Raw genomic sequence first — 67,429 nt, 5'->3', positions numbered from 1 at the left:
CTTTCCCCAGCTGTGTAACATCCTTTCGTGGGGTGAGGCGACACAGATATCCCCAGGACTGTTGCACCATCGATTTGTACAACAGCATTATTATTTATCTTCCATTCCTTTCCTAATAACCCCTATCACCTAGGAATTAAATTTGCCTTCATCACAGCCGCTACACACTGAGCCCAGATCTTCAGATAGACTGCCTTCGAACCTGGAGGTTCTATTTAGCCAACATGGCTAACAGCCATTAACAGGGCTATCTTCCCCCATCCCTTTTCTTTCTGATTCAAGTCTTCCCGTGCACAGGAGAAAAGTACCAGCAGACTCAGAGTAACCCCAAGATTTTCAGATGCAAAAAATTATAATAAACATAATAAACTTTAGGGCAATAGTAGGGAAGCTTTGGCCCTCCGGTTAATGCTCCTGTCCAGCCCAGTGCCAGGGATGATGGGAATTATAGTCCATGCAACATCCAGAGGGACAAAGGTTTCCCTCCCTGGTTTTTAGGGGGTATAAAAATGCAGCTACGAAACCGCTAGCACATTTGTAAAGCTAAGTAGGGTCTGGCATGGTTTCAAATGGGATGGGGGAACCGTGTGTTGAGATTCCTACATTACAGGGTTGGGGTAATATACTTTCTACCCCTACAAAGTCTCTTTCCTGGTCAAGTTCACTACCAGTTCAGAACCATGGGCATGTATATGGAATTTAGATTTCCACCCCCCACCCCCACCCCCCAAAAAACCATGCATCCAATTACACTTCTTACATTGAATTCCATTTGCCAGTTTACCACCCATTCACTGAGTTTGGAGAGATCCTTTTGAAGATCGGTTCTGTTTTACCCTACCTGCCTGCGGACTGTCTTGTCAGAGTGGTGCATGCTATAGTTATCTCCCGCTTGGACTACTGCAATGCGCTCTATGTGGGGCTATTTTTGAAGGTGACTCGGAAACTGCAATTAATCCAGAATGCGGCAGCTAGACTGGTGCCTGGGACCACATAACACCGGTCCTGAGAGATCTGCATTGGCTCCCAGTACGTTTCCAAGCACAATTCAGTGTTGGTGCTGACCTTTAAAGCCCTAAACGGCCTCGGTCCTGTATACCTGAAGGAGCGTCTCCACCCCCATCATTCTGCCCGGACGCTGAGGTCCAGCGCCGAGGGCCTTCTGGCGGTTCCCTCATTGCGAGAAGTGAGGTTACAGGGAACCAGACAGAGGGCCTTCTCGGTAGTGGCGCCCGCCCTGTGGAACGCCCTCCCATCAGATGTGAAGGAAATAAGCAGCTATCTTCTTTTTAAAAGACATCTGAAGGCAGCCCTGTTTAGGAAAGTTTTTAATATATAATGCTGTATTTTTTTAAACACTTGATTGGAAGCTGCCCAGAGTGGCTGGGGAAACTCAGCCAGATGGGCGGGGTATACATAATAAATTATTATTGTTATTATTATTATTTTAATAATCCTGAACATTCAGCAAACTCAGCTACCTCATGGCTCCCCTTCTAACCCGTAGTACTGTAATTTATGAATACGTTTAAAAGCCCAGGTCCCTATACCAATCTTTTGGGGGAACCCCACTTTCTACAACCCTCCATTGGGATAACTATGAATTTATTCCTACTCTCTACTTTGTGTTTCTTAAGCAGTTGCCAATCCACAAAAGCACCTCTTCTTTCATTCTGTGACAGCTAAGCTTACTCAGGAGTCTTGGGCATTGTACTTTGTCAAAAGCTTTTTGAACACTGGCATCGTAATACCTCCTCCTTATTTCACAGTGGTGCTATTTGGGTTCTGTTGCTGTTGGTCCTCACCCCCCGAGTTTGCTTTTAGAGGCAGACATTCATGTATGCATGTATTACACTTTTTATTGCATTAGTGTAACTTTTATTTCCCCAAACGTTTTCCTTTTGTTTTCAGCTGGAAATTGTTTCCATGTTTTACGCTGCTGCACCTCCAGTTGCTTTTAGCCTTTTTTATTTTTATTGAAATTATACCGCTTCTTAAAATGATTATACTAATTGCTTTTTAATGCTTCATGTATACCACTTCCAAGAGATCAGGTGAGCTGGAAGAGAGGGTTGCAAGTTTTTTTAAATAAAAATGAATCCAAAACCAGGCACAGCTCCAAAATGTCTCATCTGAATTCTGGACCGCTGCTGCATTTGAACTGGTGCAAAATGCCATTTTGGCTGATCTGCGCAACAGCTGCTTGCAGCTTTGAAGTCATCATCATAGCAATTCATTCTCATTCTCTCTCTCTCTCTCTTTTGGGAGGGGAGGGTGAATAGGCTGTAGCCCTTACAGCACATAAAGCCAACATGCAAGTTAAGTCTTTGCAAGATCAGAAGGTAGAGTGTGAGGGTTGCCATGGAAATGCTCAAATAATAACCCAGCAGTGAATGATGATGCTAGAATCCATTTGCCAACCAGCTTTCGCATGGCTTTTAATAAAAAAACAATCTAGAATCAACTTGCTAGGGACGTTGGGCTGGGGCTCAGTTCACAAGACACCCATGTCCAGACCCCAGTGCTAGTTCCAGGGCATCCTTTCAGGTTTCCGAGGGATACAGGTTAAATTCATTGCAAAGTTCAAAAAGTTTACCCCTAGGCACATTCAAGGTTAGATGGCAAAACATCCATATACAGTGGTACCTCGGGTTAAGAACTTAATTTGTTCTGGAGGTCCGTTCTTAACCTGAAACTGTTCTTAACCAGAGGTACCACTTTAGCTAATGGGGCCTCCTGCTGCTGCCACACGATTTCTGTTCTCATCTTGAAGCAAAGTTCTTAACCCGAGGTACTATTTCTGAGTTAGCGGAGTCTGTAACCTGAAGCGTCTGTGAAATATACTCAGAGTCGCAAAGTGATTTCATGCTCTTTATTCAGCTCATAGTGGTGAGGAGGAATGAATGAATGAAAGTCCCCTCAAAGTATCTGCTTTATATACATTATTTACACAATGGGCTGCACATGATTGGCTAATTCCGGAATTCTACTGTAAGCCAATCAAGTTGTGGATTCACTTCTATCTGGAGCATGATTGGGTGGTTCCTGCCAACCAATCATACTGCTGCATTGTTTTAGGACCAATCAGACTGCTGCATTCTGAATCCTATTGTTCTAGGACCAATCAGACTGCTGCCTTTTGGATCCTATTGTTCTAGGACCAATCAGACTGCTGCAGTTTGGATCCTATTCAACTCAGTACATAACAGTCTGTAACCTGAAGCGTCTGTAACCCGAGGTACCACTGTATTTTAACAGTCCTTGTGGCGGTTGTGTCTCTTGACCAAAGTAATGCCTTTAGGAACATAAAGCTCTGTGGGATCATATCAAATGCTCCATCTAATGCAGCATTGGCCAGCCAGATGCCTCCAAGAAGCCCACAAGCAAAGCTTGAAGGTAATTCTTTAGACTGAGATAGACTGCCTCTGAACCTGGAGGTTCTGTCTGGTCAACATGGTTAACAGCTATTAAGAGGGCTATCTTCCATCATCCCCTTTCTTTCTGATTCAAGTCTTCCCAGGCACAAAAGGAAAGTATCAGCAAACTCAGGATAATCCCAGGACTTCATAACATTTAGAGCAGCGGTGAAGAAACTCTGGCCCTCCAGATATTGCTGAACTCCTGTCCACCCCAGCGTCAGGGATGAGTTCATGTAGCATCTGGAGGTACAAAGGTTCCTTGTCCCTTAGAGGGTAAAAAAATGCCAAAGTAGGAAGCCGTCTAGGGAGACTAGAATGGAGCAAGGGATGCACACAGATACAAAACAGGTGCAGACAAGTATCCAGTTGTCTGGATAGGTCATTTCCAGGTTCATACTGACAAGACCTATTTAGATATCGCCAGAAACAGAAGCGAGAGCTGTCCAAAGAAAGCAAAGGAGGAATCCAGGATTTTAATGTAGCGGGGAATAGATACAAGTATGCCCACACAAACACACCCAAAACTGGAGAAGGCACCCCGCTACAAACAGGTCATGCTCAGTGGGCACAAAATGCTCACTGTTGGGAGGAAATGGGGGGAGAGATAGAATGGAGTTCCTGGAAGCCTGAACAGCAGTCCAGCACTGCAACCTTTTGCTGCAGGTAAAGGTAAAGGGACCCGACCATTAGGTCCAGTCGTGGCCGACTCTGGGGTTGCGGTGCTCATCTCACTTTATTGGCTGAGGGAGCCAGCATACAGCGTCTGGGTCATGTGGCCAGCATGACTAAGCCGTTTCTGGCGAACCAGAGCAGCGCACAGAAACGCCGTTTACCTTCCCGCCGGAGCGGTACCTATTTATCTACTTGCACTTTGATGTGCTTTTGAACTGCTAGGTTGGCAGGAGCAGGGGAGCAACGGGAGCTCACCCCGTCACGGGGATTCGAACCGCCGACCTTCTGATCGGCAAGTCCTAGGCTCTGTGGTTTAACCCACAGTGCCACTTATTAATTTGTCTCAGATCCCTCTAAAAGCTACCTAAGCCTGCAAGTAGCCACCCACCAGAGCTGGTGGCAGCAAATCGCATAACCATTTGTGTGTTACTTCTTACATTTACATACCACATTTTTCTTCCAAAGAGCTCCAGGTGGGGCACATGGTTCTTCTCCATTTCCTCGCCACAACAACCCTGTGAAGTAGGTTAGGCTGAGACAGGGTGACTGGCCCAAGGTCACCCAGTGAGCTTCATGACTGGGTGGGGATTCAAACCCTGGCCTCCCAATTTACAATGAGTTAAAAAAATATTTAAATATACCTTTCCTGAAAGACCAGAGGCCTTTTTACTAGGAATTATTGGGGATGAAATTAAAAAAGAAGATAAGACATTATTTCAATATTCGACAGCAGCGGCCAGAATACTAATTGCACAAAATTGGAAAAGCCCAAATATCCCAACGGTCAGAGATTGGCAAACAAAATTATTTGAATATGTCGAATTAGCAAAAATGACGCAAAAAATTAGAAACCAAAAAAATACAAAGTTTATTAGTGATTGGAATAAATTTATGGTATATATTGAAGGAAATTACAGAAATTTAAAAACTATAGCAGGTCTGATATAAACCTTACGATGTGTAAACCATCAATAATTATTAGTTGCAGAAAAAAAGAAAATCTCTTTTTATCAAGAAGCCCGAAATCAGGAGGGAAGGAGGTCAATAGGTGCGTAGAAGAAAGATCTAAATACCTAAAGATATAAAGATTTAAAGAATAAGATAAAGAACTGTAACAGAAATTGATGCTTTTTTCTTTTTTGGTGTTATGTATGGAAATTTTTTCTTTCTGGTTTTTTCTTTTTTCTCTGAAACTGTTGTTTCACTTTCTGTCGTTTCTTTTGGTTTTTTTTTGGGTGATTTAACTGAAACTCAATAAAAAGAATTAAACAAACAAACAAACAAACAAACCCTGGCCTCCCAGGTCCTAGTCCAGCACTCTAACCATTATGCCAGTGGTCCTTCCTTTTTATGTGTCCTGGGTAACCCGCAAGAAGAAATATCCATCCATCTGTAGCATGTACGTAATTTGATGTTACAAGCCTCTTATCGTGTTCCTCCTCCCACACACAAACTCACCTGTTTGCTGTTGCAGGTTAGGAAGGATTCAACTCTCTCTGCATTAAGGTACAATACATTTCGGTATGTATGCTTACAGCGTTGTTCTCTTTGATGTTTGTGCATGCTATTGACCACACTATTTTCAAAGGGGTCTCACCACAAAACTTAGTAGGTATGTTTACAACCGGGCTTCAAAATAACGAGACCCCCAGTCAACCGATTCTTAAGGCAGCTGCATGCATGCCAAAACTCTCTTTTGTCTACTTCAGGGATGGCCTGAAAGTCGATACAAAATGAAATGGTACTTTGGGTTTGATTTGTTGCGCAGCAAATGCTTCCTGTCAGCCTTGCCAGCTGCCAGCAAATCTGCATCAGTTCAAGAGCTGCTTTAGGAAACCTAATAAATTATCCTGAGGCAGCTGCCACAGTAGCAGGAGGGTCTCTTGCAGAGGGGACCTCCCCCAAAAGAAAGCTTTACTATTAGGAAAGAGAAATGGAAGAGTATGTCTGGCTGCTTTTAGATAAGCTCTCTGCAGGATCATTGACCAGATTAATCCTGCCTATTCTAAAAACCACACCTTATTTCTAGGGCACTAGTGCCAAAACTGCTGTAGACAAACAAGTCCAAAATTGAACCTTGAAAATTTAGTGAAATGTGCTTGTGTGGTTTCTGAAATGCAGGGTTTTTTTTCCTTTTTTCTTTTTAAAGGGACAAGGATGTTAATGAAGCAAGCTTGCTAGGTCCTTTTAGAGACACTCATAGAAACATATGCAACTTTCAATCCTGTCCACTCATGCTCCACAGCAATTATTATTTTTCTTAGCTTCTTAAAAACTTTTTTTTAGGCTTCCCTCAAAATTTCAGGGTGAAACACTACTGTGTGCTGCCTTAAGCTAAGAAGAGTGACTAGCCCAATGTCAATCACCCAGTGAGATTTGTGCCTTTGTATGGATTTCAATCTGAGCCTGCCTGGTCCAAACCTGTAACACTAACCACTATATGGCACTGCCTCTCAGCTAACAGGCAGCAAACAGGAGGAGACACTTCCCCATGTGAGTTGTCTCCATGCTGGGTTATACTTTATCCAGTGCTTTTTCTCTGGGGGGACGCAGGGGTACGCATACCCCTAAACATTTTGTGAATCTAAGTTTGGCCTCACTGAGGGGCAGTATTTCAGTACGAGTAGGAAAATGAGAGTACCCCTAAACATTTTTTTTAGAAAAAAGCACTGACTTTATCTAAGAGATGGTGAACCTGTGTCCCTTCAGATGCTCTATTTTTTTAAAAAAACATTTCAGGTATTTATATACTGCTTAATATTCAGAATTTCTAAGCAGTGTGCATAATGTATTAGATAATCATGCAAAGAACAATTAAAATGCAACATAGGAACAGAAAACTATCTTAAAATGCCTTTGCTGCATCTAATCTCAGTTGGGAGTGAGTTCCCATCTGCTATCAGCCCCAGCTGGCATGGTGAATGGTTAGGGATGCTGGGAGCTGCAGTCCCAACAACCCCTTGAGGGGCAAGGGTTAGCCACCTGTGCTTTATCTGTTTAACTTCTGAAACTTGATCCAAGAACTTCACAGCCTGGCCAAAGTGACAAGAGATGTGCAACATCAGCCCCTGTGATTGGCAAGAAGCACAATGGCTCGACAGAGACATTCTTCAAGTTGTTACTCAAAGTATCTGGGTAGCAGTGCTAAACCCATTAATTTCTCATTAATGTGATGGAAAATGGGTTATAATTTTCAGTCTCAAAAGAAAAACCCCCACATACCTTAGGGGAACAGAGAAGCAAAACTGCTCAGGTAGGTAAAGTCTTTTTTATAACAACAGCAACAAAACAACAGCATTTAAGGAGTAAGATTTAAAAGAGGACACCATTGCCGATTAATAGAAAAAGTACCCATTTATTCAAGGTATGACAAGTGTATTTACAGTATTTTTTTCCCCTGGACAAGATTCTCATGTGAAAGCAGCAATAAAGAATTACATTTAAATGTGAGAAAATGTATTTTGTTGTTACAGATTGTTTTTTCTGCGAAAGAGTACAACACATGCAGCCCAATCCTATGCATGTCATACTTGAAAGTAAGCCCCACGGAGTTCAATGTGCTTACTCTCAAGTAAAAGACATAGGATAGTGGCCTTAAGGCTAAGGAGTCGTTCTGACCTCTATCATAATACCAACTTTGCACAAATTAATTTTGACCTCTATCATAATACCAACATCACAAAATATCTATATTTTGTATCTGCCAAGGAACATTACCTTGGAAATTGCAGGTGTTATCTCTGCTCACAACCCACCTCTGCTACCAATTACAAGTCAAAGCCTTGAGAAGCTTCAGGATGTTGCCCCAACGTAAGATCTTCGGAATCCTCTGAACTCAGCGTATTAGTCAGAAGGGAGCTAACTTTTGAAGAACTTTCCATTTCGCTGAAGGGCAGTGAGAGAGGTACTACCCACTCTTAAAGTCTTGCAACAATTTTTGTGTGCAGAAGTAATCTGCATGCCTTTCTAATCATACAGGGCTGTGGGAAGTCAAAACAAGAATTGTACTGGGTGTTTGTGTGTCTTGACCACTTTTGCCCATGCTGTCTGTTTAAAGAGGCGGTTAAAGATTAATGCAACGCTCACCACAAAACGGCAGGATTTCTATCAAATCGGGCCATTTTAAGAAGTCAATTGTCTTCGCTTTTACTTTCTAGAGGACTACAGTGCTACCACCATTCACTATTTAGCAACATAGGTCCGTCCTACTTGCAAGGAAACCAGAAACCAGAGCCATGAGAACATGACATGGGCATGATTAATCTAAGGGTGCATTGAGACAGTATTTCTCTATGAGATTGTACCCAGAAGGAGCAGTTTCCTCCTGTTCCCCTAACTACAGGAAGAAAGGAGGAAAATTTGGCATTTATCTGAACATAGGAGCTCCCTAACTTGGTAATACCTGGCTGAATCAGGAGCATAGATGGTTCTCCTCTGTTCATTTAGTTCCTACTCCTCATAAGTGAGGGGCAAGGAAGAGAACACAGAAATCTGTGACCTGCTCCAGAACTCTTCCTAGGTAGAATCCCAAAGTCAAAGCAACATCTGGACAGGCCCCTATTACAACTCTAGGAATGATGAATGAATTGCTCAGTTGCTCCAAAGCTTAAGCATATCCCTTGGAGCCCCAAATATGGGTTAATTGATTTCAGATACAGGAATGACTCATGAATGCACTCCTGCGCAGTTAAACCTGGATGTGGGGATTATCAAGCATATGCCAGAGGTGTTCTGCTTAAACAGTAGTGCATACACAGCACCAGGAAAAAAGTTTGAGCTGCAAAACCTTATTTCATGAGCGTGTCCCATTTGATTCAACAGGATTTGCATTTTTATTTTTTTCAGAATTGCAGCTGGAACCCAGGAACCATTTTTTTTAACAGGCAGCAACATCTGTCACAGTGAGATTGATATGGGGGTACACAAATGGCTTCAGGACTGAAGAAAACCAATTTCAGCACTTTTTGGCAAAAAACTCTGTTGCATTTCCTAAGAGACAGTTTTCTTTCTTCAAGAGGAAACCAGCAAAATGGGGAAGCTCATGCAAAGTTTGCTCTTTCAACCAGAAGCATCAATTACTTTTTCAAAGTGTTTTTTTTAAAAAACTGGCTTACCACAACTAAAAATGTCTATTTAAATAATCACTCATTCGATTAAAATGGCTACTTCTGTCAGGCATTAGCAGACAAGAGTGGTTTATACCGGTGTTTCAAAATCAGTTTGCATCAACAGAAATGCTCACGCAAGTCAGATGATAGATGTTCATCTTGATGGGGGCTTATGTGCAGCTTTGCCTACAAACACCAGTTTGTACTAGATATTTGTACAAGAGCCACAATCAGACATTCCACAGACGTGGTGGGAAGCAGAAATAGCTGTGCTTCCTTTCCATTATATGTCTGCATCTTTTTCGGAGCAATGGGGACAAAGCAAGTTCTGCCCAGTGTAAGTCAATTCACACTTCCATACTGGAATGCCTGAAGTGGCCTAGAAACTCTTCAGGTGCTGAAATATGCATCCTTCCTAAATGCTGAGACAGGGAAAAATTAAGCCACAGCAATAAAAAATGGCCTTGAGATGTGGCACTTGATCAATGCTGCTATAATACAATTCTCCAAGACTTCCTCCCAGCATACTTAATATTTTTTTACTTAGTTTTCCGAAAAAGTTATTTACATAATAAATTAGCTTTGTAACATGCTCTCCTAAAACAAGGATAGGATGCCCAAATCTTAGTGCCTTTACGGCATAACCAGGTGCTTTACCAGTGTACAAAACAGGATGTTACATGCTGCAGGATGTTACACTGGCTGCAGACAAGAGAGGACGTATATTCAGGAATGGAGTGTCTTTTCAGAGGTTCGGCTAGCTGAGCAGGTCCGAGTTCATAAAATGTGCTGAGCACCTTAAAACAAGTCATTTCAGGAGCTAAACATGATGCACACAAAACGTATTCAGTAAGAAAGGGTTCTATCCTTTTTGTGATAAATAGATGTAACATGTATCAAGGAGAACCAGTCAAAAAGGAGTGTAAAATTGGTTCCCATAATCCCTGCCAAACTAAATGGATATTAAAACCAAGAGTGGTTTAAGACTGAAGTTTAGTACAAAAAATCATTAGTTTTTGCATATTCCAAAAGGTAAATACACACCTAATCAGAATTTACCTTTGGCTTTCAACATTTTCCTACAAAGCAGTATTTCAGCCACACATTTACATGGTTTATACGGCATGTTCGTGCAGTGGAATCCTCTGCTATCACACACAGTTAAAGACGACAATCCATCTTAAAACTCACTGCTCATCATGCTTATGGGAACTCTTGCTTTCAGCAGAAGAAAGAAATGTAGGAGGGGGTGATTTACCTTCTTTCAAGAGAGGGGAGAAGTTTGGCAGGAAGAAAGAGAGAAGGGTGACTCCTATTTGCTCTGCTACACCTTCAAAAGTAGGAGGTAAAAGTTACAGGCACTGTTAGTTCCATGGGGGAAGTTGCTGCATTTAGCTCATATCCCAAAAGCATTAAGTAGTCTTGAACAGTTTTAATACCATGGGTTTCCCCATGACTTTTTCTTCAGTTCAATTCATAGAATTCCTGGTGCTTAAAGTCCTGGCTGCACACTTGCTCTTTGCTAAAAATGTATTTTGCAGACTATGGTGTAAATTAAAAACTTACGTCAAGACCGTTACAAACTTTGCCTCTGTACACAAGAGAAACTTTGTGCTGATCTTTTCTTCAGAAGGACCTTATAAATAATATAAGTTTTGAACCAGTCTTCGGCACACTTGCCATTATACCATGCTGTTGCTTTCTCCAACTTTATCTACAAGCTGCCAGGAAAAGAGAGAAAGGGGGTGGGAGCAGAGGAGAGAGAATAATTAAGGTGCAAACTACTTCAAACAACATGTAGGCATTGCTGAGCTTTTAAGTAGATGGCCAGGTGTGATCATATTCAAATAGTATGCACCAAGGTCTCATGGGAGACCTTGTAATGCAATTTGCATTGCAACAGTGTTTAGGCGTGGTATGTTTTTATGTTGACACAGAGCAACATGAAGATGCAACAGAATGGGGAAAAAAATCCGAAAGAAATGCAAATATAAAAAACTGTTAGCTCAATAACCCAAAGAAAAAAAATTAAAACATCAGCCATTCATGCATTAATAGACTGAATATGATATTTTCAACTAACCATTACTGGGGACTGTCTCCTGAGCCTACGCAGGCTTTGAAGAAAACATCAACAATTAACTTTTCAATAAGGATTTAACTCCATGAAAACCGATTTATAAATGATATTCATAGACCAAGAATGAGAAAGATGTAAAGCCAGATTATCAAGGGACTGAACACAACAATGGTTAAATAGATGTAACATGAGAAAAAAATCCATCTATATTAATTAGGCTTTTGGATCAACCCTACAAATTACGGCATTGGCAAGGAAGTGTTTAGGGTGGGGATGCTGAGACTACTGCGTCAGCATAAGCTAGATGCACAAGCTATGAAAGGGAACACTACCAGGCAGAGAAAGGACATCATGGAGCAGAGATAGAATTGCTTCTGCCCCACCCTAAACCCATTGTGGCCACAATGAAGTCAGAAGTCACTGTGCAATCTCATACACCTAACGTTTAGCACTGTCAGTTTATAGTGAGTTGTCTATGATCAAATTCCAGCCACTGGGCTTATGATACCACATATGTTCAAGCATGCATAATGCAAAAACAAAAGCCGGCCATTACAGGCACAAACAAATACGGCAGCACCCACAAGGAGGACACCATGTTTGTTTACATGAATGGGCCTTTTAAAAAAGTATGTGCTATAACATAATGAACATCATGGCCAAAACAGGGGCTGAGTGGCTGGCAGGAGCAGTCAGTGAGCCACAGAGATGAGGGTCCTCAACAGCTTCTCAGGAGATGGGCCTGCCCTCTTCCTTTAATTCAACATTGAACTGCCTAAACATTGAACAATACAACTATGGCATTTGCTCAGTTTTAACGTGGTGTACACATAAAACTAGCTTTCAAAATTCAGTTATCAATATGAAAACTACTGGATCCAAATTTAAAGTGTCCATGAATACAACAGTTATCTGAGTGTCTATTGCAAAGGACTCTAGGGATGGTTCTGGAGTGCGCAATAGGGGCTCTTAATCATCCTGAGTGAACAGAGCATCCTAGAAGATACCCCAAACTTCTTTGCAGTGGCACACCACAAGGGAAGAGAAGTAGTGGTGGGTAAGTTGTCTTGTGGAAAAGCTTCCCTGATCTTTTAATTGGGAAGTCTGAAAGCCACTAACGTAAGACATCCCAGCCTTGCTCAACATGGTGCCCTCTGGGATTTTTGGACTACAGCCAGGGATGATGGGAGGTGTAGTTCAAAACATCTGGAGGGTACTAGTGGCTTTCAGACTGCATCTTGGGGAAGCCTACAGTTCCTCAGAGCGTTAGTGTTGGAAGGCTTAACATTTAGTCAGGTTTGAGGTGAAATCGCATTTTTTTTAAAAACAGTTTAGCAGGTGGCAAATATTTTGTATTGGCACAGGTCACTTGGACAGGTGCTTATAAATGACATGATAACCTGTGGGTACCAACATGCTCATGTCAGAAATACGAGAGCCAAACAATTTCTTTACTAAAACTGGTATTAACCTGAAGCTCCAAAACCAAATTCAGCTAATGGTATAAGAAACCATGAGCACCTAAGGAGCACGATAATATAACACTCATTCTCTACAAGTCACAGGTGGAGTTGCCAAATTATTTGGCAGCATATACTGAAGGCAAGGGCAATCTGTGTCTGTAAGTGGGATGAGATTGAAAAGGCAGATCCCAAAGACAGACAAACTGTTAGTGAATCATCCTCTACAACTGTTTGGAAATCATGATGTATCATGAAAATTTGGCTAATACTGTGTTGCATTTGTTTATACGGAACCAGCATAATTTAGAATTCCACTCATATTTTTAGGTACAGAGTCACATATGCTGCACATTCAGGTATGTGATAGCTCATATGTTGAATACATGTCTTTGCACAAAATAACAAGAAGGCAATACACCTCCCCCTGCCCCAGATTCTTTTAAAGGGTGTGTGCAACTTTATTTTTTTAAAAAATTAAATAAATCAAAGGTGCTCTTCAGGACATAAATTAAAATATTTTAAGATATTTGCACACTCAAAATATTTAAAAGTCAATTATTGTATCTGTGCTGCATTTCACCTCCTAAAGTCTACAGATGAAGTGGGCTGGCAAACAGGACAAAAAACTTAGGAACTTCAGAGCAGGGATCCCAAAGCTTATGTGAATTAGTTTTAATACTTACTGAGCTAATGCCAGGTAAATTCAAGAGATAGCCAAGGACCGGCACTCTTCTAATAAAACCAACCACCACAGGGAAAAAGCCCCTTTAAATAAAGAAAGTGTCACAGGTTAGATATGGCAGCATTACAACCCAAACTGCTCATGTTTTGTACCAAAAAATGCACTCACTCTCATATGGCATTTGCACCCCCACCCTTTCTGGGTAAGTAATATACTCTTAACAAAATCCTTATAAATTTCAGGCAACTTCAAATGTCAATAGATTTCCTACATGGAAACAGCTTCTTATAGGAAAATGCATGAAAGCCATATATAGATGGCATAAATCTAATTTTGCAGCAGGTATACCTGCATATACTGTACACAAGTAACCAAACAAACCCCTGTGTTGCAAAGAGAACATCAGCAATGTCTAGGCAACACGATGACCATGTACATACGCAATAGACAATCTTTTATAGAATTCCTTCAAACCATAACAATGAGATCTTAGTCTCAAAGTCTCCGAAAATCTTTAAATGAAGCGAGGTACCAGACTTTGTACAGTGAAAGACAAGCTGTAAATCTCTGTGTATTCAGCAAATATGATGTCCACTGAACAGTGATTCTGTATATAGACTACTATATCTGTACACAAAGAAGCATGGTTATGTGAGAAATAAGTTATGTGCAAGAATCCAATCCTAGTGCAACTTTCTAGGTTCTTTTCCTCTATATGGAAAAGCAATTGCTGTGTAAAGAGCATGAGAGGCAAAATATCAAATCAAGTGGAGTAAGATTAATAACCGGTAGGAATCCTAAGGCAAACCTATGCATCTGCCGTTGATGCATCCCTTACAAAGAAGGATTAAGGGATTCATGTGAATGCTTTTGTTCTGGTTAACCTCTGTTGGGATTCCCATACATGCTCATCACTTGATGTCTGCAGCATCAAGTGTCAGCTTGTGTGAATGAGCCATCACATATGCAATCAAGATGCAACAACACTGATTCATATGCTTCTGTCCCTGTGTTGAGAATCTCCCCTTGCTGACCTGAGCCATACATACTACCTCTAATTAACAGTAGTTGGCATTTACCAGGCTCCTGGTTAACAAACCAGTTTCAAACCCTGTTTCCAATTCCCGCTGAAGAGGAAATTCTGGTTACAATTGCACCGTTGTCAGTGCAAAACTGTTAAAGACTGGATAGTGAATTTTGAAGGGAAAGGGACTATTTCCTCAAGTGTTCTGCTTGATTAATCTCTCTTACACACTTACACACACACACACACACAACCTGTCATGTACAAAACTATTTTTTCATTGACTGTCAAAAGCATTCCACATTAGAAAAAATCATTACTGCCCCAAACAAAAGCGAAGACCAGCAAAGAAATCTTACCTGAATAAGAGGAAGAAGCCATAAATTTCAAGGACCATTCCTATCAAGGGCCAGCCAATAAGAACTATAAGTACACCACCCAGAAAGAAGCCTGTGGCTTTCACTTTGTGTTTCTGGAAGAAGAATCTGAATGTCCTTTCTAAACCAATCACAAAAGCCAGGCCAGCCACGAATAAAACCTACAAAAAAATAATTTCATAATGAATAAAAAAGTATTTGAGCACACCTTCAGAAGGGGCAATAAACAATATTTTACTAAAAGTAGATCTGTTGAAATTAATGACCCTGACTTGGTCATATTCATTTCAATTTTTCAATGGGTTTATGTTGAGTAAGACTTAGCTGAATTCCACCCTGGGTATTCATAGAACATAAAACAACAACAACAACAACAACAGATGTCCAAAACCAGAATGCAGTCTCTTGTTACCACTATGACACTAATTAACTCTGGAAGGAAGCATGAATGTGTCAAAGGGATTTTTCACAATGCTGGCACAATACAAAAGCAGACTTCATTGCAGCAAATAAATTAATTTGCAAGCACTTAATGTGAGTGGTAGTAGCATGACTTTAAGAACAATCTGTGCTGGAAAACGGGCATTACAGTGAAAAAAAAAGTTTGTGATTTAATCAAGCAGGGGGAAAAACTGATGTACCTGGACTTCATCAAGATGTCCAGCCTACTCCCAAACAAAGGTACTGTAAGCTTACAAAACAACTACAGGGTGGTAATTTACTATGTTGAAACATGGTGGTAAGAAGTGTAACAATAAAGTAATGATAGTCTAACTGGATCAAAGGATCTACTGCCATTCTGCAGGGTCAGTCCTGGTACCATTTTTTGAAGCCCAAATTACTGGCCAGGTTCTGGAATAGAAGAAATCAATACTGAATAGGGAGTTCTAATCAGTTTGATCAATCCTATATTTATCACAACAAAATACACACTTTTATTGTGAGCGCATCCTCATGATAAAGAAGGAAAGCTAGAAATCAAAGACTTATCTAGAAATGAGTTTCTGGCATATGGGAGCTACACCAACTGCCAAGTGGAAATAAGCCTTTTAACTATAGAGACTTTTAATTCACTACCTCTAGCTATTTGTAGAAATTAAATATTTACAATACTAATTAATGTGGCTAACTCATTAGGTGGCAGGCTGGTGCTTAAGGCTCCATAACCTAATGTTCTACTCAATTACACTGAGATAAAGGAAGCCTTCTTGGTGCTGCTGCTCCTGGGTGCTGATCTGTGACGGGGCCTTCTTTATAACAGTAACCCGCTTATGGAATGCCCTTCTTTGTGAAGTGTGTCTGTCCCTCTCATTCATTTTTAGGCAGCATTTTAAAACATTATTGTTCATCAAAGTGTTTGGTGGTTGAAAGTAATTTTTTTCTACAGACTTAGACAATATTAGTTCTGAGGATGTTTGGTTTGTTTTCAGATGCTTTAAACATTTAGAATTGTTAGATACCACCCAGCGTACAAAGCTGCTGATTATTCAACGTTTTTCACTTTGCTGTGGAGAGGAAAGGCATCAACCAAGCTACAACACCATCCTCAACTATATATGGTCAAGGTGGTCCTATGATTCTCTAGTGTGCCCTAGACAAGGTGTTCCTCAAGATTTAACTCACCCGCCCCCGCCAAGGTTATCCATCCCACTACACTGTATATTCAGAGAGAAGCACATTCAGAATTGATGTAAATATCACTCGTGCAAAATATCACTTACATTCCCAATAGCCAAAAGTGCTTTGTCAAAAAATAGGATCATCCCAAAGAAAAGGAAAAACACTCCAAAACCTGTGAGACCCATTCCAATTTCTGCAATAAAAAAGGAGAGTGTTAGTATTATGTAGCCCCCACCCAAAGCACATACCGTATTTTTCGCTCGATAACACGCACCTGACCATAACACGCACATAGTTTTTAGAGGAGGAAAACAAGAAAAAAAAATTCTGAATGAAACAGTGGATGTATCATTTTTGTGCTTCATGCTGCGGCCACAGACATGTGATTTGATGGTGAGTTTGGGGTAGCCCAATGCAAAGATCCTGAGGATCCATGTGGATCCATGCTTTGTAGCCACGTTTTTGCACCATTGCAGCCCCAGGCAACAGTGGGTGCGTGATTTTTTTGGTGCAGGCTGTAGCCATGGACATGCTATGTGATCTGATGGTGAATTTGGGGTGACCCAATGCAAAGATCCTGAGGATCCATGTGGATCCATGCTTTGTAACCACGTTTTTGCACCATTGCAGCCCCAGGCAACAGTGGGTGCGTGATTTTTTTGGTGCAGGCTGTAGCCATGGACATGCTATGTGATCTGATGGTGAATTTGGGGTGACCCAATGCAAAGATCCTGAGGATCCATGTGGATCCGTGCTTTGTAACCATGTTTTTGCACCATTGCAGCCCTGTTTTTGCATCAGATCATTGCTATGTGATCTGATGGTGAATTTGGGGTGACTCAATGCAAAGATCCTGAGGATCCATGTGGATCCGTGATTGGAACCACGTTTTAAGTAGGGAGGGAAGGAAAAACATAGAAGCGACAAGGAGAGGGGTGTGCAGAGAAGCAGCTGGCTAAGAATGCAGGAGAGGGGTTTTACCGGAGGGAGGAAAGGAGGGCAAAAGTCCCCCCCCCCACAAGCCAACCAGCTCTCTCTCTCTCCCCCCCCCCCAACCTGCATGTTGCCTTTGAGTCCCAGACGCACGGAGAGGAATTAGAAGGACGCTCTGCTGCTTTCCACTCTGCTTGCCTGGAGGGGAGGGGTTTTCTCTGCTCTTTGTTCCGTTTGAGCAAACACAGTAAGGAAACAGAAGTGGGTGGGCAGTAAGACCCTGAGGCAGAGCTTCCTCCTTTCAAGGCTTCCCTTCTCCGGACGATTTGATATTTGCCTGATTTTTGCCTTCACTCGCGCTTGTCAGCTCCAGGGACCACACATTCGCTCAATAACACGCACAGACATTTCCCCTTACTTTTTAGGAGAAAAAATCTGCGTGTAATAGAGGGAAAAATACGGTAATAATAAAATACACAGAACTTTCTTTTGCAAGCTACGGTCACAACATTCGCCGATATGTATTTAAAACCAGCTCTCCCCCACAGCTGCACATGACATTTGCCCTGTTTCAGGCAGGAAACATGCAATGATGCAGGGAGCTGCTTCATAACATAAGAGTTTTCTTGCTGGATCTAAGGGTCCATCAAGTACAGTGGAACCTCGGGTTCAGTACTTAATTCATTCCGGAGGTCCGTTCTTAACCTGAAACTGTTCTTAACCTGAAGCACCACTTTAGCTAATGGGGCCTCCTGCTGCTGCCGTGCTGCTGAAGCATGATTTCTGTTCTCATCCTGAAGCAAAGTTCTTAACCTGAGGTACTATTTCTGGGTTAGCAGAGTCTGTAACCTGAAGCGTATGTAACCTGAAGCGTATGTAACCCGTATGTACAACTGTATTGTACTCTGGGCTCATCCAGACTTCCTTTTGCGCAATGTATCTAGGCACAGCTCTCTGTTTTAAAGCTCTGCGTGTGAGTGCTTTTGCTTTTTTAGCCCTGGTGCTTTCCCCGTGAAAATACCGTACACTCTTTACTGCTGAATCCACGAAAGAAAAAAGTACTCAGACACTGAGCTTCAAAGTAAGAACTTGTGGCTAGAAAGCGCAGGGCAAAAGGTAAGTGTAGATGAGCAAACACATTGGGTTAGAGATTTAGCTGTGATCATACTTTTTCGTTATGTTTTCTGCTTCACACCTACAACACCATTAATTTAATACGTTTGGTAACTGTATTATGATCTCTTCAGGAGAGTTTATACATGACTGAAGTAAAAACAGATCATCCAGTGCATTCTCTTTCAAAATAGAATTGGCAATATCTTGTTTAAAGAAAAAATGCCATGTCTTCTCTTCTCTCTCAAAGCCCTGCTAAATGTACAATACTACTAGTAAGCATGACTTGGAAAAAGGACAGAACACCTGCTAGTCACAGGACTGCATATGTACGTACACAATTGACAGATATAATTTATCCGGTTTACCTACTTGTATGACTTTCACACAAACCTATCTGATTAAAGAGGAGATAAGTTAAGTGGCTAAGTTTGAACCATTAATTTGAGTAGCTTGTTTCAAACTGCTGCTTTTTTCTGGAAACAAAAAGGCTGCACTATTAGGGGCATTGGCAACAAGTAGAAGGGATTTTTTTCCAGAGGATTAGTGTCAAGTGTATTTATGTACCTGCCCACAGCAAAATGGAAATAGTCCTTATTGAATAAGCTGAATAACTTATAAGTATCAGTTTCACCAGAAAGCTAAATCTCCATTTAAAAGAAATTGGATTTCATTTTCAGCCAGAGATTATTTTTGCAAGTTTCATTCAGTCCAAATACTCTATAGGATAAATTCAAAGCCTCTGCAGTCACTATCTCTTCTAAACAGCTGTACAATGACACTGTCAAGAACTAGGTTTTAAAAAATTATTAATGAATTGCTTTAAGAATCACAACAAAAATGAGATGGATCATGTCTTCTGTCTTGGAAAAGTTATGAACAGCTCTTAACAGAGGGTCTGGACCAATACCCTAAGAAAAAATTAAAACTATTTTGATTTTTCCAATAAAAAAATCTAAATGGAAAAAATATGCCCTGCAAATAGAAGTCTTACTTCTTAACACATAATGTATGTGTTAAAACAGACATAGTTCAAACAGTTCAAACAAGATCTATGATAAATTTTGTATTCAGGGATTACCGTCTTTTTCCGTGTATAAGAATATATTTTTTCCTAAATTTCTGAAGTTTAAAATAAGGGGTCGTCTTATATACAGATAGTGCATGGTGCATTTTCTTAATTTTGGATAAAAAAAATTAGGGGGGGTCTTATACATGTGGGCATCTAATACACAGAAAAATAAGGTATATCTTCTTAAGGAGTCCTCAGTTGATCAATATATTACACAAAACAGCAGTGCTCAAATCATGGAACAAAGGTAAGCAAGCTCCTGACGGAACCTGTAAATCCTAATCTAAAGTACCCAAAATTTCAATCAATCACGGTTCTGCTGAAAGCTAAAAACAGTGATTAAGGGGGTAATCATAAGTGGTAAGGGATGCAAACCTTCTCTGACCCATGTATTGGAGCAATGCAGAAACATAGGTTTTTGAGGTGTAGCCCTCTGAAACCTCAAAATCTAAATTAAAAAACAAAACCCACTGTGATCCCATGATGCCAGAAGGTTTTGCCTTACTTTTTTTTTTTACAGCATTGTTTACTGACTGCAGCCGTAAGGTCTCCTGTTCCTAAACTCTTAATGCCAAGTGTTTGCGTCCCCCGAATTGTGTTCATTTCAAAAATAAATAAATGACCACATCCACCTTTATACTTCAGCTTGAGGATTAGCTGTGGGTCAGTATGGCCATTGGCCCAAAAACGGTCAGCCACCCCTAAGCTAGGCAGTGCTTTGAAGGATATTATTTTTCTATGCAGCAATAGCACACACACTATTCCAACATTCTTTGCTATCCACAAATAACCAACTACAATTAAAATTAAGATTCAACATTTTCATCTTTGAGGATCACCCCATCCTTAGTGGCATCAACCAACTAGCATTCTACAAGAAATCTAAATTACTGCTGTACCACAAAAAGCAATCCAATGCTTATAATCTCCCCTCAGGCAAAAAGCCAACATTTAAATACTGTATAAGGAAAATGGTCATGTTTTTGTGCATTGTTATAAGAATATACAAATGCTTCTGAACACTCCTTTAGTTCTCACATGACTATGCAAGATATTTGTGCAGAAATGAAGCATACAAAGATGCCTCTATGGAAATTGTGCATAATTTTAAATCTTGGCTTTAACTGGCATAGCAAAGCAGATGCTGGCTTGGGCTTTCATATTTATGAAATCGCTCCTTTCAACATGTCTCAACTGTGTCATTGCATCACAAGCCTCACCACTTTCACATTAATAGTGTACGCTTCCTAATTATGCAACATCTATGAGTAATAATGGGATAGATTTATTTTAGAATAAAGCATCAATCAATGCAGTAATAGTTTGTTCAACTGAGAGAATCACACACTGTACAGAAAAGCTTGCTCCTCTGAAGTTTTTCAAACTGCGGGCAGTGTAAAATATATGTCTACAGTGGTACCTCGGGTTACATATGCTTCAGGTTACAGACTCTGCTAACCCAGAAATATTACCTCGGGTTAAGAACTTTGCTTCAGGGTGAGAACAGAAATCGTGCAGCGGCGGCACAGCAGCAGCAGGAGGCCCCATTAGCTAAAGTGGTGCTTCAGGTTAAGAACAGTTTCAGGTTAAGAACAGACCTCCAGAATGAATTAAGTTCTTAACCCGTGGTACCAGTGTCCTCAGAAACACACCCCATTTAGTTCAGTAGGGGTCACTCCCAAGTCAGGGTGTACTGAAGTACAGCCAAATAAACCTACACCAATCATTCTACTTGGGAATGGCCTTGGAGAAAATTCAGAAGTATGGTGAACAGGTGACTACAGCAGTTTCGCTGGAAGCTATAATGAAATCTTCTAAAAATCTCTCCCCTAGTATGTGTCAAAGAATGTAGTGTTGGAAAGGACCCCAAGGTTCAAAACAATTAAAAACTTTATCAGGAATATGTATATCCCACTCTGAGTTGTTAGTATTTTTATAGCTTTGATGTTTTTGATTCTAACAGACCTGAACCTCTGCTGTCACGATACTAAAGCTTGATCACTAACTTGGGAAGACCAGGGTTATTACTGTCCTCTGGGCAAATGAATTTCCACAAACTCCACACATGAGAAATTGCCCATTCTGTTAATCTTGACAATTTCATACTGCAGTACAACTCCCAAACTGCATTTCATTTGTCAGAGTAGACTTCCAAACCACAACTATGCTCCAGGCATTCCTAAAACTCCCAAATTCTTACACTCCTCTGCCCCTTCATTCTACCTTCCCCAAAGAATTCTATGCCAGATCCCTGCCCTAAAGATTTTTCTCCAAAGGGATTTAACTTCTAAATGAATGTGGCATTTGCTCACATTCTTATCAACTGAACTTTCTCTTTCTTTTCTCACTTAGTTCCATTTACCATTTTCCAGCTACCTGAACATGTATAATATATTGAGATGTTTATTGTTCCAAAACAAAAATAGTAAAATACAGCAAGAAGTTACTTTCTCAAGCTTTCTTTTTTAAAAAATGTTGTTGCTGCCATTTTTGCAGGGACATCTATTGGCACCCTGTATTTAAGCACTAGCTTGGCAGTCACAGGTGACAAGGAACTTCATGCAGGTGAGCGAGAAGGCTGGCAAAGAATGGTCAGAGGACTGCATCCCTCCCAAGTGCTCAGTTTAAAAACTAAACTAAGCAGGCTGGAAACAGGAGAGAAGCAACGGGCATTTCTCCCATCATGGAACCCAAGCTGGCATACATGGGGCAAAGCACCGAGTAGACCCAGATCTGCTTAGCTTCAGGTCATCCCCTGGGCTGATAATCTTAGGGAACTTCATGACAGTGTGGTGCAGCGGTTACAGAGTGCTGGATTAGGACCTGGGAGACCAGTGTTCAAATCTCCCACGCAGCCATGAAGATCACTGTGTGTGATGCTGGGCCAGTCACTCGCTCTCAACCTAACCTACCTCACAGGGCTCTTGTGAGGCTAAGGTGGGCTGAGGAAATACATGGGCTACCTTGAGCTCCTTGTAGAAAAGGTGAGATATAAATGCAATTAATAACCACAGAATCCTAAGATTGTAGAGTTGAAAGGGACCCCCAAAGATCTTCTAGTCTTTGCAATGCAGGAATAGGCAGGTAGTCCATTTGGGTGACAGGCAACTAATAAATCTATTAATAAAAATAAGAAACAGTATGTGTAACAAACCCACCCACCACAAATCAGCACCACACACTAACCATATGAGCTAACTGGCGTGACCTACTGTATAATAGGAGTAACAGCACAGTAATTCAAGGCTGCTTTATTCCACAAACGCAAACACATGTCCTATGGCTATCTTTAAACAGCATCCTTACTTGCAAGGCTCCTTTATTCCCCAAACCTGAAAATATTAAGTTATCTTTCTCTGTCTCTGTCTCAGGAACAGCAGCAATGTTTGCTCAAAGCGTGTGCTTTGGGTTTGTTGAAGAGAGGGGCGGTCCCCCCCCCACTCCTGAACTCCCCCTACCCAAGTGGCCCTAGTAATAGTATGACACTAATGATGGGCGACTCATTGGCTGAAGGGTCTCCCCAGCCCCCTCCTCCCGGGCCCGTGACATAACTCTGCGCCCGTCCCCCTCAAAGACAACCGTAACTCTCCCCTCCCCCCACGCCCCCCTCCACACACCCCTTCACCTACTCTGAGTGTCCGTGAGGGAAATCATGGCGACGGCGGGAGCAGCGCTGACAGGACTCTTAGCGGGAGAGGCGGGAGCCGCCGGCGGAAGAGCGAGCGGACGAACGGAGCCGCCTCAGTAGCGAGCAGCGGTAGCAGCAGCCGCCACGTCTTCCGGAAACACGCAGCCCCGCCTCGCCTCGCTTCCCTCAGCTCAGGCTGCCGGACCCTCCCGGCTGCCGCTCCTGCCGCCGCCGCCGCAGCCGCCAACGAACCAAAGCGCCGTCCCATTGGGCAGGGCGCGCTGAGCCAATCAGCTCCCGGCTTATTCCTATCTCCCCGCCCCCCGCCACCTCAGAGCCACCGAGATGAGGATGACGACGACGGAGGAGTACTGAGAGCGCGCGCGTGGCATCGGCTAAGGGCGGAGCGGGCCCGCCACGGGCCAATCCGGAGAGAGCGCGGCTCGCCGGCGATTGGGTTGGCTGCGCCGGAAGTGGGAGTTCGAGAAGAGAGCCAGTGGGCGGGGCGAAGGAGGGGAAGCCGGCTGGAGCTTCCGGAAAGCAGAGCGCTCAGTGTCTTGAGGAGAAGGAGAGAGGAAGGAGTGCGGGATGCTGGCTCCTAGGTAGGTAGGTGCGGGCGGAGGGGGTCGCTGGGAAGGGGCTCGTCCTTATGGGTGGAGTGGTCTGAGGGAGGGGCGGAGCGCCTGCTCTGCCTGTGGAAGGTTGTAAAGCAGCTTACTATGTTTCTAGCCTGGTGTTTTGTTTCTCTTCCCTTTCCATCCCGTTTCGCTTTCCATGGAATTGCAGGGTTGGAAGGGACCACGAGCGCCATCTAGTCCAGGAATATATTTTTTTTGCCCAGTGTGGGACTTGAACTCACGACCCTGAAATTAAGAGTCTCATGCTCTACTGACTGAGCTATCGATGTGCCTCTTCTATTGTTTTTTTTTATAAAAATAGTAATTTTTATTAGTTTTCCATTACATTACAATAATAGCCTCATTATAACAAAACCAATTTAATGCTGTATTGTTTTTAACACTCGATTGGGAGCCGCCCAGAGTGGCTGCAGAAACCCGGCCAGATGGGCGGGGTATAATTAATAAATTATTATAATCACAATACCGAATTATCGTGTCTCTTCTAATGTTAAGCCTGTGGACTTGGGTTGCTTCTGTGTATTGGTGATACACAAGCCGCTTTAGGAGATGTTAGCTGGGCCGAAAGTGTTCCTTCCCATTGTAAAGAGGGCTAGAGGGAAACTCAGTCCAGTCCAGGTTAGCGAAGGCTGACCCAAGCAGGACAATTGATTAAAAACTGGCTGTGGGGATATGTTGGAAAACCTGGTGCTGGAAAGACTTTTGGTTTCATGAGTGGCAAGTTCTTATTAGGAAAGTATTTCACATATAGCAGCGATGGGAATCCTGTGCCTTCTCTGATGTTTTTGCACTCCCAATTCCCATCATCCCTAACATGTACGTGCTCGGTGGGTGTGGCAGCCCCCTTGACAGTTGCCTGATGTCACCTGTCAATCATGTGACATCCCTGTCCCTGCAAACTCTGCTTTTTTGCCCAGGCAGGTTGAAATCAAAACACATTGATGAGTAACAAATTTATTACGGGATACATTTCTCTATATACATAATCATAAATAATTTATAAAATAGTACAACAGGAAGTTTTATTCAGTCGAAGATGTAGTAAAATAAATAGCAATGTAACATGAATAATGTACTGAATAACAAATTTATTAGTCTCTTAAGATGTAGCAAGACACTCTTGTTCTTTTGTGTAAGAGGACGAGTCCTACATAAAGCATGTCTGTTTAAAAAAATCCTTGCTTACCTTAACTACTGGTCTCTCTGTGTGATGCCCTCTAGTGGCTAAAATATACTCCATAAAGATAAGACAATTTTATATCTGTGGGCTAAGCAAATCCAAGTATAAATGGGCAAAAATAGTCGAAAGCAAAAATCTACAAAAGGCACCTTGAAGGCATTTTGTCCCTGAGCTCAGGGCAGTATAAATTTTGCTCATAATAAATTAAATTATGAGTGACTGGCCCTAGATCATGAGCAATACAATCCGATACATGTTGATACTCTGAGTTTAATGGAGCTGTACTCCAAGATAAGCATACATGGCATTGCAGACTTAGTGGGTGAGTGGCAATTTGAACATGAGCCTATCCTATGCCTACATAAGAAAATGTGACTATAGTCCATAGAAATGGGAGGTGGACAATAATGACATATTGAGTGTGGTTCCGTATTGGAGTGGGATCTTAGCTTGGCTCTTTCTAGTACAGATGGAAGTGTTTAAAGGCTCCCAAAGAGATTTATATGCTGCTAATGAACACAGAGTTTCTGCAATAGAAGCTATTCTGCTTGCCTGCCGGCTTTCATAAAATTAATAATATGCTTTCAAAATTACCTTTACAGAAAGAAATTATTAGAAAATTGCTTTGGTCAATATTTCAACAAGTGAGGTGCCTTTCTAACTTTGAAGATGGCAACAACACTGTCAGGTAACCAGATCTTTGGCTACAGTTTATTTGTTCCATTAGCAATAAACCTATGTTGTTCCTCTGATTTCCTCCCCCACTTATTTTCTGGATAAAACTTGTGTGCATGAGCCATTTTGCTTGTTGTTCTGGCTGTATAACAAATTGCTTGAATACGAAGGCAGTGCTTGGGGTACCTGGTAGTTTGAGATAAAGAGCTGGGCATGGAAGTTTCATAAGAGCTCAGGAGTTCAGCCCCATGAAGCATTATTCTCTTCAAAGGAAACCAGCATATAGGAAGAAGGGGTGGATGAGAGGGGCCACAAGCCAAAGAGGACGCCCTCTCCTGATTTAGAGTAAGGTTTAAAGAAGAGTTCCTAATAGGAAGAGTAAAAAGGCTCTGCTAAACTCCTTTTGAGTCCTGGGGTGGGTTAATGTGGCCTAGCACAAGATAACAAACATATGTTTGCATGGCAATCTTTCTACCTTAGTGCTGGAAGAGGAATTGGCATCTGTTGACAGTGAACTGCAGGCTCTGGAGATCCAGGTACAAGAACTTCTTGAACATCAGCAGGAGCTCATTCAGAAAAAGACAGTGCTAAAGAAGAAAATAAAACAGTTTTCTGACACAGAGAGCGGGAGCAGCAAAGATATTGAATCAGCAGCAGAAGACTGGAACAAGGAAGGTCAGCACTTACTATTTTTAAATCCTTGGGCTGTCACAAAAACTGTTGTCAAACGGTTCAAAACATTACTGTTGCTTGCTGTTAAAATAGCATGAGATGTGACTTTGCAGCAAGGTAGTTTCTTGTAGCTTATTTTGAAGGGTGTGTGTGTAAAGATGTTTTTCATTATTTTTTAAAAATGTGCATCTGTTAAATGAGACAAAAGCATTAAGGTTGCTACGGCTGCCGAATAAATATTCTATAGATAGCATGACTTCATCTTCCATTGCTTCACTTAAGTTTGCAAATTCTTTCCCAGTACACCTACCTACCATAATTTAGTTTGGCCATCCAAGCCTTCCACTTGGCCATGCTCTTGGCTTTTAGCAGGTCTCTTTATATTTGTCTTCAGGATGGTGGTTATACTGACATAAATGTATGTCTCCTGTATTTTCGCTGCACTTCCCAAGAAAGGTTTAGCCTGCTGGTCTTAGGGTTCCTAGTATTCATCCCCAAATGAGCATTTGAATTGCAAGGGGAAGACAGAAATCAGATCCCAGGTAATTCAGGCTGCATTCCTACACACACTTACCTGGGAGTAAGTCACATTGAACTCAGTGGGACTAACTTCTGAGTAGACATAGGCTCATTTGTTGTTCACCACAGACCACAGACAATTTAGGGGATTAAAGTCAACTTGGAAGACAATGTTCACTATTACACCTTGGTGGGGGTGGGATTCTGTGTTCAAATGAACTCCAGTGTTGTTTTTAAATGTACGGCTGCTATTTCATTTTCACAGATTTTTCATGGTCTGCAAACGTCAGAGATGCATTACAAAATAACTTTAAGCTTCGAAAATTTAGGCCTTTGCAATTGGAAACAATCAATGTTACAATGGGCGGAAGGGATGTATTCCTTGTCATGCCTACCGGAGGGGGAAAGAGCCTGTGTTACCAGCTGCCAGCAGTATGTTCGGACGGTATGTACTTGTACTTATAAGCAAAATGACATTAGTTAAAGCTGTTCGACTTGGGCCATAACTTGTTAGTTATACGGGGCTACAGGAGGAGGGGTGAATTTGCAAGAGCAAACCATGGTTAAGGCAGTTTTCCTACCTCTCTTGTCCTATCTGCTTGCCAAGTTGACTAGTCCCACAAATGACATCCTTTGAGGCTGAGAGCTTAGCTTTTCAAGCTAAATTGTGGTTTTACTGTATATTTGTAACCAATAACAGATCGTGTTTAGCACTAATCGTGGCCTCAACATGACGGAAGCTAGACATATCTGCCATTAGAGGTGTGTGAAGAATCCTGCTATTTGACATGTGCTGAAACAGAACTTTTCCGGTGACTTGAGACGAGGGGTTATTTTTCCTTTCAGGCTTCACACTTGTGATTTGTCCTCTGATCTCACTAATGGAAGACCAGCTAATGATGTTGGAGCAGCTGGGAGTTTCTGCGACTTTACTAAACGCCTCAAGCAGCAAGGTATGGATGGCTGCCCAGCAAGGTGGCTGGCTGCCAGACATGGGCATCAGTCTTTGCCATCTGAGAGAAATGCTGACATGCTTACCTCATATATTGTCACTGATGTCCTTTCTGCTTATTCGTATGACTTGCACAAGTTCCATGTGAAAGGACAAAAATTCTCCGAAAAAGAAAATTCCTGAAAACCCTCTCTAGAAAGTTGATATTGAAGGGGTTCAGTTCACCTGTTCTTTTGTACACAGTCTCAGTGGGGTTGGGTTCCATGCTTAATTTCTAGAATGGGATTTGCTGTTAACTTTTGACTTAGAAAGCGACTTGCTGCCCCCAGTATCCCAGGTATATGGAGCCATGTGATAGGAACTCATTGAGAAGAGAAGGGCATTCTGCCTGTCTGCACTAAAGCTTTACAGCCTGGATTGGCTATAGCTAGTCTGCATGTGAATCTTAGATAAACCTCCTTTAAGGCATCATTCTGATTAGAGCAGGTCAGCCCAGGAATGAGAGCCAATGGGGACAGAATTGAACTTGAGGCTAGGAGTATTTGATAAAGTTGTATGGTACAAAAGTCTTTTAAAAATATAAAAACCCTACATTCATCATTTGGTGCACCGTGGCCACAGGTGGTTTTTGAACCTCAGTTTGACAAACAACTGGTGCTTAGATAGACGCATGATGCATGTATACCCAATTTTGTGGGTTTTGATAGGGCAGAATTGGAAGTTGCTTGCATTACATTTTCTGAAAATGCATAGACACGTTCCTCAGCTGGTGAACTTGAACCTAGCTTGGGAACATACAGTTTTCACCTTCATAATATGAACAAGTCAGGAGCTTTCTTGATGACTGTAAGGCAGTGAACTTTCCTTAAAGCTAGGTTATTTGCTCTGAGTGTTTATGAAAGGTTTTCCTGCCCTTAGCAGAGATTGTCTGCTGAGATGGGATTCTAGATTCACATATTTGTAGAATTTGTATCCCACCCTTCGTTGCCAAGTGATCTCTGGGTGGGTTGCAACAATAAAAACACACCATAAAATACACCAGTAAGCTTTAAAACCAAATAAGCAGCATATCTCTGTACAATTCACATTGTCTGTTCTTCCTTGGTGCAAACCAAGTGCAGGGCTGATACAAGTCTTTGAGTTGCCAAGGGAAGTTATCTTATCACTTTGCAAGGGGTACTTAAGAAAGGAAACTGCTGTTTTCACTTTTCTTAAGGTCTTGTTTAAATAGAATGAGGATTTGTCAAAGCTGTCACTCAGCTTCTTTAATACTGGCATATGTTGCCATCTTGTTCTTGCTTCTCCTGGCACGATTCCATAAAGCAGCCCTCCTCCTTCTTACTCAGGCTGATTTGACCCATAAATAGCAGAGTTGTTAGGTGCCCCTAAAGTTTTGTGATGAAATAATAATAATTTCTATACCGCCTTATATCCGAGGATAACAGGGCAGTTTGCAATATAAAAACACAAAAATACATAATATAGTAACAAACAAAAACAATACCCTGCAGTTTAAATGGCCACAGATTTTTATAATTAGGCAAAGGCCTGGGAGATTAGAGAAGCGGTTGTTGGTTATTACGCTGCATTGCCATTTTGATGCCCCCGGTATGTGTGCCAAGCACCCCTTTTTTATTCCCAAATAGGAACACGTGAAGTGGGTTCACGCTGAAATGCTGTCTCGCAGTTCGCAACTGAAACTCATTTACGTGACCCCAGAGAAGATTGCGAAAAGCAAGATGTTTATGTCAAAGCTGGAAAAAGCTTACCAAGCAGGAAGGCTTGTGCGCATTGCAGTGGATGAGGTTCACTGCTGCAGCCAGTGGGGACACGACTTCAGGCCTGGTATGTCTGTCTAGAAGGAATTTCATGTTACCAGGAAGAGCTTTGACTCTTCTTCACTAGAAACTATTAAGCCACATTGCTCTTCTCACTTCATTTTTTTTAGTTGCATTTATCAGTTTCCTGTGGCCGAGGTTCTTTCTCCCTCGCTGGACCACATCTATCACTTTGCTGCAGTATCCTGCCACATGGAAATATTGGTGGTGGTGGAGAAACTTCTTTTCAGAGAAACACATCTGCCATTACTGTTTGTTGTTTTTAAAAGGGATTTTTAAAAAAGTGTTGTTTTCTGCAGTGTTGAGATTTGCCTAGTTCATAACTGCAAAATGATTTTGTCACTTACAAGTAGCTTAAGCAGAGCTAGACAGAATATAGTGGCAGCAAATATTAGGGGTTTTATTTCTATATCTTTAAAATACTCCTGCTTTTTTGTCTTCCACTTCTGTTCAGATTACAAGCTGCTTGGTATCTTAAAGCGGCAATTTCCTAATGCTCCATTGATTGGGTTGACAGCGACGGCAACAAGCCACGTTCTGCATGATGCTCAGAAAATTCTTTGCGTTCAGAAGTGCATCACTTTCACCGCATCATTTAATCGGCCCAACCTATATTATGAGGTATCCCTGTTGAGTCTGTTCTTGCCTTTGGGAAGATAGCCTTTTCTAGGAATATTTTAGAAGCTCGCTAAGAAACCAAACATGAGTGTGTAGGATTTAAGCTGGTTTCATCACATTCATAGAGACTTTTAGTTTAACTCCACCATTCTTGTACTGGAGGGAGTCATGAATTCTGGACAGTTTCACACCTAACGCACTAGACTATCTCATTTAGAAACTTTCATTGTTACAGTTGTTTACTTTTGTTGTAAGTCATGTTGGGCACATGCATGCTTTTCTACAAAACTTACCAATTCAATTTCTTAAATACTACTGTAATGTTGGGAATCAAAAGGCAGAGTCTGGAATGATGTGTTGCTTTTCAGAAGTGTATATAAATATGGATCTGGGTGATTCTAGCAAAATAACTCAGTCCATCCCTGCATTGTCTGAATATAACATGGAAATAGGCAGATTTGCTCAGATCACTTCTTTGCTTCCAGGACCAGATGAGCTAAGAACTTGGACTTCCTAGTTGAGACCTTCTTTAAAAAAGAAAACAAGGGGTTTGGGGTGTGATGCACTGTATAGCATTGGTGGGGAGATGTGGCTGCCTGGATATTTCTCCCATTATCCCAGGACATTGGTCATGCTGACAAGGGCTGTTGGGAGATGGGATTTAATGTTTGCAGAACACTGAGTTAAGGTGGCCTCAATCAGTCATAGCAGGGAGTGTTTCTATTCCAAAACGTAAAGGGACCCCTGACCATTAGGTCCAGTTGTGACCGACTCTGGGGTTGCGGCGCTCATCTTGCTTTATTGGCCGAGGGAGCTGGCATACAGCTTCTGGGTCATGTGGCCAGCATGACTAAGCTGCTTCTGGCGAACCAGAGCAGCGCACGGAAACGCTGTTTATCTTCCCGCTGGAGCGGTACCTATTTATCTACTTGCACTTTGACGTGCTTTCGAACTGCTAGGTTGGCAGGAGCAGGGACCGAGCAACGGGAGCTCACCCCGTCGCGGGGATTCAAACCGCCGAATGTACATAAGGCTAAAATCACTTAGCAGTTTTCTGAAGAGATGAAAAATTTAATTTGTATATGTGTGCTATTGAATGCTCCTTTCTTCAAATATGCATTTTAGGTTCGACAAAAGCCATCAGCTGCTCAGAATTTCATTGAGGACATAGTTAAACTCATCAACGGAAGATACAAAGGCGTTTCAGGTGAACTTTGTAATGAAAATGAGTGCTGACTTCTTAAAGCACGGTAGCATCTGTAGGAGACCATTCCTTGTAAGGTAGCGCTCCCAAGTCTTCCCAAGCCCTGCCTATGTACTGCATAGCTTGGAGCCCATTTGTTGATTTCATCGGTATAAAATTATTTTGATACAGGAATTATCTACTGCTTTTCCCAGAAGGATGCTGAACAGGTTACTATGAATTTACAGAAGCTGGGGATTAAGGCAGGTGCCTACCATGCCAACATGGAACCCAAAGATAAGAGCAGAGTTCACAAGCGATGGTCTGCCAACGACATTCAGGTGAGCTGTGCGAGAACTCCATCTCTTCCTCCGTTCAACTTGCATCCCTCATGTCCTGATGATCCTTATTGCCTTTGTCTTTCAGGTGGTAGTGGCCACTGTTGCCTTTGGCATGGGAATCGACAAGCCAGACGTGAGGTTTGTAATACACCATTCAATGAGCAAATCCATGGAGAACTATTACCAAGAGAGCGGGCGTGCAGGTATGCTCAATGGAGATGAGATTCCAGGTAGATGTATGTACTCATATGTGCCTGTGCTTCTGACGTGGGGAAAGAAAAATCTGCTTCTTAATATTTCCTTCTAGGTCGGGATGACCAGAAAGCCGACTGCATCTTATATTATGGTTTTGGGGACATATTCAGAATCAGCACAATGGTGGTGATGGAAAACATAGGGCAACAAAAATTGTACGACATGGTTTCCTATTGCCACAACATGAACAGGCAAGTGGTTTTGTCTGAGGTTGTCCTTTTTTTTGTTTTAAGCTACTTTTTTCTCTTGAGTTTATTGAAAAATGTGATGTTGGCCAGGATGTTGAAGTTAGTATCTGAAAATACCAAGCCTCCAAATATATTATTTACTGTAAAAAAAAATTAAGAAAAGCAGGGTTGTGCAGTTGGTCCTGGGGTCTCCTTTTGCCCTGTGAGGCATCCTATGCTCTTTTGCTGTCTGCCAGTATATTGATATTTTTTGATATATATTTTTTAATTCTCAGTGGTCCAACAGTCTAAGTGGTTGCAGAAATAACTTTGGCTATTGAATGTTTTGTGCTACCAGACTATACTACCCTGGGTAGGAAGAGCAGGATATAAATTTAATAAATGAAATGTTAATCTCATCTCTGTTTTGTTTTTGTTTTTAAAAACCCAAAAGTTAAATGCCAAGCACCATGTTTTCCCTGGTCAACAAGGTCAAGCCCAGACCTATAGATGCCTGCCGCTGAGACTGGCTCCTTATTTGCAAAAACATGGTATTCAGAGTACCAATGCTACATTTGCATCAGAACTGCCAAAACTTTGAGAAAATCCAAGCTTGATAGCAAGGAAACTTAATTTTTCCAGGGTGACAGATTTCTTCAATTCAGAAAATATCCATAATGTTCACTTTTCATATTTTAGTAGCTGCAGAAATATTTCAGACATTTTTAAAAAATGACTACAGGCTTGCATGGGTTGTATCTATGTGTCCATTTACACTGTTGTTTCTCTCTGTAATCCCATATTAAGGACCGTGCACAGAAAATTGGAATCTACTTCTCATGTGTCAAGTAGTCCATCTCCACCTCAGAAATCTATATATTTCAAGTGCACACTTAATGTCTGTAGTGAATTTAAATTGCTGAAAGGCAGTGAGTTCCAGAGAAATTAAGCTCCTATTCAAATTAATAGACTTTAATTTCAGTGAGACTTGTTTATCCCACATTCTTCCATCCATTCGGTTATTGAATACAGCACATGTTTTACTTGCAGTGTTTACTCTGCTGATTGTCTTATAGCCTTTCCATAGGAGCCACATGCATTGGGTTGCATCCTAACCCCAGGTATTTGTACTTGCAGGTGTCGCCGAGTTCTCATAGCACATCACTTTGATGAGGCCTGGGACTCCGCCAACTGCAACAAAATGTGTGATAACTGCTGCCGAGAAGAGTGTAAGTAAAAAAGATTTCAAACCTGGAAGGTTTGAAATAAACCAGACTGGCTCCCTCTTATTGCAGCTCACTTCCAAGTGCATTGCAAGGATTTGTGTTCTCCTGCGCCAGCTGCGCTGAGAAAGGCAATCGCTTTCTTGAGCATAAGCTACCCATGACTGGCTGTTGCTGCAGAACAGCAAGTGCCCTTTTCTTCAGCCGCATTGGCTTGCTTCAGGCCACACCCAGATGGGTGGGACTTGATGCTCAAACCCAGGAACAACTTGTACAGCTCTGTTGTACAGTTCAGTTACAACTTACCTTTAACATGCATGCCAACTGTTTCCCCAAAATTTTGGTTAGCCCAAGGAAGGCGAGCGTACCATGGTGAAGAGAGCCACATTCTTTCTACAGCCGTACCTTGGTTCTTGAACACCTTGGTACTCGCAAGTTTTGGCTCCCAAACACTGCAAACCTGAAAGTAAGTGTTCTGGATTGCGAACGTTTTTCGGAAGCCAAACGTCCGACGCTGCTTCCGCTTGACTGCAGGAAGATCCTGCAGCCATCGGAAGCCGCGCCTTGGTTTTCAAACTGTTTTGGGAGTCAAATGGACTCCCGGAATGGATTAAGTTCGAGAACCAATGTACCACTGCAATGCCCACGTTTTTTGTTTCCTTTAGCTTGGCTTCACCATTCACTGAGAAAGCTTTGCTAATGGCAGTAGGTACTCGCATCCTCCAGCTATGGGTTGAAAGGTTCAAAGCTAGAGGTTTTTCATATGTGGAGGCCTGCCTGGCATAGGTTGAATTTGATGCCTGTTTTGGTCCCTCCAATTCCTGCAGCTAACAATTTGTGTTTTTTTCCATCTTTCCTCCCACCTGGTGACACACAGCATTTGAGAAGATGGATGTGACAGGGCACTGCCGGGATCTTGTCAATATTTTAAAGCAAGTGGACCAAATGAGAGAGAAATTCACTCCTCTGAAGCTGATTGATGCCTGGTTAGGGAAGGGTTTGTCAAAACTGGGAGTAGATGTTGTCTCTCCCAAGCTTCCCCGTGATACACTGGAGAGAATTGTTGCCCATTTGATACTGCAGCAGTACCTGAAGTAAGTATTGAAACAAGAAGCCTATTTACATACCTCCATGCTTTGTATAACACCCTCCCCACCCCCGGAATTTTATTACAGCTAGCCTGTGGCCCTATAGATTTCGTTGGGCTCCAACACCCACCGGTCCTAACCAACATAGCCAATTGCTAGGAATGGCAGGATTTGTAGTTTCAGCAACATCTCTGTTCTGTTAGCTCAGTGTTAACTGTGCAAATTCAAAGGAAAAGATTTTATGGGGCGCTAGGCTTAGCAATAGACCCCAGAATACAGTGGATGCTCCCTCATCCCATTTCCAAAGCCAAAGATCCATAAAACATGAGCCTCTTTTTTGCTCTGTTTCAGTCAAGTATTCCCCACCCTTTTTAAACTGCTCTACCTCTCCCCTTTTCATACGCAAAGGCTTAATTTCTTTCAGGGAAGACTTCAGCTTCACAGCATTTGCTACAATATCCTACGTGAAGATAGGACCCAGAGCTGATCTTCTGAGAAACAAGACTCATGTTATCACGATGCCAGTGGTAATGAGCAAAAACAATATTGCTAAGGTATATTATTATTATTATTATTATTATTATTATTATTATTATTATTATTCCTGTTATTTTTCTAGGTTTAATACTGTGTTAGGCATCTAATAACAGTAGCTTTGTTCCCTTTTCTAATTTTCATGGGAACTTGTTTTGTGTGTGTTAGCAAGTGACACAAATCACAGAAAGACAAATTAGAGCTTTAAAAGCTTTCTTTCCAAAGTAATTCTGAGCAGGCAGCACAGTGTTTTTGTTAATGCTGACCCCCCTCCATGCAAGAGGGAGTTGAATGTTCCACAATAACAAAAGATAGGGTTTGTTGCTATGGCTGAAATTTTTCTTTCAGCAGTGACATTATGGACTTTCCATGGTCTGTTTTGTTGTTGTCTTTTATACCCACCTAGATCACTGTACTCTTTCCACTCACCCTTGGGTTGGGTTTACTTGTGTGTGATTGTGTGTGTGCTCTGTGCAGATAACTCTGAGTGCACTACATGAATGAGCAGTATAGTTGCTGTGAAACTATGTGGTGTCCACGCTCCAAAGTGGCACTGCTCGCAGAGCCCTGTTCTACCAAAGCGGAGCCATCAGGAGAAATAGCAGCAGCATTAGGAGACGATAGGTGGAAAACAGACTGATAGAGCTTCATCAATGCTAGGATGCCTGAAGGCAAGGGAGATTAATAGCAGGGCTCAGGACCCTGGACAGGCCCCAGGAGAGCTGACAACCAAGGAGCCTGATGTACTCCCCACTTGCCCCTTCCTCAGTTGTTCAAGTGAACATTGATGAGTGGGGAGGGGCAATAACCTGTGACTGCTGCTGCTGCGTACATCCTGTGTGGGCAAGTGTGTAAACTGTGGGATGTGAAACACAAGAGCAGACAAGCACAACATTCCTAGAGTGAACATGTTTACACATGGGGAGGAATGTTTGTCCAGCCAGCAGATAAACTTCCTGTTTCCTTCTGGGCTGGAACAGACTTCCTCTGCATGTGACTAGAAGTGGGCGTGGCCTCACCTGTGCGGGTAACAAAAGCATAGGATTGGCCATCTCTCTCTCTATGACTACTTTTGTCGAAGAAGCAAGATCTGCTTAGCCAAAGATACTCTCTTGGCTTCCAGCCAAGAGAGGACAAAGGGACTGTCTCCTTATGAGAAAGTTTCCAGGTGTATGTCACTTTTCTAAGATAAGTCTGCCTTCTGGGATCCGATTGTGAACAGAATGTCAGTAAACTCTTTTTATAATTTTATAGAAGACTGTGTCGTGTCTTATCTTTTATGAGGGAATAAGGGGAAAATACCAGAACAGTTACTATAGAGGCTTTAGTGAGCCTGAGCAAACGTATCCGTTGTGAGTTTAAAAAGGGGAATGTTACTCTGCTAAATTGTAAACTTGTTTACACAGGTTGGAAAGGCTATAATCAAACAATATATCCTGTCCGGCCTCCCTGAACATTCCCACATAAACTTGGCAACACCCACTTTTGTGCAGACCCCCAATGTCCAAGGACAGGTGACCTTGCTGACCCCACCTCAAATTAGGCGCTCCTGCAATACTGGAAGAGATAATGGGGGAAGAAGTAAAATTTCTACATCTAGTTTGAAGTCAGAGAGCATGCATGCTAACAAAAATTGTTTTGATTGTCAGGTCAAATCTCCATTATCCAGCCGAGGAAGCTCATCTGGAAAGAAAACGGATGTTGCACGTAAAAAAAGGGGAAGTGAACATAAACCGCCTCATTCAGAGAAACACATCCAAGCAAAAAAGATTAAAATGGAAGAGGAAGAGGATGGCGATGATGATGACTTGCTGTTCATCGATGATTCCTAGAGTATTTTGTTTGTATGTTACTTTTCAACTTCAGAATAAATTGGGAACTGCAAGAAATGTCAAGCAAGCGACGGGGCTGGAGAAGGGCAGGATTTGCCCCCAAGGCTGCTAGGCCCTCACTCATCACATCGCCAGGCTTCTGGCATTATACTGGTTTTTCTAGGTCTCCCTTATCCTAGCCGATGTTTTGGATTATAACACAAGTGTGATGGCTGGCTGGGCAGGGAGGTGATGGGTAGGATTCTTGCTTTCCACCAGAAATAAAAGGCAATATGACTTGGTTCTTAAAATCCATTATGTCACTTTCTTAAACTGCCTTGAATATCTTGTTCTGGGTCGCGATGTAAATAATACACATTCACCACAATTCATGGTATTTGTAAGGACTACTAAGATATTGCATGATTTTGCATACTCAAAAATGTTGTATATATATGCTATGCATTAAAATGTTTTTTGTCCCACGAAGTTAGCCCTGCCTCTCCTGCTGTGATGTGTGTGGACCAGCTTGGTGGCTGGAGGGCCCACCTTAAAATAGTCTGTTTCAGGGGCCTAATCTGGCATGCTGGTCAGTTTAATCTGGCCCCTGTGGCAGTTTATTTCCTGGGATAAAATCTGGCCCTCTTTGAAAAATGTTTGGACACCACTGAGTCATATGGTGTTTGTACAGTGGTGCCTCGCAAGACGAAATTAATCCGTTCCGCGAGTCTCTTCGTCTTGTGGTTTTTTCGTCTTGCGAAGCACAGCTATTAGCGGCTTAGCAGCTATTAACGGCTTAGCGGCTTTAAGAAAAAGGAAACAGACTCGCAAGAACTCGCAAGACGTTTCGTCTTGCGAAGCAAGCCCATAGGGAAATTCGTCTTGCGGAACGACTCAAAAAACGGAAAACTCTTTCGTCTTGCAAGGCATTCGTCTTGCGAGGTACCACTGTAAAGTTATGGAACCCCCAAGCTTCACTTGCACTCTTCAGCACTAGCTAAAAACATTTTTGTTCAGGCAAGGGTACCATGATACTTAGAAAACTGAGGTAATTAGAATTGTCTTAGTATTTTAACTTTTGTATGTCTTAAAGTATGGTTGTGATTTTTTCCCTCACTGTTTTATCCTTTGTGAACTGCTTTGAATTTTTACAGTCAAGTGGTGTATAATTTTTTCTGAAAGGAAAATGAAGAGAGTGTGAATAAGTCCATCAGCAGCTGGAGCATGACAGTTAAATATAAGTACATAGTAATTCAAAAGCAGGGTATTGGTACCTGCAAGGGCATAAATGTCTCAGCACTAGAATTGACAAACGGGGCATGGCAATGTTTTTGGCCACAGTGAACTGAATGGACCTTGGGCTGTTTCCAGAGGCAGCTATATTGTAAAACCTGGTGACAAACTGTAATAGAGGCAAAGTGCATAGTGGGAACCTAACTACTTCCAATGAAGCAGAACAGTTACTCTTTTTAAAGTGACCTTCATTGGGTAGCTTCTTCTCCCAAGCAAAGTTACTTGACCAACCCAGAACACTACAGTGCAATTCAAGTTATGGGAAGTTTTTTATTTTTTCAAAATAAAAATACATTTTAAATTGTCATCCCAGCATTACCCAAGTCCTGAAATTTCATTTTGAAAGCTGACGAATCAACAGATTCTCTCACTTACCATTTACATGTCATGGGACTCTACTGAGCAGACCCTGAGGAACCCTCCTCACAGACCTATGTTTAGTTCTGTATCACTGGCTGCAGTATTCATGCCTGCCAGGGGGTGGGGATAAAGCCCATCTGTGTGTAAGTGAAAATGGCCTCCAGCATAGTTAGAAAAATAATTTAAAGAAGCAAATAGATAGTCACAATCTATCCAAAGTTTCAGTATTTCCAAACCTTTTTTTTTGGGGGGGGGGGAGAAAGAGAGAGAAATAAGCACTGCTGTTTTTTTAAAAAAGCATTTCAAAATGCTTAAACTTTGGCTAAATTATGCCTATAATTTTTAAACTGAAAATAATTCAATCTTTTATTTTACATCTGTTTATGTAAACTGCTTTTGCATGATGCAAGTAAAATACAAAATATTCAATATGTAAGCCCCGCTGAACCTTATATTGCACAAGAGGTGGCTTAACCTTATCCGGTTGAACTTTACAATGCCTCATCTTAAGTCTGTACTAGATAATACACTTTCCCACAGTTCAGTGCTTGAATGTTGGTAGACCATGTTTAGCAGCAAAGCCTGAAAGCACCCATAACCATGCTTTTTAAGGAAATTACAGTCATCTATCTTTATGTGTGTAGTCTGCCTAGGGGAACCTTATCTCTTTTTATTTCTAAAAAAAGTAGTCACAGACACTTTTTTATGTTCAGTCAAAGTAATCCTCTATGTCTATCCTTGGATCCAAAAGATCTTCCCCATAGCGTGACAGATCCATTTGGTTGAGAATCAGGTTTTCAAAGGTTTCTTCTAGGTCTGTTTCTCCAATCAATACTGCTCCCAGCATGCGCCCATTCTGCATCACGACTTTGACGTACTCCTGCCCTTTAGTGCACCTGAGCATCAGTTCATGGTCTGAGCCCAACCCTTGTGCGTTGTACTTTCCCAGCAGCACCACCTGCAGGAATGGGAAAAAAATAAGTTGTAGTCTTGAGAGTCCAAGTAGTGCAGAAAAGAGCCCTCTCCCTTAATCTAGTTACTCTAGTACTGATTTGCTTTGCATCTGCCTTGAGAATAGCCTCTACATCTTTTACAAAGGATGCTCCATGTGGTGAAATTAGTTTTTAGCTGCATAAATGTACTCCTGAGATTTGCTATGGCGAGGAATTGAGCTGTGCATATTTCCCAAGTGAGACAGTGATACAGCACCCACAAATCATGGCCTACCTATGGAAATCTAAACCTACTCCTATTGAAGATTAGGCAATATTAGTAGGGCAATTTACAATCATACCTGCAGTAAATAATTGCAATTATTTTGGAAATGGAAGAATCTGGATTACAGCGTTTTGAGGCAAGCTATATGAAGACACTTCAAGGGTAATAACTGGTAGAGACTAATCTGCATTTATGAATTCCTAAACATGGTAAGTCCTGTGCTAACCAGACAGTGCTGCTTATGGATGGATTTCCTTGAGCTAAGTTACTCATTTTGTAGGATCATATACTGTACTGACATAAAGCAGTATCTGGACATCTTGCAGTCCAGTATTTTACTCTGAAACTGTGTGTGCTACATGCTGGGGGGGGGGGGGAGGAAGCCAGTTAGTTTGCTGCTCATCAGTGCAGAGAGAAAGCTAGGTGTGGTAGCATTCTGCAGAATTAAAATGGAATCCCTTGCAATCAAGCCATTCCAAAACAGTGAATCATTGCAGTCGTTTATACACAGTTCATTACCTTGTAATTGAAAAACTTTGTCACATGAGCAAAGAGTTCAAAGCAAAAGTCCATGTCTGTAGGTTCCCCTAAAGTATCAGCAGCCATACATTTTGCAGCATACCATCCCATCTGCCTAGCCTGGGTCCAAAGCCTCATCTGGAAAAAAGAAGGATATGGAAATCAATGCACCGAGATTGCAAGCAAGCGTTTTAGAAGAATGAGCATGTTTTCCTGGAGCCCAATCTCAAGTGCTCAGCTTATCAGAGAGCTACTATAAAGTACGGCCCTTGCTAAAAATGTGGGAAGCACTGATAGTTACCCTTATACGTGGGATCCACACAAAAAAACCCATCACTGGCTGAAGTGATCCTGTTTGTCATGCCTTTCCCAGGATATTCAAATAAATAATAATCCAATTCCTCTTCACTTCCAATTTTCCAGCCCCAAGGACACATGGAAGATGAATGAAGATTGTAGATTGACAGACAACAGACGGATAGAACAGGAGTTTCTGCAGGTGGCTGTAGAAGCCGCTACAACAAATTGCTGCTACAGTCACCTGGAGACTTCTGGCAGCTCGAGTTACTTTATTTAGTATCCTCTGCAAACTGGGGCAAAGTCCTTTGGCCGGCTGTGGATTTGGCCAACAATTCCACCCCTAAGTTTGATACTTAGGGGATCGAGGCTGGTCGGGACTGCTGATTCTCTTAGATTTATCAGCAGCCTTTGACATGGTCGATCATGATCTTTTAGACCACCGCCTCGCTGATGTGGGGATACAGGGCATAGCCCATAAATGGCTGTGCTCTTTTATCTCTGGTCTCAGAGATAAAAGAGCACAGAGGATGGCACTTTAAAGCCCTTCACGGCCTAGGACCCTCGTACCTACGAGACCGCCTCTCCTGGTATGCCCCACGGAGGACCTTAAGGTCCATATATAGTAACACCCTAGAGGTCCCAGGCCCTAAGGAAGTTAGATTAGCCTCAACCAGAGCCAGGGCCTTCTCAACACTGGCTCCGGCCTGGTGGAATGCTCTGTCTCATGAGACCAGGGCCCCGTGGGATCAGATCTTTCCGCAGGGCCTGTAAGACAGAATTGTTCCACCTGGCCTTTGGCTTAGAATCAGTTTGATTTCCTCCCCCTCTTTCTTTTTCCTTTCTCTTCCTTTGAAGAGATTGCACCCTAATGTTTTAATGTTGTATCTTAATCTTTTAAATTGTATTTTAATCAACTTGTTTTTATTATTGGTTGTTAGCCGCCCTGAGCCCGGTCTTGGCTGGGGAGGGAGGGGTATAAATCAAAATATTATTATTATTATTATTATTATTATTATTATTATTATTATTATTATTACTTAAGGCAGGTGTTCATTCCCTTCTGTTCTGTCATTTAACTGAACTGCCAGATGTACAATGTGTTTAGGACAACATGAACTAGAAGAAAGCCCAGGCTAATTATATACCGGTAATACACTGATGGGATTAAATAACCCTGAGGAAATCTCGTTAAAGCTACACAGGTATCACCATCTACATTTGCCTTACCTGCTGCCAAACTGGACTAGGCTCCCATGACGTAGTGCAGATGTCCCCTGCCGCGTAGATATCTGGTAGAGAAGTGTGCATGTATTTGTCCACTGTCAGACCCCCATCTTCACCTAGAACAAACTAAACATTTAAGAGGTAAATGCAGATTTCTGCAAAATGGTGGGTGGCTGGAAGACAAAACTTTGCTGGTCTTAATAAGATCTGAGGTTGGGGGCTCTTATGTGACTTTTAAGGGTATTGTTATGAAGAAGCCACACCCTTTGGCCCATCCCAATTTAGCTATCGGTACCCCAGTCCTTAGAGCTGCCACGCTTGGAAAGATCTCAAGTCTCTGGCCGCACATCCTCTCCAATCCAGGACTCTTGAGACAAAGATTAAGTGTAAGGTATTGGTTTTGTTTAGAATAAATTTATGAAAGATTTAGAAAACTTATTGATTAGAATATTTGTATGAGATTGTATGGGGAAAATACAGAATAACAGATACAATTTTGCTTAAAATGTATATAGGAAGTGCAGTGTAAGCGATGGAAGTCAATCAATGAAATTTTATTATTGAGATATTTGTAGAATAAATTTTGAAGAAATTCTTCCAATTCTTCTTCTCCTTTTTTCTTTTCTTTCTTTTTTGTTCTTTTTTATATATGTGTGCTTATCTGAAATATATATGTATGTATTTGCAGTATTTTCCTTGTATTTTGTAATAATTATGTTAAATATTTTATTTATTTTTAAAAGGACTCTTAACTGCCCCAAATATTCAGACCGCAGTTTGACAAACAAGAGGCAGGGCTTACTAGCGCCCACACTGCAGGAAGGACATAGAACTTCGAGTCTAAAGGTGGTGCTACGAGCAAAGATTTCCCAAACGCAGACTCCCAGAATGAGGGGGTTTGTTAAGTTCCACATGCTGCCCTCTGGGTCTCAGTTGGCAGAGCACAAGACTCTTAATCTCAGGGTCGTGGCTTCAACCTCTACATTAGGCAAGAGAGTCCTGTATTGTGTGGGGTTGGACTAGATGACCCTTGGTCCCTTCCAACTCTATAAGTCTATGATCCCACGGGACTCTACTCAAGCCAGAGCCCTCACCAGCCCTATTTCATACCCTTCTTGAATGTTCTGGCCTGGCTGGAATGTGTCCTTCAACTCTGATAATGTCTCTAGCTTGCCAGAGGCTACAAATTGGGTGTGCAAGTGTGTAGAGAATCTAACTTATGGTAAAGGGTAAAGGGACCCCTGATCATTAGGTCCAGTCGTGACCGACTCTGGGGTTGCGGCACTCATCTCGCTTTATTGGCCGAGGGAGCCGGCGTAGAGCTTCCGGGTCATGTGGCCAGCATGACTGAGCCGCTTCTGGTGAACCAGAGCAGCGCACAGAAACGCCGTTTACCTTCCCGCCGGAGTGGTACCTATTTATCTACTTGCACTTTGACGTGCTTTTGAACTGCTAGGTTGGTTGGCAGGAGCAGGGACTGAGCAATGGGAGCTCACCCTGTCGCGGGGATTCGAACTGCCGACCTTCTGATTAGCAAGTCCTAGGCTCAGTGGTTTAACCCACAGCGCCACCCGCATCCCTTAACCTATGGTACAAAAGTAAAAAGTTACATCTGTTGCTCAACCCAATTCTGGCATATGGCCCTCGGATGACTTTCCAGAAGGGAATGTGGCCCTGGGTATGGAAAGATTCCCCTCTCTGTTACACTGATATTACGTACTAGGAAATGGGTGCTACTAATGGAGCTAAAAGGAAAACACAGCAAGCCAAATTCTACAAGATATGGGGTTCCTCTTAAGCTGCGTAACATTTCGTTCATTCGGTTCAAATTAAGGTACCCATAAACTGCATACTGCACAGCTCAATCTCTCAGGGGACTTACCCACCCCAAATTTTATATTAATAGTACTTTAAATGGGTTGGCCCTTTTTGTTGTATCCTTAAAAGCCTTGCATAGAAAAACAATTTCATATTCTCAGTGTTAATCCTTACATTATTGCCGTCAAGGAATGGTTGGACATTTGGTACAACCCCGGTCGCACTGACAATGAAGTCGCAGCCATATATCTTCCCGCTGGTCAACTCAACATACACCGGCCACCTCTCTGGAAGAATGGAAGTTCAGACACACACAGTCCAGGTTATGTGGATTAGGCACAGAATCAGAAGTTTCCAGGTGTTAAGATTCATTTGTTCCTCCACTAGGATTGCCCTGGATTGCAAGCAGGGGGAGCTATAATTCTTCTAGTGGCCCCCTAGAGCCTCCTTAAGATGATACACTTGGGAGAGCGACAGCTGGACACCAGGGATGAGGAACCACTTTCACCCTGAGGGCCATGCTCTATTCTGTTCAACCTTTTGGGGCCCATCTGCCAGCAGGGCCAGGCACAAATGGGAGAGGAGTTTGTAAGCCATGCTTTCATTCTGCTAATAAGACCCTGATCTGTCCTGCACTCACTCTCTCTCTATATATATATTATCTCCAGGAAGATTGGTAGATCATAGATAGATGATAGATATAATTAAATTAAATTTTCTGTTTAAAATATTCATTTTACATCCTTAAGATATCAATGACTGTCTTTCTTCTCTCTCCAGGGTTCATTTTACATATCATAAATCCCTGCATAATTTACAAAAACTATACCACTCAGTATTCCATTATTGCATCCTTCAAAACTTATTTACACTGTTGAATTTATCTTGCTGCTGCCAGCGTTTCCAGCTGTACACAATTATTTCCCATATATTCAATAAACATTTTCCAATCTTCTCTAAACGTATGTTATTCATGTTCTCTTATTCTATATGTTAAGTCTGCGAGTTGTGCATATTTTGTCAACTTGAGTTGCCATTCTTCTTTGGTTGAGACCTCGCTCGTTTTCCATTTCTGGGCTAACAAAACACGGGCCGCAGTAGTTGCATACATTTAAAAAAAAAGTCTTGCACTCTTCTTGACACACTGTTTACCTTCATCCATTTCTGCATTCCTCTCGTCCGGCTGAACTATGGGGAAAGCCAGAGACACCTTCTCTGACTGCTGGAACTCTTCCCGGAGATAGATCTTCTTCACTTCGCAAAGGCTTTCAATGTGAACTTTGTGGGACAGCTGAAAAATAACAAATAATTGCATAACACCTTTCCTACTTAAGTTATGTGCGACCCCTACAGTGCGAGCCTTAACAAACTCATTTGTTTCATGCCAAATTTTATTAACGTTTTTGATGCTGTGCTTTCTGGTCAATTCAGCTTGCTGCAAACTTTCAAGTGATTTTTTATGGTGTGATCTGGCACGGTATTAGTTACAAGCTCCTATTCTGACAACTTTCATGGCGTATTGGATTTAAAAGGAAAACTGCCTCATGAGGACTATGCCCTAAAAGTCACTCTGCAAATCCTTAAGAAAGTACTAAATAAGTAAGAGGTCTAGATAAATTCTTCTGTGGCTCCTGTCCAAAAATTTATCTCCGCTGAGTCCTCCTGGTTGATCGTGCCTCTAAATCAAGGAGGAAGCCTAGGAATGTAGAGCAGACTCCCCTTTTCAGACATAATTGCCCAAGATATAGAAAGCCAGCAGGAATGAAGCAGTAGGGCCAGGGTCTCACTGCCTCCCAGTCACAATTGCTTTTTTAAAAATATAGTTTTACTAATTTCCAATATATAACAATTACAAAAAAAGAGACAAAATCTAGTTAAGCTTGCCAAAGTCCAACCTGTGATTTTGGTAGTTGCCATTCTTCAGAGTTATCAGTAAAGTATTTTATTTTATCTGTATAACAAAGGTCAGATTGCCCTTCTTTAAAAATAGTTAAGAAGCCCATACTTGGGGTACATTCTGCATGTTGACTTGTAATGTAGTTTATTTCTGTAAACACCCTCTGCCAGAAGGGCTTTATATAAAGCTCCTGATTGTTAATGGGGCATAGGGGAACACCTGAAGGGGGATTAGAATAAGCAGCCATACCTGTTTTGCTCCCTTAAGACATAAACCTTCGTGCCAGTCAGGGCCTAAGGCACTGCCGATTTCCCCCAGGTCTGCTGCAGCACTTTGTTCTATCTCACTTCCTGGGGGACAAGGAGGAGAGAGATAAGAACATATACAATAGAGCAAGTACAGGCAGCCTATATATTTTCTGGGTACAAAGACAATACAGCCTCTCCTCAGCCGGGCAGGGGTTTTTTTTAATTATTAATTATTATTATTATTATTATTATTATTATTATATGTATATGCCACCCATCTGACTGGGTTGCCCCAGATGAGGTCTTTACAAGGTCCTTCTTCTGTACAAGGTCCTTCTGTACTTCTTATTTAGTCATGCTGGCCACATGACCCAGAAAGCTGTCTGTGGACAAACGCCGGCTTCCTCGGCCTGAAAGCGAGATGAGCGCCGCAACCCTATAGTCGCCTCTGACTGGACTTAACCGTCCAGGGGTCCTTTACCTTCACTTATTACGAGTGCAACCCAACTTCCCACCCTGTTCTTGCAGCAGCTATTCCCACTCCACAAACTCAGCCACAATGCTACCTCATCTCTTACAGTTTGCAAATATTTGAAGTGTGCAGGGTTGGGCCAATGCAACAGTTTTCATACGATATAAGCCAATATACATGCAAGAGCCACTTTATAATGCCTGAGTAGCTCTACAGTACTGGGTACTCCACCTGCCGTCGTATATTTTGTTCTTTTACAAGCGATCGGAGGCTCCGGTTTCACGGCACTCAGCTTTGGGATCAGGAACTCAGCCGCTCCTGCATCAAAGAAAGTATTCCCAATAGCTTTGTCTTTGATGGCCCAGATGACTTCGCAACCTTCGATTTCGTACCTAAAAAGAATCATGGCAAGAAAAATTGACGGACTATGCAGAACTGGCAAAACTGACATACAAGCTATGGGACAAGGATAACTGTGACTTTAAAGATGAATGGGAACCCTTTACAAAGTATTTGAAGACACAACAAAGCGAACTGGACTCCTTGGCTGGTTTTGAATAAACATTCACAAACTTTTTGTTGATAATAATCAGCTAAATAGTTTGAGGATTTATACAACTGTGTAACATGCAGAAAACAGCATTTTTAGAGAAATCAAAGACTGGAACTGAGGGAAGTCGGGGGGTGGGGGTGCGTGGGTTCTGTGGGGGAGGGAGGGGGAGGGAGGAAAAATGGGGGGGAATAAGGATGATATGTTTCTGGATAATATGTTTTAATTTTGAATAAAAAGTTGTTTTTTTAAAAAAAAAGTTTATTATTATTTTTAAGCTATTTTGTTTCTGGTGTGTTACTGTAATTAAGGTGGGGGTTTTTTAAAAAGAAAAGAAAAAAGTTTAAAAAGCAACCTGGTTTACATGTCACTATTTTTCACACGAGCAAGCAGTGGCTAGTGCTTGCTCCTGAAATCACAGGTACTTCACTCCTCCTCCACTGCTGCTACGTTGCTGGGAAATAAGTCATGGCCTGGCTTGGTATGTCATCCAAACCTGGCTTCCAAATTTGTTTCTCTCCAAACAAACTATAAAATTCTAAGCCAAGAGAAACCCTGGCTTCCTCTCGTGGTTTGTTTTGGAGAGGTGTTTGGACAATTGAAAAAACACCCCAAAGACCATGGCTTGTTTCCTTGCAGGAACAGGCATGGAGCAAAGTGGCCATGATTTCAGCACTGCTACTTCACATTAAATCATAGTTCATTTTAACTATGGTTTAATGTGATGTCCAAACCTGGGAATTTTTTTTTAAAAAGTTAAGTTCTCACACTGCATTCAGCGTTCCAAAAAGGCATGGGTATACTATAGCAGCACAAATTAGATCTATAGCTAAGATAGTAGAAGTAGTAATAGCAGTAGTAGTAGTAATAGTAGTAGTAGTAGTAGTAGTAGTAGTAGTAGTAGTAATAATCTATTATTTATACCCTGCCCATCTGGCTCTGTTTCCCCAGCCACTCTGGGCAGCTCCCAGCAAAATAATAATAATAAAGCTCTTAGCTTCACTTATTTTTCAAAAGAAGGAAGATTTACGTACACTAATTCCAGGGCAATGCCACCATTTCCCACAATGGTTATTCTTTTCGCTCTTGCCAGACGTTTCTGAAATTCCTGCACTTGACAGAGACAGAGAGATCATTATAGTAACATAAGAAGCTGCCTTCTACTGAGTGATGCAGTTGGCCTGTCAAGCTCAGGATCATCAACCTTGACTGGGAGTGACTCTCCGGGGTTATGAACAACAGCCTCTTCTGGTCCCACAGGAGTTGCCAGGAAGTGAACCCAGGACATACTATGTACAAAGTAGATGCTCTACCATTGAACTGTGGCCCTTCCTCTGTTATTGCAACAGAGCTGACCCCATTTGACCCCAAAACAAACCAAATTTAATTACCAGTTAAAACAAAGAGGGAGGGGCACTACTTGGCTCCCTATTTGGGGGCAATATAGTTCTCTGCTGTTAAAGTCTGAGCTCCCTTCCACTCCCCTGCAAGACTATATAGCTGAATAAAAGCAGTGCTATCTATCTATCTGGGCTACAAGTATGTGCAAAAACTTCTTTTCTCTCTCTTGTGGTTGTCTTTCTGTCCACATTTTACATTTCTTTCCAATTTTTCTGTTTCATTATGCAATGCTGCAGAACTCCCCTGCTTAGAAACACCTGTCAGAGGTGTTCCCTTTTGACTTTTCGGAAGCTAGTGAAAACCCTCTCTCTTTTTCTGTGTTCTGGGAGAGTGACCCTGGCACACTATTTGTGTTGCATGGTTATTTCTGGCTTAGACCTCACCAAATTTATAAATCTATGTCTGCGTCGGAGACTGCTGAAAGCACACAACAAGCATTACCGCTGCGCTGTCTGTATCGCGGATTCCCAACACGAAGGGGTTTCTTTCAGTAATCAGCTTTGGCTTTGCTCCAGCACACAGACAAAGTTTTTCGTAGATGTACTCCTGACCGGCTTCGGTGATTATTTTCTGCAACCATGTTATAAAATGGAAAATAAAGAAGAGAAGGACATCTTTGAAGGGTCCAGTACAGCATGCCATTGATCCTTTTTTAAAAAAACCATAGACTCATAGAATTGTACAGTTGGAAGGACCCAAGTTTCCCCATCCTCACTCTACATTAATCTCAGTCATGGGTTCAAACCCCAGGTTGAGCGAAAGATTCCCGCATTGCAGGAGGTTGAACTAGAAGACCCTTGTGGTCCCTTCCAACTCTACAGTTCTATGATGGGATAGTTTCACATTGAAACAAGGAAGAACTGCCATTGTCTCATGCAGATTGGCTTCAGTGCTTGTTGAGCTTAAGCAACAGAAGCATTTGTGCACAGAAGAATGGAATGAGAGAAGCTAGGAAAAAAGAACCTGAAGCAAATTTCCCACATGTTCTCCAAAGAGCTCCAGAAAGAACAGCGAGAACTTCATGCCTGCGATACCTTGCACCATTCCCCCTCTTGTAGTCCACCAACAATCCCTCCAAAGCTACTTCTTTAGTAGGAAGTCTGCAAGCTAGCCGGCTTCCAATGCAGCTGGATGAGCAAACACTTAAGATTCAGGCTGTCAATTCACACAGAAGAACACAAATAGGAAAACCTTTCCTCTGGGTGGCAGTGTAGGACGTTCTGCAAATGTTCTCCAAAGCACTCGACTATGCTCCTGGCTCCTAAGAGCTGGTTTGATGCAATGAAATGGATCCCCTACTCTCACTCAGACATCACTTGGGTATTAAAATTCAACAAGCGCTGTCTGGCGTATCAACTGCTTCGCCAATATCTGCTCCCGATGACAGCAGTTTCTCACACCGCATCAAAGACCTGCTCTGGAAACCCCACCCTCAACTTCCTGGCCTGGGGCGAGGGTGGGCCTTGCCCCAGTGTGCATGCATTAGTTTCTGCCACAACCAGCTTAATGTCTGCATGAAAGTCAGCTCCCGTCTCATCTTTATAGGTTGTAAACCAGTGCATTTGTAAGTCCCACCGACAGGGCTATATCCCAGTAGATTAGAATCACCTGACTCCACCAGTGCAGGAATATCTGGAGGTGACCATGTTGGTCACCTAGTCTACAACATGAGACTTGATTTTTCATATCAAGACATCTCCGCTCTCATCTTGGAAAAGGAAAGCCATTTCTCATTTCAGATAAAGACAAAAGGATGAAGGGTCCTCTTACATGTTCTTCACTCTTCAACTGTTTTACTCCAGACTGAATAACCTTAATGTTAGGGTAGCGTTTTTCTAAGATGCTGCTTGCTTGTTCTTCAACATCAAATTCTTCTAAAGTCCTGGAAACCTGACAAAAACAAACAAACAAACAAAAATATCCTTGAGGTGCAAGACAACTTCCTAACCAAAATCTACTGATGCACAAATGCACCAAAGAACCCCTTGGGTTCTTGTCAACCCTGAAGGCAACTTTCATAGATGAAGGTTCGAAAACCCTTAGGTCTGGTTCGAAAACACATACCCCTACCCAATAGCTGGACCGACAGCTGCAACTGCAGTGGGATGCTGCTACTGATTACATGTTAACTGGGGAAATTCAGTCTTTCCCAGTCCTAGATATTTGCAGGGACCTGCAAACAGCAGTAATAGCTGCAACGGAGAACACACACAAAAACATCCTTAAAGCCAATCTCATTCAGCAGCCTGTTATCCCAGGGACCAGCTAGCTCTTAATGGGAAGCCTGCAAGCAGGACGAAGTGCAACAATGCTCTCCTCACCTGTGGTTCCCAACAACAGTTATTCAGAAGCATACTGCCTCCGACAATGGAAAGAGAACATAGCCATCATGGTTAGTGGCCAATGATAACTTTGTTCTCCATGGATTTGCCTTTGAAAGTTGTCCTGTAGCCTTATGAGGCTTTGCCCTCCTCCTTCAGTCCAAGATGGTGGCCACTGGAAAATCCAATGGGAGCAAATTTCCTACAGCTCATCTATGTGCCATGCAAAGAAGTACTTTCTTTGAATGGCCCTAAATCCTAGTATTAAAAGTGGGCACTACTACAGGAAAACTGGGCCTGCAGTGGCCATTGAAACAGGGTTACAACAGCAGAGTAGATTACTTCACCTTACCCCAAATCCCCCAAAGCAGTTATTAGTTCTGTTCTCACCTGCCTGAAGTTCGTTACTGCTTTTATAAGAGGAGATGCTGTGACTAATAAAATATCATCAGAAGGAAACTCTGTAGCTAGCTGTTCAAAGGGGTAGAAAATATCAGAAGTTATTTTTAAAACGAGCAACTCACACCTACATTTTCCCAAGCAGACAATTATTTAAATTCATCAGCACCCCCTCCCCTAAATAACTGGTATTAGCATCCTACCTCTGAAACAGAGGTCGTATTTAGACACAGTGGGACGTTTTTAGCTTTCTTACTGTTCAAGGAAAAAGCCTGTGTTAAATCATGCTTTGCCATCAATTGGAACATGGCAGATCTTGTCCTAGGGACGGGGAATAGGTAGACTGCTGCTTAATCAAAGTTACACTAAAATGCTTGATTTATGCGTTGTTGCTTATAATGGGGAACCGTGGGAAGCCACCTCGGAAGCTACGCACCGCATACCCATCTTCTCATTATACGTCTATGAAACAACCAGGAAGTTTCCGTAGGGAAAGGGCGTGGAAGGGAAAAGGCCAGAGGACGCATGCGCAAATACGCAAGGTACTTCAGCCGCTCAGCAAACGTTGCTCCAGAGGACGCATGCGCAGAGACCGCGTATATGGTTTCTGAGGCGCAGGGACAGTACGTTACCCGCTCAGCGCACGTCACTCCGGCAATGCCACCTCCCACCACAACGAAGCGGCTCCGCCGGGCAGCGAGTTGGGGCGACTGCGCTGCCATAGCCGCGTCTCGGGCCTGCGAGGCTCCGGCCTCTTCCTCGTCTGGGCGACTCTTCACCGGCTTCGTTGGTGTAGCCTGGCTACGGGTCGCCGCGAGGCTCCTAAAACTTCCGTTTGGCGTTTCCCGCTTGAGGAGGCGTGACCAGAAGAACAGATACGACTCATCTGCCCCCTATGGGCCATGCGTTTATATTACAACTAAAGGAGCGCAGAAGATTTATGGCTTGAAGCCAAAGGGAGATTTAAGGGACTGGATTTATTTATTGACTTTGGAAGCCGAGCTTTGCATTGGATAGATTATACGAAAATTGTCGCCAAGAGGAAAGGGTGGTTCTGAGCATAGGCTGAGTGCTGCAGATTTTATTTTTATTTTGCAATAGATTTCTCACCTTTTTCTCCCAAGGAGATCAAAGTGGTGCTGGTGGTTCTCATTTAATCCCCCACAACAACCCCGGGTTAGGCTGAGAGGCAGTGATTGTCCCAATGTCACTCAGTGGGTTGCATGGCTGAGTGGGGATTGGAACCCTGGTCTCCCAAAGTCCTAGTCCTAGAACTCCCAAGGGTTCTTCAGTTGCATGATGGCAAAATGTGCCAGAATCCTAAAGAGCGTGATGTATGTATGATGTATGGAGGGGTGGTCTTGAGCTCCAGGGCAGGAAATTTAAAATCTCTATACAGTGGTACCTCTGGATGCAAACAGGATCCGTTCTGGAGCCCCGTTCGCATCCTGAAGCAAACACAATCTGCATCTGCGCGTGCGCAGGTCGTGATTCACTGCTTCCGCGCATGCGTGTGACGTCATTTTGAGCGTCTGCGCAAGCGGCAAAATCCGGAAGTAACGCGTTTAGTGTTGGTTGGGAAAGAAAACTAGGTAAATAAAAAAAGATAATTCCCTGGATGTCAAGATCCAGGTTTGATGAGAGAAACCCTGTAAAGATTTAAAACAACAATACATGCATTATTGCAAACAGACCACAAGTCTCAAGTGTTCTTTTTCCTCTAAAGAAAACTTGCCCAGTAGAGGCAGAAGTTTCTACTTTTCAGAGGTGGGCGAGTGGAAAACAATATCAGGAAATGAGTTATGGCCCTGGAAGCGACAGCTGTTAGTCATAAATGGCCTTTCTTTTGTTTTCTATTATTTAAAGAGCAAGTTTGCTTTCCAGGGCTGAATGTAATTTCCCAGTCCAAGAAATTGCTAGACAGTTCAGCCATATACTAAATATTACTCTTCTACACCTGCAGCCCCTGCTGCCAACACAAACGACCTGACCTGAATAATACAAGAAATTGGACAGGCATGCATTGTAAGAGATGAAATATACCTCTGAAGTTTTTCTCATCAACATAGGACAGTCAAAAGAAATTTCATTCAAGGGCAAGTTGATGCATTTCAGTCCTCTATCATAGTGAGTTGTTTGTGGTTCTGTCAAGTTTGGGCAAAAAGAGCCTAAGTCAGACCTCCCTGGACAAAGCGGTTACAAGGTGGGCTTCACTGAAAATGGACCCTTCAGACTTTTGCAAGGGCTGATTCTGGTCTGCAAATATGAAAGCCAAATGCACCTTTGTGCATAGAAAGGAAGACAAAAAATAAGTAGGCATTTTAGTCTGACAGCAGCAATCAGCCAAGTTTTTCTCTCGTCTTTTTCTTTTTTGCCATATGTTTCAGCAGTAGCTCTCTTCCATAGCAAGCACACAAGTTCCAGATGCACAGGGGGTCTTCCTTGCCTCGCCTCTCCCCACACCTCATGAAAACTTATGCATAGGGGAAGTTTGCCATGACAATAGAACAGTAGTATTGAAAATGGCCTGTAGCCATTATACCTGAAGGAGCACCTCCACCCCCATCGTTCTGCCCAGACACTGAGATCCAGATCCGAGGGCTTCTGGCGGTTCCCTCACTGCGAGAAGTGAGGTTACAGGCAACCAGGCAGAGGGCCTTCTCGGTAGTGGCACCCTTTCTGTGGAACGCCCTCTCATCAGATGTCAAAGAAATAAACAACTATCTGACCTTTAGAAGACACCTGAAAACAGCCCTGTTTAGGGGATTTTTTAATGTTTGATCTTTTATCGTGTTTTTAATGTTCTATTGGGAACCGCCCAGAGTGACTGGGGAAACCCAGCCAGATGGGTGGGGTATAAATAATAAATTATTATTATTATTAGTCTTCCAGCTTTGGGCTTCTCAGGACAGGCCATGTAAGTATTCCTAATGCAGTTCCTCTCCCCCACCTATTGATTCAGATACCAACAATTAAAAACAATGGGCTTTCTCACATACAGCCCTCTTCTCTCGGAAGGAAAGCAATGCCCAACCAGGTGAAAACAGAATAAATGAGGGAGGGAGGGAACTGCAGCCCAGTATAGGAAAAGAGGTGGTATGTGAACACCTAGCTACTTTAAATTACGGTAATTCAAATCTCCAGGGCCTGAAGAGATGCACCCAAAGGTACTTACATGAGCCTGCAGATGTAATGGTAGAGGCTCTGTTTATAATCTTTGAGAATTGTTGGAGAACAGGTGAGGTCCCCGCAGACTGGAGGCTACCAGCTGTTGTCCCCATCCTAAAAGGTGTGTGGACCCAGGTAGCTACAAACTAGTCAGCTTGATATCAATAACCAGGAAAGGTCCTAGAACAGATAATTTATCGGTTGGTCTGTGAGCACTTAGAAAAGGATGCTGTGATTACTAAGACTCAGCATGGGTTTCTCAAAAACAAGTCACGCCAGACAAATTTCATTTCTTTTTTTGATAGAGTTACAAGCTTGGTGGATCAGGGGGATGCTGTGGACATAGTGTATCTTGATTCCAGTAAGGCTTTTGACAAAGTCCCCCATGATATTCTTGCAGAGAAGCTGGTAAAATGTTGGTTGAACGAGGTAACTGTTAGGTGAATTTGTAACTGGTTAAATGTCCGAACCATTAGTACTCACTAATGGTTCCTCATCATGTGACTTGGACAAAGCAATTGAGGGGATGCTCATCAAATTTGCAGATGACAGCAAACTGGGAGGGTTAGCTAATGTTACAGAACACAGAACCGGGTTTCAAAATAACCGTAACAAATTAGAGAACTGGGCGCAAGCTAAGAATAAACCTTCAGTTCTAAATTTAGGTATGTATTATCAAGTTTGGGAAAACCCAACCCACTTTCTTTCTGAATGCATGTAGTACAAAATTTAAAAGGTGTCTCACTGCAATAAAATGCAATTCAGTCTTGCGTTTGTAGGATGGATACAATTCATATTCCCAAAATGAATAAACAATGATCTGGCTTGGTTCTGCGCTCCCATGAGTGTGGGGTGTGTGCAAACAGCTTCTCCACTCTCATTTAAGGTTCCCTGGTTCCCCATCCCTGGTCTTAAGTGCCTCAATTCTACCATCGTTCTCAAGCACCCTGTGTTCTTTTAAGTGTTTTTTGCCCAATAAAGAATTCTGAAGAATCAGAAGTGTTGCAGTATTGTGTGACATTTTCATTGCTCCTACTAAAGCGGGACAGCAAACGTTCTTCCCTCCATGTGTTGCTGGACTCCAGTGCCCATGAGCCACAGCCAGCATTGCCAATAATCCGGTGTGATGGGAGTTGTATTCCACATCAACTACCAAAGGGATTACCCACCTGTATGTTTATTTTTTGTTCCTTTCTTGCCTACCGCTGAAGACGAAGCACTGTTGTTGTTGTGGCGGCTGCCCGTCATCTCTCCAGTTCCTTAATTAATTCCCTGCCTGCTTCTGTGCAATCTTGAAACTGTCAGTGTTCAAAGGGAATCTCCCCCTGATATTTTTAAGCACGAAATCCCTGGCACCCTGGAGCGCCTTTGCCATTCTTGTTTGCAATTTCCTTTTTGTTTTTATCTGCCCCGCCACCGCCACCAATTCTCGGCCCTTTCACCGGAGACATTCCGAAGCAGAGATGACATCATCTATCATGTTGTGAGGAGGCGGCTCTTGACAGTTCTATTTTGCTCTTTGTTATCAAACTGCACCAATGTCACTTGGCATTACTTGTTTCTATCTGGGGAAACTCAAATTGGTTCTGCCAGCAAAATTTGCAATACATGGACTCGGTCATTGCTCTTTCCCAGGTGCTCATCTCCAGTTCCCAAGTGGGTGTTGTAGTTTGACCAACACTGCTATCTTCTGTATGCCTACTCAGATGTAAGCAGCACTGAGTTCATTCAGACTTGCTGCCAAGTATGAATGTCTAGGATCATGGCCTAAGCTGCAACAGATCAAAAGCAAAGAAGCTATGGTACAAATATACCAACATGATGTTTCTGCCTTGGAAAATGTTTCCTTTCATTGGGAAGAAAAACCCTTTTATTTGTTCTATTTTTAATAGCCATTCAATTGGAACATTCTCCAAAATATAAAAGTGAAGTAGTATCATCAATTTATACGATACAGCAAAAACTAATCTGTATAAATCCGTGTCCTTCAAAGGTCAGCACTGGACCCCTCTAAGGTCTGAGCCATAGGCAGCTGCCTAGTTGGCTCTGACTGTTTCCATCAGTAGCTATTCCATTTGGCTGCACCCAAGGGAAAGGTGAGACAATGACCCACCTTGTTGGCTTAGCTGCTATCTACTGCCACATAGCTTCCCTCAGAACTGTCTGTCCATGTCATCGCCATTCAACCCAGTTGCATCAGAGGAAGCCCAGGAAGTTAGATAGCTGGGGTGGGGCCACATCCTTAGCTTGGCTGGACCAACTCTCCTCCTCCCAGAACTGTCTCATGCAGTGAGCGTTCCAACTGGTCACTGTATAACCGTTATGGGACAGTGCAAAGGAGTCAGAATCCACCTCTCCTTGCCCTCTCTCTTCCTTCTCCCTTTGGTATCAGGTCTTGTGAGCCATTATTTTAAAATGTAAACCATCTTTTAGTGCTTTCCTGGAAAGTTGGAATGTGTGTTGTGAATAAGTAACTAATCGTTCAACTTGGAAAAGGCTCCACAAGGAGCAGAGTTAATAACTCAAATCAACTACCATCTGTGGTGGAGTTATGGTCCACCATGCTCTGTGTTCAGTCATTTTGGCAAGCCTTATCCATTCACCTAAATAAACGTGTAAGGGGAATCTGCTGGTTCCCCTTGCCCACACTGCATTAAGGATCACGTTAGGAGAATCTGCTTGCTCAGACTGCATTAAGAATGTTTCAAGAATATTTGTGTTGGAAAAGCTCAGCCTTGAGCTAGACTGATAGAAAGTTGGCACCCTGTTTTTCTTGCTGAATCTGGCATCCAGCTCTGATAATGCAGGCATGCTTTTCCTTGGAGAATGTGACTTAATTTCAATGTGTGTGTAAAGCTAAGCCAAGGGAATACCTCTATAGCCACCTGTGTAATTTCAAGCTCTGTGGACTCCACTTTTGTGAGTTCCTCAGTGGCTGCTTTTCTGACTAAGTAAAGCCACCTCAAACATCACAATGGCGTGTTTATTGAAGAAATCACTATGTCTGAAAATTTGGGTTGTCATACAAAAAGTGAAAATCCAGACACAAAAGTTGAGCTTTGGGGGGGGGGGCAAAGTTAAACTCTTTTATTGGGGGGGAAGCTTTGTTGTTGTTGTTTAGTCATATCTTCGTGACCCCATGGACCAGAGCACGCCAGGCACTCCTGTCTTCCACTGCCTCCCGCAGTTTGGTCAAACTCATGTTCGTAGCTTTGAGAACACTATCCAACCATCTCGTCCTCTGTCGTCCCCTTCTCCTTGTGCCCTCAATCGTTCCCAACATCAGGGACTTTTCCGGGGAGTCTTCTCTTCGCATGAGGTGGCCAAAGTATTGGAGCCTCAGCTTCAGGATCTGTCCTTCCAGTGAGCACTCAGGGCTGATTTCCTTCAGAATGGAGAGGTTTGATCTTCTTGCAGTCCATGGGACTCTCAAGAGTCTCCTCCAGCACCATAATTCAAAAGCATTAATTCTTTGGTGATCAGCCTTCTTTATGGTCCAGCTCTCACTTCCATACATCACTACTGGGAAAACCATAGCTTTAACTATAAGGACCTTTGTCGGCAAGGTGATGTCTCTGCTTTTTAATATGCTGTCTAGGTTTGTCATTGCATTTCTCCCAAGAAGCCGGCGTCTTTTAATTTCGTGACGGCTGTCACCATCTGCAGTGATCATGGAGCCCAAAAAAGTAAAATCTCTCACTGCCTCCATTTCTTCTCCTTCTATTTGCCAGGAGGTGATGGGACCAGTGGCCATGATCTTTGTTTTTTTGATGTTGAGCTTCAGACTATATTTTGCGCTCTCCTCTTTCACCCTCATTAAAAGGTTCTCTAATTCCTCCTCACTTTCTGCCATCAAGGTTGTGTCATCTGCATATCTGAGGTTGTTGATATTTCTTCCGGCGATCTTAATTCCAGCTTGGGATTCATCCAGCCCAGCCTTTCGCATGATGAATTCTGCATATAAGTTAAATAAGCAGGGGGACAATATACAGCCTTGCCGTACTCCTTTCCCAATTTTGAACCAATCAGTTGTTCCATATCCAGTTCTAACTGTAGCTTCTTGTCCCACATAGAGATTTCTCAGGAGACAGATGAGGTGATCAGGCACTCCCATTTCTTTAAGAACTTGGCATAGTTTACTGTGGTCAACACAGTCAAAGGCTTTCACGTAGTCAATGAAACAGAAGTAGAAGCTTTTTTTAGCTTTGCCCAAAGTTGTTGAGCTACTTTTTATGAAATTCGCCAAAATCAACACTACCAACACGGACTGCCATACGTCTGGATTTTTAAAGTTACACACACACACGTTTTCTTTGGCATTTATTTCGCATGAAATTGTTGGTTAATTTGTCCTAATTTACATCGTGCAGTGCAGAGCTCTCAGGTTACATACGCTTTAGGTTACAGTCTTCGCTAACCCAGAAATAGTACCTTGGGTTAAGAATTTTGCTTCAGGATGAGAACAGCGGCGGCACGGCAGTAGCAGGAGGCCCCATTAGCTAAAGTGGTGCTTCAAGTTAAGAACAGTTTCAGGTTAAGAACAGACCTCCAGAACGAATTAAGTACTTAACCCGAGGTACCATGGTAATTTTGAATTCTTAAGGGTGTTGAACAATCATTTGATAAAAAATGTCTTTATGTTTAGAAGTGTGACCCTCAAACCACCAGTAATTAGCTGGCAAGGTGTGGTGGGAAACTGATAATGAAAGAGAATTAGGCTACAAAGCAACATCATTGATGGAAGGAACCTCTTTAAAAACCATGCTGTTTTCAGTTATGGCTGAGGTATATTTTGCACCAGACTTAGTTGTATTTTCTACATCTCCTTTACCTTTAAAACTAACTGAGTGAGCTACATCATTTGCATGAAGTTGAGGGTCCAGCCTTTCCCTTCGTTTTTGACTTTCACTAGTTGTAGCCTCTGCTGCATCTGTTTCCTCCAGTGTCTCTGACACTTCACGAACCTAATGAATAGGTTTTTTAAAAGACAAATAAGCTATCTTTCTGTTTTTCTTCATGCTTTTTTATTGCTCTCTTTTTCCACTTTCCACTTCCTGATGATAATGATGTTTACTGATATGCATGAAATCACTTTTGGGAACAACGCACAAATAACAGTCAAAATAAACCACACTCTACGTCACAAAAGAAAGAAATAAGAATGAATTGATGGAACCTTAGTCAACTGCAGTCCTGGTTCAACTCTCACCTTCCTATTCAACCTGGTCTGATTTCATGCTTGCTGAAATACCCTTGGTAATTTCTCTCTGCTTGTCCAGACACTTATCAGAACATCCACAAGCAAGTTCTGGCAAGCTTGGGAGAAGAATACACCAGTGCTGTAAAGCACATTGTCTTGCAACATGATGTCACAGATGTCATCAGGGAGTAGGAGAAATGAAGAGTGGAAACAATACAGCAAATGAAAATACCAGAATTCAACAGTGGCAATAGATTGTCATCTACATGCAGCTGCTGGGAGAGATCATCGGGGTTTGGGCTGGGTGTTCATCAGTATGCGGATGATACCCAGCTCTACCTCTCTTTCAAATCAGAACCAGTGAAGGCAGTGAAGGTCCTATGTGAGTGCCTGGATGGATGGCAGCTAACAGATTGAGGTTGAATCCTGACAAGACAGAAGTACTGTTTTGGGGGGACAGGAGGCGGGCAGGTGAGGAGGACTCCCTGGTCCTGGATGGGGTAACTGTGCCCCTAAAGGACCAGGTACGCAGCCTGGGAGTCATTCTGGACTCACAGCTGTCCATGGAGGCGCAGGTCAATTCTCTGCCCAGGGCACCTCCCACCAAATGTCCTCCCACCAGATGTCAAAGAAATAAAGAACTATCTGACTTTTAGAATACATCTGAAGGCAGCCCTGTTTAGGGAAGCTTTTTAATATTTGATGAATTATTGTATTTTAATATTCTGTTGGAAGCCACCCAGAGTGGCTGGGGAAACCCAGCCAGATGGGCGGGAAACAAACAAACAAACAAACAAACAAACAAATAATGTTTCAAGGGTATCTTCTCGGTTTACAATATATACAGTGGTACCTCAGGTTACATACGCTTCAGGTTACATATGCTTCAGGTTACAGACTCCGCTAACCCAGAAATAGTGCTTCAGGTTAAGAACTTTGCTTCAGGATGAGTACAGAAATCATGCTCCGGCGGCGCGGCAGCAGCAGGAGGCCCCATTAGCTAAAGTGGTGCTTCAGGTTAAGATCAGTTTCAGGTTAAGTACGGACCTCCAGAATGAATTAAGTACTTAACCTGAGGTACCACTGTACTAATAACTCAGAGGAGCGTCAACCACACAGGCCTCTACTTCTTCACATACCTATAAATCCACCACTGGCTATGATCTTTCTCAAATGCTTTACATGTCTAGTACTTCTGCCTTGGGTTGAGTATCTAATCATGCTTCTAGATTATGGGATGGGGAACCAAACTCGGACTCCAACTCCTATTGGTCCCCAGTCAGTATGGCCAGTGGTCAGGGATGGTGGGAGTCCAATAACCTTTGGAGACCCACTGGTTCACTGGTCTAGGTGATGAATTTGGACATTCTGCTATACCCTTTGCCTCCCTGGTTAAGTCACTCATGCCTAATCTCCACTGCTCTCCGACATCAAGGGTGGCAGAATTGCAAGATGGTGCCAAGCTTCCGAGGCATTTGTGAACATCTGCTTAATAGCGTGGAGCTATCACAAGCAGTTTCCTGACATGCCGCATGCGTTAGATGAAAAGGTCAGCTTGCTGTTAACCTTGTGGGGAAATTTGCAAAAAAATAAAATAAACAAAAATAAACCCATACAAGCCCTCAACATTTCAAATTGAGATTTCGTTTGGCAGGATGACAGCAAGCTTAACATTTCCATACTTCTGCATTTTGTTATTGTAATATACCCTTATGGAAATTCCATTTTTCTTCTCTTGACTCGATGGGGCCCTCCAACATCTTTTAAAAAGCACACAGCCAATTTCAGTTTAAATGTTTGAATTAAGTTTGCCCCATTTTTGTCAGTTATCTCACCATTTATGCCCAACCCTTTTAAAATAAAAATGTGCCAAGATGGCTTACATAACAAAACGATAAAATCATTTAAAAATGATAATTCTAAAGAGGGAGAATGTATAAAAACCACAGCAGCATAACAACATACAGGTTAAGAACCTCAGGTTAGGAACTTAATTCATTCTAGAGGTCTGTTCTTAACCTGAAACTGTTCTTAACCTGAGGTACCACTTTAGCTAATGGGAGCTCCTGCTGCCGCCGCACAATTTCTGTTCTCATCCTGAAGCAAAGTTCTTAACCCGAGTTACTATTTCTGGTTAGCGGAGTCTGTAACCTGAAGCGTATGTAACCTGAAGTGTCTGTAACCCGAGGTATACAAGAGGCATCAGGACATTTTGGGGTTTTTTTAAAAAAAATACAGTGTGAAATAAAAATGACTTTAAAACAGGCTGGGAGGTGTGTGTGTGTGATTGGCACATCTCTTTTGGAAAGAGTTCAACAGTTAATAACATAGGAAGGGGAGTGCTAGATGAGACCAAAGGCCATCTTGTCCAGCATCCTGTTCTCCCAGTGGCCAACAAGTTGCCCATGAGAAGCCTACAACCAAGAACTGAATTCAACAATGCTATCCAGAGGTGACTCAGGCTCCCTTGTGCCCTTGGCAAGGAGACATACCAGCGCCACCTCCGTCCCTTGTATTGGTGCCAACCGTCCCTTGCCCCCTTGCCAGAAGAGTCTGTGTGCCCCGCTTGACCTCCCAGAGCAGCAAAGAAGCAGCCCAGGAAGTACATGAATGGGCAGGTGGTCTCCTAGCCACTTTCAGCCGCAGTGAAAAGACATAATTTTTGCGCCTCCCCCGCCCCCCGCCTGTGTCCTTGGTGGGGGGCCAACCAGCTCCCTAGGTACATTCCTGACATAGTCCCCACTTGTAATTCTCTGTATCTGGTATACCATCCTGATTCTTCAACTCCCCATTCTCTTCCCCGCCATCGTCAGAAGCCAACCATCACCTCCACGACATCGCCTCAGGACTCATGACAATTACCACCAATAAGGTCTTTTCTCTGATACTCACCTATTTGGCCTTTACAGTCAATGAAATTCAATGAATGTAACATTGAATCCAGTTGGGACTACCTGTGTTCAATTGCTAATTAAGAAATTTTAGTGACATGAGGAGGTGTGTATCAATTGTTGTTGTTAGCAGCTCTGAGCCCGGCTTCGGCTGGGGAGGGCGGGATATAAATAAAATATTATTATTATTATTATTATTATTATTATTATTATTATTATGTAGGGCCCTCGTACCTACGGGACTGCCTCTCCTGGTATGTCCCACAGAGAAACTTACAGTCTTCAAATAAAAACATCTTGAAGGTCCCAGGCCACAGAGAGGTTAGGCTGGCCTCAACTAGAGCCAGGGCTTTTTCGGCTGTGGCTCCGATCTGGTGGAACACTCTGTCACAAGAGACTAGGGCCCTGTGGGACTTGACATCTTTCCGCAGGGCCTGCAAGACAGAGCTGTTCCACCAGGCCTTTGGCCAAGGCACAGCCTGACTCCCTCCCTCAGCAATCTTCGCGGAGCTCTGGCCCAATGGTTGCCAGTGGGTTGATTTGAATTAATTTTATAATGAATGATTTTAGAGTGTTGTGTTGTGTTGTACTTTTGTACTGTTTTATTGTTGTTAGCCGCCCTGAGCCCGGCTTCGGCTGGAGAGGGCGGGATATAAATAAAATTTATTATTATTATTATTATTATTATTATTATTATTATTATTATTATTATTACTACTCAGAGTACACCCATTAAATTAATGGACATGCCAAACTTAGATTCATTACTTTCAATGGGTCTGCTCTGAGTAATCTTTATCTATATATCAAATCAGCAAAGTCTTGGGTAAAAAAACTACAGTGACAGCTGCATTCTCCCTCTGGTCGGTTCACTTTGCTGACAGGAATTAACCTCTACTGAGAGACTGGCCTTATACTCTGCTAACTGTTTCTCAGAGAAACTTGATGCAATGCCCACAGCCGGCCACCATCCATCCAGTAATGCCATCAAATCTGATTCTTCTAGCACCATCCAAACTCTTCAGGATTGGTTTGTCCTTCCTTTGGCAAAGATGCAAGGCCAATTAATTTTTGTCCATTCACTTACCGGCTCAGTATGTTCTCCGATCAAATATACCATGAATACTGAAGTTCAAAGGTCATGTAGTTTCATTTCCCCCCTTTCCTCAAGAAATACCATAGTAACCTGATGTCATATTAGGTTTGTCGATGGCAATTTTCGCTCAAATAATCGGTCACAGTGACATAGCCCATTATTCTTTTTCGTCACTGAAGACTTGGTTGGTACATTAAAAAATCGCCACCTCTAGCAAATGGAACACTAGTCCAGAGCTTCCCAGGGATGTGTGAAGTTTGGCTCATTTGAAAGATGGGGAGCTGTATTAAGCCTCCCAGATGAAGGGACTTAAGGGGAAGAGGAAAATCCCATTAATGAGTAATGGGATGTATCATGTAATGAGTGGGTGCATAAGCCATGAGCAAGCCAAATTGTTTAATTCACGATGTTGAAGTTTCTTGCTTTACAAAGTAAATAACTATGCAATTTCCAATGATGACTAATTGAATAAAACAAAATGAGACCAATACCTTTAGGCTCGTTTCTGATTCAGACATAATTTGTAGTGATTTGTGACAGCATCTACTTACCCATCTTTAACTACATCATACCCTGCCACGATAGGTCTGCATCTCTAGGGGCATATTGGCAATGGCACAATCTCTCAAGTGAGGCTCCAATTTTATTATTAAACTGGAACGTCCTGGCTGCTTAGAGAAGCATTTGTCAGGGAGGTATGATCTTATTCCCTTCCACTCAGCACAGAGGAGAGATGCTTTAAATTAATTCCTAGCTGGTACCTGACTCCTCACCTGACCCTAGCAGTTTTTAAGGTAATGACATTAGCATTAAATGAGTGAACATATGTCATCAGCCAAACAGGATTCTATCTTAAAGTGCTTTTGTGTTGAGCTGTCTCTTTCTCCAGCTTCTTATTGTTCTGTCTTCTGGAAGACCACCAGAATGGTGTGCTCCCATGGTCTCCCATGCAATGCCGAATGTGATGCCACACTTGGCATCGGCCTTTGTGTGTCATCAAAGCTTAAACCAAGGCACTGTTTTAGGCTGCCATAGCCTTTTATGCCTGGGAGGAGATGGGTGGCTAGTCAGCAGTTGGTAAGGAGAGGTCCCAGAAAAGAAACAATCTCCAGCCACACCTTCCCAAACACATTCCCAGACGGGTAAAAATAACCCATTGTGATGGAAGGGGTGTGGAGAGTTGGGTACCATTTCTCACATGTGGTGTTCCTGTGCAAAAAATGGGGTATTTTGTGGCACATGTAGCAGTGTCAGTTCCACAGACTGAAGTGGTTGTGTGGACATATATGGGGTGATGTGTTCTCCTAGGTGAACTCTGCAGGTAAAAATAGCCGCTGCCTCCATATCATCTGCAATAGAATATGGTCCTGAGGTAAGAATTGGAAATACCACATTTTTCGCTCTATAGGACACACTTTTCCCCTCCAAAAATTAAGGGGAAATGTTTGTGTGTCCTATGGAGTGAATGCAGGCTCCTTGGCTTCAGCGATAGCAACGCGAAGCCTCCGAAGCGCAGTGGGAGCGCTCCCTCCGCGCTCCGGAGGATTCGCGTTGCTTTTGCTGAAGCCTGGAGAGCGAGAGGGGTCGGTGCACACCGACCCCTCTCGCTCTCTAGGTTTCAGGGATAGCCGCCTGAAGCCTTTGGAGCGCAGTGGGAACTCGCACTGCACTCCGAAGGCTTTGGGTTCCTTTTGCTGAAGCCGGGAGAGCAAGACTCTCCTGGCTTCAGCAGAAAGGGAGAGCTGCGCAGCGCCCCTTCAGCAAAGCGGGAGGAGAAATGGAAGGGGATCTATTTCTCCTGCCCCTTCACTGAAGGGGCTCTGAGCAGAGAGGGGGAGATTTTTTTCCCCCTGTTCTCCCCTTCCTATGGTCTGGTGTGTCCTATGGTCCGGTGCGTCCTATGGTCTGGTGCGTCCTATAGAGCGAAAAATAGGGCAATTGCTTTTCCTCATGGCGGATGTAATTGGTAGAACCACTCTCCCTTTCAAGCATGTCAGTGAAGCTCAGATGCTGACAGGAGAGAAGAAGCAGACACAGGGAGAGGACAGTTAACAGCAGAAAGCAGAGAGGAAGGGGAGAGCAGCTGTAATCTGACCTCTGACCAAAGGTACAGACAGATGTGTGAGAACTACGATAGTGGGCAAGACATTGGAATGCAGGAAATATGCTCTGCCAAATCTCATAGGATTTCAAAAGTGGCAGAGACCCGTGAAAGATACCAGAAGAGAAGGCGGGGCTTCCGTGCTGGGGAAGGGGGAGGAGCTCAGTCCGGGCAACTCCACCTTCTGGGGAGGACGATGAGTAGAGGAGCTCCGTCTTAGTTTGTTATTTTAGCAATAAATTTGAAATAATTAACAGCCAGAGTCGTCTTGTGTTTGTGGCAGAGACGAAGCCGTAACAAAGCATCATATTTCCACATCAGTGCGGCACAGTTGCTAACCATGATGCCAGAAGATTGACTAAATCCAAGGGCCAGCATGAGATGAGAGCACTCACAGAAGAGGTGGCAAATATGTCACTCCAAGGGGACCTCGGGATCCTGGAGCTGTCCAAAGTGCTGATCTGAAAAAGTGGCCCTGAACCTCTATAGTGCTGAAGTTTCTAGTGTGACCTGGAATGAATTGAGCAGTATGTTTACACCACAGAGGAGAAAATTACAGGAAGAAGCAAATAAAGCTGTCATATACCTAGTCCAACTATTGGTCTGTCTCATTACAGTGGTACCTCAGGTTAAGAACTTAATTCATTCCGGAGGTCCATTCTTAACCTGAAACTGTTCTTAACCTGAAGCACCACTTTAGCTAATGCGGTGTCCCGCTGCCATCACGCCGCCGCCACACGATTTCTGTTCTCATCCTGAAGCAAAGTTCTTAACCCGAGGTACTATTTCTGGCTAAGTGGAGTCTGTAACCTGAAGTGTCTGTAACCTGAAGCGTCTGTAACCTGAAGTACCACTGTATCATATGCTGACCCACAGTGGGTCTATAGGAATTCAGACAGGAATCTTTCCTAGTCCTACCTACAGATGCCAGGGACTGAACTGGTGACCCTTGGCATACAGAGTGTGCCCTCTTACCACTGTACTATGGCCCGTACCTCTAATTATTCCATCAAATCACCATGTTGGGGGAACTGTATATTCCTATGTTCTTTTATTCTTTCTCCCTCTCTTCTCCTGTCCTTTTTATCCTTTTCCTTTTCTTTTCCGTCTTTTGCTTAACACTGCAGGTGAAGTTCTGAAGAACTGGAAAGCTCGTTCACCGTTTTGTGAGACTTTAGTTACTCCTTATAAAGATATTATATTATTACTACATTTGGATTCCCCCACCCGCTAAAAAATCAATATATTTCTAAAAGCAAATTAATTTTGGCAGCTGTTATTAATTTCGGCAAGTATTGAAGTCAAACAGCGATGGGGAAACGAGTGAAATTCTTGTTAGTCATCCGGCCTTCATCATCACAGGAAGTCCCCGTGTGATGTACCTATCTATATTGTTTCCCCTCCGCCCTAAAAAAATGTGCAATTCCAGTGATGAAAATGCAGGGGGAGGGCAGAGAGAGGGGAGGAGAAGGAGAAGGAGGTGCTGCCAGGCTTAAAAAGTCCTTCAGATCTGACAAGCATTTGCTTTCACCTTCATCTTCCTAGTGATTCGCAAGCATAGCATTAGTCAGAGCTATCCAATCTCGTCGCCCCTGCGGCAATGAAGGCACCACAGAAATAAATCTAACACAATCGAGACAGCTCTGCATTTATGGGTATTCTTTTGGAACTCGCTGGAATCTCCTTGGTTGATGCTGAATGCACATGGGACCTGCACAACTCAATAGGGCCACTGCGAAATAGGAAGTTTGCTTCCTTCCATCTCAATATGGGGCTGAGCATCAGGATAGGATGGGAGGCGGGGGCCGTGATTCTAGAAAGGGGTGTCCAGATTCTCCTCTTCTCCCCCAGAAGCAAACTAGGCAGGCTAAGTGTCCCCTTTCAGCAAAAACCAAACCCTTTCCCCTTTTATCTCATGCATTGTGGGGTTGGACTAGATGACTGACTCTACGATTCTGTTTATTCGATTCCATAATTCCCTGTGTATTAGATTGTAATGGTGAGGGCAGGGACTGTCATTGCTGACATAGTAAGCTGGTTTGGGTGCCTCTTTTTTTGCTGAGAAGAG

General features: G+C 42.7%; 3 protein-coding genes across 4 annotated transcripts; 1 reads left to right on the top strand and 2 right to left on the bottom strand.

Annotated features, from left to right (window-relative positions):
* Positions 1 to 9,804: 9,804 nt before the first annotated feature.
* On the bottom strand, positions 9,805 to 23,444 carry GOLT1B (golgi transport 1B). Its single transcript, XM_053407465.1, has 5 exons — positions 23,193 to 23,444; positions 16,547 to 16,638; positions 14,808 to 14,986; positions 13,426 to 13,507; positions 9,805 to 10,920 (listed from the first exon to the last, which is right to left on the bottom strand). The coding sequence occupies exons 1-5, from the start codon at positions 23,215 to 23,217 to the stop codon at positions 10,882 to 10,884; spliced, it is 417 nt and encodes a 138-aa protein (XP_053263440.1). The 5' UTR covers positions 23,218 to 23,444; the 3' UTR covers positions 9,805 to 10,881.
* Positions 23,445 to 23,706: 262 nt separating this feature from the next.
* Positions 23,707 to 37,374, top strand: RECQL (RecQ like helicase). Its single transcript, XM_053407467.1, has 15 exons — positions 23,707 to 23,793; positions 25,612 to 25,697; positions 26,165 to 26,359; positions 27,141 to 27,320; positions 27,722 to 27,828; positions 29,474 to 29,672; positions 30,120 to 30,286; positions 31,409 to 31,490; positions 31,659 to 31,807; positions 31,893 to 32,010; positions 32,115 to 32,253; positions 33,367 to 33,458; positions 34,330 to 34,546; positions 34,965 to 35,094; positions 36,724 to 37,374. The coding sequence occupies exons 2-15, from the start codon at positions 25,679 to 25,681 to the stop codon at positions 36,904 to 36,906; spliced, it is 1,977 nt and encodes a 658-aa protein (XP_053263442.1). The 5' UTR covers positions 23,707 to 23,793; positions 25,612 to 25,678; the 3' UTR covers positions 36,907 to 37,374.
* A 1,054-nt stretch (positions 37,375 to 38,428) lies between these two features.
* PYROXD1 (pyridine nucleotide-disulphide oxidoreductase domain 1) lies at positions 38,429 to 51,764 on the bottom strand. 2 transcript variants are annotated; one of them, XM_053407461.1, is made up of 12 exons: positions 51,538 to 51,764; positions 50,897 to 50,977; positions 49,956 to 50,075; positions 48,627 to 48,755; positions 47,819 to 47,892; positions 46,466 to 46,626; positions 45,764 to 45,864; positions 44,770 to 44,908; positions 43,792 to 43,904; positions 41,803 to 41,925; positions 40,276 to 40,413; positions 38,429 to 39,496 (listed from the first exon to the last, which is right to left on the bottom strand). In XM_053407461.1, exons 1-12 carry the CDS (start codon positions 51,625 to 51,627, stop codon positions 39,248 to 39,250), a joined length of 1,518 nt encoding a protein of 505 aa, XP_053263436.1. In that variant the 5' UTR covers positions 51,628 to 51,764; the 3' UTR covers positions 38,429 to 39,247. The 2 variants fall into 2 exon arrangements, with proteins under 2 accessions (XP_053263436.1, XP_053263435.1); XM_053407460.1 differs by having other exon boundaries at positions 46,454 to 46,626; positions 51,538 to 51,739.
* Positions 51,765 to 67,429: the final 15,665 nt, after the last annotated feature.

This window comes from Podarcis raffonei, chromosome 10 (assembly GCF_027172205.1).
Source record: "Podarcis raffonei isolate rPodRaf1 chromosome 10, rPodRaf1.pri, whole genome shotgun sequence".
In the NCBI taxonomy this organism is placed as follows: Eukaryota; Metazoa; Chordata; class Lepidosauria; order Squamata; family Lacertidae; genus Podarcis; species Podarcis raffonei.
This window is presented reverse-complemented; position numbering and strand designations above follow the sequence as displayed.

Coding starts and splice junctions, on each gene's coding strand:
- GOLT1B (XM_053407465.1), bottom strand. CDS start 23,217: ATGATTTCCCTCACGGACACTCAGA. Junction 14,987..16,546: donor CACTTTTGGCTATTGGGAAT/GTAAGTGATATT, acceptor ATTTTTTTGTAG/GTTTTATTCGTGGCTGGCCT. Junction 13,508..14,807: donor GGCTTCTTCCTCTTATTCAG/GTAAGATTTCTT, acceptor CTTTATTTAAAG/GGGCTTTTTCCCTGTGGTGG.
- RECQL (XM_053407467.1), top strand. Junction 27,321..27,721: donor GCCAGCAGTATGTTCGGACG/GTATGTACTTGT, acceptor TTTTCCTTTCAG/GCTTCACACTTGTGATTTGT. Junction 33,459..34,329: donor TAACTGCTGCCGAGAAGAGT/GTAAGTAAAAAA, acceptor GGTGACACACAG/CATTTGAGAAGATGGATGTG.
- PYROXD1 (XM_053407460.1), bottom strand. CDS start 51,627: ATGGCAGCGCAGTCGCCCCAACTCGCTGCCCGGCGGAGCCGCTTCGTT. Junction 45,865..46,453: donor GACGGCAGGTGGAGTACCCA/GTACTGTAGAGC, acceptor CTTGTCCCCCAG/GAAGTGAGATAGAACAAAGT. Junction 43,905..44,769: donor GAATGCAGAAATGGATGAAG/GTAAACAGTGTG, acceptor CCATTCTTCCAG/AGAGGTGGCCGGTGTATGTT.